The sequence below is a fragment of the Triplophysa dalaica genome, chromosome 17, assembly GCF_015846415.1.
Source record: "Triplophysa dalaica isolate WHDGS20190420 chromosome 17, ASM1584641v1, whole genome shotgun sequence".
Classification (NCBI taxonomy): domain Eukaryota; kingdom Metazoa; phylum Chordata; class Actinopteri; order Cypriniformes; family Nemacheilidae; genus Triplophysa; species Triplophysa dalaica.
The window spans coordinates 2,134,836-2,203,046 of record NC_079558.1 but is presented as its reverse complement, the minus strand read 5'-3'; the positions used below and the strand labels follow the sequence as shown (position 1 = coordinate 2,203,046).

The window sequence follows — 68,211 nt, the reverse complement described above, 5'->3', positions numbered from 1 at the left end:
GATAACAAGCAATATAAATTAAATACATTAACTACAGTTAAATATATTAGCTATCAAGTTAAACATGTCTAGCCAGTATTATTTTGGGTTAACAGTAGAAGAACCGTTGCTTGGCTAAACTTAAATGTGACAAAAAATATATATATTTAAAAAAAAACAATTGTTTATTTGATACAATCATTATACAATAAAATGTTAATATAATATGATTATAAATAATAAAAAATATATATTATTAATATAATGTGTTATGTTGATTATTACCCATAAATCAGACCGATCAACAAACACAGACCAGAAATGAACTTAGGGCCAGGTTTGTGCATCCATTGAAACACTGTACTCATATGTATTGTTGATGCACAGTTCATCACACATCCGCTGGCAGATTAAACCGTCTCACTGTGTGGCAGTTGACTTGCCTTTTTTCCACAACATTTACCACAGAGACACTAATTGCTTGCCGTAATAAATCAAGCAGCGATGTTGGCGATTGTCATTTTTCATAAGCGTGACAACAGGTCAATGCGAGCTCATGGCTATTAGTCAGAAATTTCCTCTTATAGCATATAAATAACTCTGCGACGCCCCGCACACCAGGCTGACTGCATGATTACATTCACATTTTTTTTGTCCTTGTCAAGCTTTAAAAACCCTAGTCAAAAATAAGGCGTGACATGCAGTAAAGGGTTGGAGATGAAAATGTCTTCCTGGCATGCACTTAATTGCAGAGTTTATATAACAGACATAGAAACAAAGGGTGGAATTTAAATTGCTTAAGGTCTGTTTGGGCACTATGTCCTTTATACAATAAGACAAGCCCATTTAACTGAAGTTTGGTTATTTTCATGTGGTCATCAATCTTTCGCTTGTCATCGTAACACACGCATTCACAAACACTCTCATTATGAATCGGCATCTGGTGGGTTGTTATTCGTGACGAATGTGAGGTACACCTCAGAGAGACAGAGCGACAAAGTCAATTTGCCTCTAGCAGACGTTCGAGAGAAATTAGGCCAATATGGTCATTCTGTCCACAGTGTTTGTCTTTGAAGCCCAATGAATAGAAGTCGCAGCACTTTTAAGGGGTTTTGGGTTTTTATCATGTCATTAGATGCCCTGCAGATTGAGATATTAGGAAAGACAGCTCTCAGTTCAACTCGGACTGCCAAAAAACAGCTTTGAGGCTTGGCAAGTAACCATTACAATCCTGCAGATACAGTGGCGGTCTGTCAAGCGAGGAGAGACTGAGTCTCCTTAAAAATGTTTTAAAATAACAGAACTTAAGTGTTAAAATAAACAGTTTTAGTTCATAATAATTTGCATATATTATAAAATGATGCACTGCATGAATGTCGGAATGGCTTGATGCTAAAATAACTGAATGGATATCGGAATGGATAGTCAGATACAGCAATCATGTTATGTTGTTATGCCAAGTTAGTTAGTTACTAATCTTGTAGTTTAAAGAAATAGCAACCTTTGTAAAATAACTAGCATTTTAAGCTCCACAGAGCGCATTTGTCCATTATAAAAACATCACAAGTTACCCAAACAACTCTAATGGATTGATGTCTTCTGAAGTGAAACAAATATGTGTGTGAGATTGTTTTACTTATTCTACGAAATTGAAACAAAACCATATAGCGCTAAATTCAAATATGGCAGCGTGTCAATAACTAAATGGTACTTGCATGTCTTTGGAAATACAGCCACGGAAAAAAATGTGAGACCATTTCAAAATTCAAGTAAAGTTTGCAAAATTTACTATTTATGGGTTTGTTTTTAGGTAAAATTATCTTGTTTCTTTCTTGATCTTGTGGTAGAGTCATGGCAAAGCCTTGTGTGGAGAGAAATCAGGTATAATATGCGTTTTCTCCGGTCTCGTCTTTGGCCCCGCGCCTCTCGTTCCTGGTTTAACTTTCCACCTGTGTCTCATTAAACAACCTGCCCATTGATATCATCCCTTGTTAGTTCCCCTTTAAAATGCCCTTTTACGTGTTTGCCAAGTCTGGTATATCGCCTTGTCTCTTGCCATATTCCCGGTTCTGTCAGGTTTGTGGAATTATAGTTTATATATCCTGGTTATTATTGGGCCTTATTTATCTTGCCGAAGTTTTTTGTTAGAATTCTTGTTTTGTTATAGTTTTCCCCTTTGCGGGTGTTTTGTTCTGTTTAAAACTGGAGAAACGGGTCAAAATAACTGAAAATATGCTCTGTATTTTTTCGGAACTCAAATACTGCAAAGAAAACAAGTTCATATTCACTTACAATACAACAGTAATATTTGTACATGTATTTAAGAGAAGTTCAAAAATATTTTTTTATGTGATAAGCTGACAGTTATCATGTGTGTTGTCATGCTGTCAGTCATTCACATTGCTGTTGGATGACTTTATGTCACTCCTGAGGTTTGATTTTGTTGAAATTTAAGAGACACCGTACTGAAATGGCCACAATACATTTTGATTAAAGGAACATTTGAAATATTCTCTTATTTATTTCCGCGGCTGTATATGACAACTAGTCACGAGGCCAGAACCAATAAGATTTGAAGTTATTGACGTGCCACTGAGAAATTTGTGAATTAGCGCTACACTTCACTGTTTAGCAGAAACAGGATATATTGCAATGCAGATAAAAATCACACATGATGTCATTCACAATTAACTCTTTATTACTTTCTTTCCAATCTTCTGTTTAGTAACTTAAGTCACTTAAATTCAAGCACTACTTTATTTATGAGTCACATTCTGGCATTGTTTTTTACTTAGTTTAACTCTAGATTTAATGTATGTTACAGACTAAGCTAACCATGCTCTATCATCAAGTCCTACATATGAGGCTTACTGCTGGAAATCTGCTAATTTGATTTCAGTTATTTCTGACATGAGTGGACACCAATTGATTGAGGTCTTTTGGGAACTGTAAGACTAACATTTTTTTTGTACACCGTGTCTTCGGTCTCAATCAAGCAACGATTTGCACTTGGCACACCAGTTGAGCTTATTTCACGGTTAAATTATGACAACTGTGATTATGGACAAAAGTTGAAAGCAGTCAGCCTTTGTGACCTTTTGGTCTGAATATGACGCCGCATTCCCGAGGCTGAAGTTCTGGACCACCTTTCTGGTTGTCTTTCTATAGGTCTGCAGCAGAGATCTCCACACCTGGGTACTGCATACTCGTGACATGTTTATGCAGCTGTGGTTTTGGCGTAGAGTTTTGGATGGCAGGAACACCGCAGTGAACTTCCACCTGTGGGATTGTGGGTAGATGTTCATTCTGTATTCAGAGCCTTTGACAGCTGGTCTAAACTCCAGTATATTCTGCTCCTGGTTGCGATGTCAAAAGCTGTTGTTGTCAAACGCCGCGGGTTTTCCCCACATACAGTATGTTTAAATGAAACTATCGATACATTAAAATGAATGGTGCACTCGTATGCGCTTTCGATGTTTTTTATATTTTAGGGGTTTTTATGCCTTGCGTTGGGCAAAGGTAAGGGGAGCTTGATTGGCAAAGGACCCTTGAGATGCGAATCGAACCCGGGTTGCCATGAGCAAGTTGGTGCTATCGGTGCCAACTATCCAATTTCTATAAAATTATTTACTTTTATGTATTTGGCAGACACTTTTATCAAAAGCAACTTACTTTGCATTCAGACAAATTCAAATAATACTGTATTGTTTTGGAATGACAGTAAAACTAAATCATAGTAAATATAAGTATACTTATGAGATATAAGTCAATGGAGTTCATATGTTGAGGTCATATGTCCTTACTTTTTTCTAAATATCTAAAAATTCTTAAATCAAGATGCATTTACTTGACAAGGAAAGTGACCAAATATGTTTAGTCTTGTTTTATAATAAAAAACCTTTTAAAATTAAGGAGGTTTATTTCTAAAAGATGATGGATGAGAAAATAAGCTTGAATTAGGTTTTTAAGAAAAAGGTAAACATAAATTCACATTTATTTTTTAACCCATTGGGTCACACTCCTTTGTCAAGTAAATGTATCTTCCTTTCTGGATAGGCGGGGCGAGACCGTGGCTCGAATCACGTAGGAGATTGGGAGCATATAAAAGGAACGAGCGACCGGACCGTCGAAGAGAGAGGGTCTCTCTCTCCGACGGTCCGGTCACGGTCCGAACACGGGCCCGGTCCTCTCTCTTCGACGGTTCGGTCGCTCGTTCCTTTTATATGCTCCCAATCTCCTACGTGATTCGAGCACGGTGTGCGCACAGCTGGCCCTCATTCACAATTACTCACCGGACTCGAACCACGGTCTCTCCCCGCCTACTCTACTACGCTCAGAAACTGCTATTTTTACAACTAAAAACAGTAAACAGTGATGGAAAACATTTATTTATCTTCATTATGATGACCCATGATTATGATGTCTCAAAACAAAAAATTCAACCGAGTTGCACCTTTGCTTCTCACTGCTTCAGAGGTCCTGCAAAAGGGATCAGTTCTTAACTATCAATTTGCTGATCTCAGAAAAGTAAAAACTAAGCTGTGGGGAGGAGGGGAGGTCAGCCCTGAACCCAACAGGAACACGGCTGATAACGCAGGTACATAAATCACCAGAGCTTTCTGCAGGCTCTATGGGAACACATATGCTTCCAGTCGCCGGAGCCTCCTGGAATATTGTGATTTGTTCCTCAGCTGTGGCCCTGTACCTGCTGGGTGGCAGGACTCTTTAGCAAATCACGTCGGGGCGATGAGTCATTAGTGGGTGCTTTTCCAGTGTTGCCTACATTATGGGATATTAAACACAGCTACTCCCCTCAGTGGGCGGAGAGGCTGTGCACAACACTGCATTCTCCTGTCATTATGGGCGGTAATGACTCTGCAGCGTTGTGGAATTTTATGGTGTGGCGATATGAAGCAAAGCGCAGACGCTGTTGAGGCGAGTAGATTGATGTGGGCAGGAACGCCGGGATGTGAAAGGTTTTCCAGATTTTGAGAATAAAACTGAAAATGTCATTTTGCCATAACTCGAGTGTGTGCAAGATTAAATGACAATCTTTGTACTCTATGAATATATATTTGTATAAAATGGTATTTAAATTACAAATTGTAGTCATGTACAGCCTGCATTAAAGGATTTTTGTCTCTACTCCTTTTGGGGGGAAATAGTGAACCCACAAAAAGAACAATTTGATAATTTATTCTTTTGTTGCTCAAAACCTGTATATGACTCTTTCTGCTGTGGAACACAAAAGAAGATATTTTGAGAAATGTCTCGGTGGTTTGTGTACATTCAATGGAAGTAAATGGGGCCAAATGTTATATGGTTATCAACGTTCTTCAAAATATCTTCTTTTGGGCTCTTCAGAAGAAGGATTTGAATTTACATGTTTGGGTAGCTAAATGATGCAAGAATTTCGATTTGTGGGTGAAGTGTCTCTTTAAAAATCCATCCCTGTTTACAGTTTTTTAGTTTTGCAATATCTAAAGCAAATTATACAACATAGAGAAAAGCCATTTCCGAAGCTGAGGAAGTTATTAAATCTGATAGAAGATTACAAAAAAGTTTTATGGAATACCACATGCTATTGTAATGGTCACAGGAACGTGTATTCAGAAAGAGTCTATTCAGATTTCATATTCTGTTGATTTCAGAGGAAAGAAAGGGACACCGCACGTTGGAATCAGGATGCCATCTGTTCCCTGGCCTTCATCTGTGACAGAGATTTGTTTTTACTGCAATACAGAACAAAAGCGTTTATGCACTCGTCAATAATGCAGATTTCGGGTCAAGGAGCAATTGGCCTCTAATAAGCCAGATGAGAATCATTGTGTCTTCCCCCCTCAGAGAATTAAACAGGCATGCTGGTTTTGGTTTAATGACCACATTTGTTTAGTATCGACTGCTTCTCGCTGAATGACATATGTTTGAGAAGTCTTTTAAATGTTTATTAAATGTTAATTGTGCTCGAAATATTGTGCCCTGGAATTGTGCAGTTCAGTTTTATTCCTGTTATGCCTGATGGGACGGTACATTCCATCCACCTCAAACTTAATTAAGTTGTGTTGTGACAGGCTACCCACAGCAAAAGGAGGAAATTAAGCCAAAACACTACTTCTGAGGCTCGTTGTGCTTTATTTTTACACGGTGCCAGTTTTCTTTGGTCAAAACAGGAATCCTTCTCTCTGAGGTTTACCACAGATGCCAGTCTGTACAGGTCAGCTGCATAAATGACAAAATGGGATGAAAACATTGTGTTTTCCTCCCTGTTATAAATGTTTTGGAGTTTACATAAAAACAGTAGAGTAAGAGGTAAAATGACCATGACTTGAAGCATAATAATACAAAACATCGTTTTAATAGTAAAGCGATGCTTAGAAAACATTAGCCCAACATAATCACTAACTATATACGAGATGGCTGATTTGTATGAATTCAGACGGTCTCATTCATACATTTTTAACCATTTGCATTGATGTTAGGTTTAGGTATTGCTTTCTCTACTAATCGTATGTTTTTGAGGATTCACTATGTATGAATTCATGCGAATTAGCAACCTGGTAAAATTATTAAGAATTCCTGTGAGATTAGGTTAAGTATTGTTCAATTCTTTGAAGTCAGTGCTCTTTGCATGCAAGGCACTAAATGTATCTAACTAAATGTATTTAAAAAATGTATAAATTATAGGGAAATGTACGATTTAAATAATCTAGAAAATTTAGATTTTGGTTTAAAAGCAAAACAAATATGAATTGAATTATTTCAGCTATTCCATTTACATTATTTAAAACTTTTTTTACAGATTTTTTTATTTAAAGTTGAAAGTAAAATGTTTTGATGATAACTGAAAAGGCTTGTGAGGCACGACCTGTAACATTTTCCTCTGGATGCGCAAAACTGTGATGTACAGTAATATACAGTACTGTATCAACACATGTTTCTATGTATTTGTGACAGGCATTTACCCTCCCGATTTACGACAACAGTCAACTGCTCTTCATCCTGAAGGTAAATGCAGTGTAGCAGACATGTAAATACCCACTGGGGACATATAAAGCTCCTTAGTCGCTGGGACGTTTGCCAACACTGTCACATCCACAGAGACAGAAATGTCCTCCTCGACCACACCCTTGAACATGTCCAAGGACACATCTTAAAAGATAAAAAACAACCTACTTATCCCTTCTTGTTCTGTTCTTTGTGCGTGGTCTCCTCTCTTTATCTCCTGGTACGGTGCTCTTCAGAGGATGAAGATTAATGTGTGTGCTTTAATTAATATGCGCTAGACGATTAAGAACATGAGGTACAGTCCTGTTGGGAATGGGGTTTGGAGGGAAGGTGGGGGACGTATGCGTGTGTTAGACAGGTGGTGTTGATGGGGATGCCTGATTCAGTGTTCACCTTATTTGCATACACTAGTAGACAGCCATCTGTGCTAATAGCTTCTGAGATGTCTCTGTTAGGCTCAGAGCCACGTGCCAGTGCCAGTAGAACCACACCCGGGTCGTGCCAATGTTAAACCGCCACTGAAACCACTGCAGGTACTATATGATGCCATATGATGCCATAGTGTGAGGCGATGGGTGCAGCTGACAAAAAAATATTCTGTAATACTGCAATAAAGAAAGGACAATGGAAATCTGTTCTCAAATTTGTAGCGGAAGGTATGGTGGGTATCACCCGTACCAAAACTGTTTCTTAAGCTTTCAGATTTCAAGGTTGCTTCAGTTATTGCGCGCATACAAAGGTTGCCAAGTACCTCTCAAACTCCCCCACGGAATCATTAGTGTTTAATAATTTATGATTGGCTCATTTTACTGGAAGGCATTACTTCTGTCACTTCTCCCCATTCGTTCTTTTAGACAGTGGCATATTGTTAATCATCTTTGATATTATGCAAATCATAATTTAGTGTCTTATTCTAAAGTATTTAAAGATCCAACATTGTGTAGTTTTTTTACTCCTGTTGTATGTTTCGTAGATTTAAGAAATGAACTACAACAATACATTAAAAAATAAATAAATAAACTTTTATTGTCCTATCTCAACATCCTTTTAAAATAATATTTATCAACACATCACTGGTCATCGACCCAGTTCATTGTGACTTTATGTCTAAATAAATGTTAGCCTGGACAGAAAGCTCTGCCAGACCTTAAATGGGCCCTCTATCCCTAGCTTCTGGCTGGGGGTAGAAAGAAATACCAGTTTCACCACAGAGTTCTTTGTTTTAGTTCATCAAGCAGTAATTAAACCATGTTCATCTTCCCAACTCATAGCATGTAGTCCGTTTTGCTCAAATGCATTTCAAAACAATGCAGTCTGGCCAAGAGGAAATACTGGAAGCCACACCAAACTAGAGCAAATTATTCTTATATTTTACACACATTCTTCCAGTTTCACATGCAATTTGTCAGATGTCACCAGAAGCATGCAGACAGCTTATGTGAACCCATTCAAAGGTTGCTAAGAAGTGCATCTGTGGTGCAGTGCCAGCTGTACATTGGCAAGCGTCTTTACCTGATCACAGAAATTGTTCCATTAGGTGCAATTACGAACCTGTAAAAATAGAATATTCTGTGAATAAGCTTCCCAAATAAATGATGAATCCTGAACAGGAAATGAAGGTTATTAGATGTAATGAAGTTTTGAACACTTCTTAGGTCCATGGGTGACAACTAAGACGTGTTGTTGGAAAAAGCATATTAGTCAGGTGATTCTTTTATGAGATTAAAGATCGTGTTCTCAAAGTGTATCTTCATACAACAGGTCTGAGCACAAAATCAAAAATTTAAAAATAAATTTCAGGACCAACTTTTCTGAGTTCTGCTATCTATATTAATTCTGTGTAATTCTATTAATGTTTCTGTTTTTATTTTTTCTTGTTACGTTTTAAGTGAAACTTGTAAGACCATGTTGATACTTTTAAAGGCACATCTGAGTTTTAGTTTAGCAAATTGGAAAAAGTATATTGGAAGTTTAATGAGATAAAAAGAGGTAAGGCAAGGAGGACTCAGACCAATGACCTGCGCATCGTAAACCCAATGCTGTGACCACTAGACCACCGGGAGTTTTTGATGGGCCCTGTTTCAAGGCTTTATTTTGCAAGTTATAGCATTGCTAAAATGGGAAAGGTTTCTGACAGCTGAAAATCTTGCTGTCAGATACCGTTCCCCCTGAGTTCAAATAGATAGAAAAATCACATGTGTCTAAGTTTTACGATGCTAATTTTGAACTCCACAAAAATCATTTTCTCAGAGTTTAGGGTTGATATCACTAAATATTTCCAACAAAGCAGGAGAACATTTCCTGACTATTAAGAAAGTTGCTGTCAGATGAGGTTCCCCTGAGTTTAACATGAGACTGTGTGGAAATGGGTGAATTAATGGAAAACAAAAAAATTAAGCTTATTAGATGCATGTTATTATGTGGAGAGAGTGCAAAAAAAGAGATGTTCTGTGAGGGAAGCTTGACAATATGCTCACCCTCATTTCCATCAGTTTTGTTAAAAGATCTACTTTGTATCTTGGAGCAACGTTAGAGTTTTGGTCATTGAATTCCAACAATCTGATCAAGTTCCATCAAAAGAATTTGAATGCAGTCAATGGTTTTAGTGAACTAGAAAAAAACTAATTTTAGGCATTACATTTTCTGTAATTGTTTTTAGGAAATCGTAGTTTCTCTATAGTAGTATCTTGAAAAAAGCAGCCTAATAATAAAGCTTTCCAGATTTCTCCTTCATTCCAGCTTCGGGAATTGTTTCTATTGTCTCCTTTTGTCTTGCACTTTCATTTGCAGAGGGGACAGAATGAAAAATGATGGTCAAACACAGAGAGGACACAGAAGAGACAGTCGGCTAAAAGCAATTTCCTGTCAAAATCTGTCTGTCAGTTACAGTCAGCTGAAGGGCAAGTCCACAATAAATCATAAACATTAAACAGACAAGTGGCACTCTGATTAATCTGAGTTCATCCTCTTCACAGGCAGAAGGAATCACACCGATGAAGCTTTGAGATGGCTCAGATGGCTCCAAAAAGCAAGGTGGGAATTAAGGAATTCTAAATTAAGGACAGGGGGTACAATATTTGGACCTTGTTGCCACATGGTAAAATGTCAAATACTGTAAATATATTCCTTCAGGATTCAGATTTTACAAAAATGATGTCCAAGTCAATAATTAAACCATATATATTACCAAATATTTTTCATTTTATTAGAAACATGTATTCAAAGTACAAATCAATTTTGGTCCCAAACTAACACAACATTAACATGTAACATAACTCAAATGTTTTACTCTGTTTCTGAATGTTTGTGTTAGCAAGGATAAACTTCACAGACTCTTTATTTCCTTTGTCCATTTCACAGCATCTGAGGTCTGTAAAGAGCGAATCAACAGCTGTATCACCAGAGAGAATTCAAGCAAAAGAGAAAAGCTTGAGGGTTTCAAGGACAAAAGGTTTTTAATTTTTCAGATGATAATCATCCACCAATTTCGCATATGTCACGCAGACCTCTAATCATCAATCACCTTTTAATGAACTTCGCCACATTTCCTGCACTATATAATCCTCATTTGTTTCAGAAAGCAGGCTCTTTATTGTTTTTGTGAGTCATATATAGTGTGTGTATAAGTGCGTGTGTGTGTTGCGAGCCCATGGAGAACAGGCCTACCGAGTGTTAAGATTAATTAGACATTGTGGTCCTTCAGTGTCCTCCAAGAGAACGCCCTTTTTCCTTGAAGAATAAGCAATTTAGATCAAATTAAGAAAAAATGTGAGGGTTTATTGTTTCTCTTTCTCTTCACCAAGTCACCAAGAGTGCAAAGTAGAGCAGTTAACAATTAAGACCGATTGATTTATTACAGAGGAACAAACGGAAAGCAGGGAATAAATCTTGGGATTTGGATGTTGAATGTGTACAGAAGTTTAGTTAGAGATTGCTGATGAGGCTTCATATTATACATTAACATTTGTATCCTTGGATCACAAAAACAGTCTTAAGTAGCAGGGGAACATTTTACAGTTGAAAGAAAAAGTATGTGAACCCTTTGGGCTTACTTGGATTTCTTCATAAATTGGTCATAAAATGTGTTCTGATCTTCATCTAAGTCACAACAATAGAGAAACACAGTCTGCTTAAACTAATACCGCACAAACATTATACGTTTTCATGTTTTTATTGAACACAACATGTAAACATTCGTACTGCAGGGTGGAAAAAGTATGTGAAACCCTAGGCTAATGACTTCTCCAAGAGCTAATTGGAGCCAGGAGTCAGCCAACCTGGGGTCCAATCAATGTGATGAGATTGGATGTGTTGATTAAAGCTGGCCTGTCCAATAAAAAACACACACCAGTTTTGAGTTTGCTGTTCTGAAGAAGCGTTGTCTGATGTGAACCATGCCTCGCACAATAGAGCTCTCAGAAGACCTACGATCAAGAATTGTTGACTTACATAAAGCTGGAAAGGGCTACAAAAGTATATCTAAAAGCCTTGATGTCCATGTGTCCACGGTAAGACAGATTGTCTACAAATGGAGAAAGTTCAGCACTGTTGCTACACTCCCTAGGCGTGGTCGTCCTGTAAAGATGACTGCAAGAGCACAGCGCAGAATGCTCAATGAGGTGAAGAAGAATCCTAGAGTGTCAGCTAAACACTTACAGAAATCTCTGGCACATGCTAACATTTTTGTTGACAAATCTACAATAAGGAAAACATTAAACAAGAATGGACTTCATTGGAGGACACCACGGAGGAAGCCACTGCTGTCCAAAAAAAACATTGCAGCACGTTTGAAGTTTGCAAAGAGCACCTGGATGTTCCACAGCACTACTGGCAAAACATTCTGTGGACAGATGAAACCAAAATTGAGTTGTTTGGGAAGAACACACAACGCTATGTGTGGAGAACAAAAGGCACAGCACACCAACATCAAAACCTCATCCCAACTGTGAAATATGGTGGAGGGGGCATCATGGTTTGGGGCTGCTTTGCTGCCTCAGGCCCTGGACGGATTACTGTCATCTTTTGAAAAATGAATTCCAAAGTTTATCAAGACATTTTGTAGGAAAACTTAAGACCATCTGTCCGCCAACTGAAGCTTAACAGAGGATGGACGATGCAACAGGACAACGACCCAAAGCATAGAAGTAAATCAACAACAGAATGGCTTCAACAGAAGAAAATACGCCTTCTGGAGTGGCCCAGTCAGAGTTCTGACCTCAACCCGATTGAGATGCTGTGGCATGACCTCAAGAGAGCGATTCACACCAGACATCCCAAGAATATTGCTGAACTGAAACACTTTTGTAAAGAGGAATGGTCCAAAATTTCTCCTGATCGTTGTGCAGGTCTGATCTGCAACTATAGGAAACGTTTGGTTGAGGTTATTGCTGCCAAAGGAGGGTCAACCAGTTATTAAACCCAAAGGTTCACATACTTTTTCCACCCTGCACTATGAATGTTTACATGTTGTGTTCAATAAAAACATGAAAACGTATAATGTTTGTGCGGTATTAGTTTAAGCAGACTGTGTTTCTCTATTGTTGTGACTTAGATGAAGATCAGAACACATTTTATGACCAATTTATGAAGAAATCCAAGTAAGCCCAAAGGGTTCACATACTTTTTCTTTCAACTGTAGTTAAAGCCAAAAATACATTGTAGAGTTCAAAATTATAGATTTTCCTTTAACGCCGAAAATCATTACTGTATTAAGTAAAGATCATATCCCATGAAGACATTTTGTAAATTTCCTATTCTAAATATATCAAAACTTTTTTATGAGTGGTTGGCCTGTAACCGTGCATCTTATTAACAACTTCAAAGGCAATTTTCTCTATATTTTGATTCTTTTGCACACTCAGATTTAAACAGTTATTTCTCTGCCAGATATGACAATATCCTAACAATCCTTACATCAATAGAAAGCTTAATTATTCAGCTTTCAAATGATGTAAAAATCTCAATTTCTAAAAATGTACCCTTAAGAACGGTTTTGTTGTTCTGGGTCACATTATGGCCCATATACAGAATAAGTCGTATTTTCTACATTGCAGATTGTCTTTGACGATCATACACCATAAAAACATTTTTTTTACAATAAGGACTAAATATGATTAGATTACACAGAGTAAAGATGCACCTTCTATCTTTTGCCTCCATTTTGTTGCACAATATTTTCCGTACCACATCATTTTAAATGTACAAGACTAATCAATGTGACCCCTTCCTGTGAAATCCATCCTAAAAAAATAAATCTGAGATAGCAACTCAAAGTTGGATTTCCACCATTATTTTTACTATGATTTAATATCTGACATGACCTTACTCAATCTTACATCAATATTAAATATATCAAGGTTATATAGTCACAGATTTATCTTTATAATATGTATGATGATTCTATGTATAAAATGAAAATAACTTTAGCTGGGTTTTCACAGGCAGGGACACATATGAGGTTGTACAGTAACTGTGTTCCCTTTATGGTGTCCAGACCAATAAAGCAGCATCAGAGCCCAAGCAGAATAATGTCTCCACATAAGCCACATTCTTAAATCCAGCTAGTTCAGATCATCAAACAAATATTATTATCAACAAGAAAACAGTATGACAAAAACTCAAGGTTCACAAGATTCTGAAATAAAACCTGAGACCAAAATAAAGTTTTTAATAATGTTTTTTGATTGTCAGTACTGGTTTGGTGCTGGTTTAGCAAAACCATGTTTTTCATCAGCAAAATTTAGCTGGTGAAGCCGGTTGGCCAACATCTACATATTTCGTGATTTTAGTTTTTTGCCATAAATCATTGATATTAGATCCCCTTTATGTTTGTCATTGGATTCATCTGCAAAAAATGATGGATTTCAGACGGACAGCGACTATATTCAAATAACAAGCTGTGATTTTATCATCAGTAAGTTATGTATTTATTGTAATAGTATTGAGAATCGTTCATATGTTTGTCTTCAGATTAGGGAAGGTGTGAAAAAGCGGTATTGATTTTGACTGAGTCTTCCTTAGAACAGAATCTCCTGTGCAGTATCTGACACAGATCTCCCCGAAGGCCTCTCCAGGTCTTCCATGGGAATTCTGGCTGTCAGTAGCTTAAATATGAAACTCCCTGATTGTCTTGGTGCCGCAGATGAGTTTCTCACATGGTGCTGTCAACAGAAATCCACCCTCAGTCTACACAGCATCTCTTGTCTGATATCAGCTCAAAGTGTTCAAATAAAATCCACCCTCATCAGACAGGGAAAGCTGTCTGCCAGATGCATGTGGTCTCTAGTTTCTATGTAAAGTGTCTCGACATAAGGATGGAATCACCTGTCTGTAACTATGGCGGTGCTGTAGGGAATTACAGGTCTTTCCCAGATAGTTTGATTATGATCAAAGAAGCCATTGTTTTTAAGAAAATAAATCCCAGAACATGATGGGTCGTGTCAGGATGGGTGGAAATTTGGCATGTGGCTTTTGGGTTTGCTTAGGCACCGGTCCATGCTTTAAAAAGCTGCGCACGCTATCGTTGTTATTCATTCACTCTCCCATCCTCTTGAAAAGCTCTCAAAAGAGTTTGGAAAGAAGCCGGGCCGCACAATACTCAGAGAATTCCAGCTCGTCTTTGGAGGAAGAGTTCAGGGGCCTTTGGCCAGTGAGGAGGTGCTATTCACTCTAATCCTGAACCAAAGCAATGTGCGTTTAAAGGAAAAACAGGTTCTTTGTTTCTTTTTCATGATCACCATATTAACCTTTTAATAAGCTTTCTGATTGGGCCGTGCTTGGATGATTTCAAAATAGTGGGTTTTTAAGAGATCATATTGATGGTTTCAGAACCAATTGGAAATGGTTAGGTTTTTGGTCCACCTTTGGTCCAAAGGTGGACCAAAGGTGGACGAGCTTTCTCATACGTAGCACCTAAACTCTGGAATAGCCTTCCTGATACTATTCGAGGGTCAGACACACTCTCCCAATTTAAATCTAGATTAAAGACACATCTTTTCAGCCAAGCTTTCACTTAATGCATAGTTAATGAACAGTAGCTACGCTAATTATTCTCTTTATTCTCTTTCCGCCTCTGCCTCGGGATGCCCATCCCGAGGTAGGAAGAAGTTCCACCATGTCCAGGCGACCGACAGATGCCCATCCCCAATTTGAGATTACACCAGATACAGCTGCAGACTGACTGACCATACCAGCTCCATCTAAGGAAATTCCACCAGCTGCCAAGAGAAATATGACCATCGGACCATCCCAGCTCAGACCACTACATCCCCAACCAAGAGCAAAGACGGACTATTTGTCTTATTAATGCTGAAGTTACAATATTTGGTATTAAATGCTAAACCTAAACCACACGTCAGCAGTCTGAGTGCAGCTATGACACGTCAGAGGGGATCTGGCCCTCCCGGTTGAGCCTGGTTTCTCCCGAGGTTTTTTTCTCCATTAATCAATCATTGGAGTTTGGGTTCCTCGCCACAGCAGGGGAGTGTTGGCCTGCTCACCGGGAGACTGCATTCATTCATTTATTTATTTATTTAGAAATTAGATGTATTTATTAGAATGAACTTACTCGTTGTATAATACCATGCACTGTGCTGTGTTTTAACTTTTCTGTTTTTCCTGTTTGCCCCTGTAAAGCTGCTTTGAAACAATACACATTGTGAAAAGCGCTATATAAATAAACTTGAATTGAATTGAATAGTTTTTAAACAAAAAGAACGTGTCAAAGAATGGTATAGCAGTTTATTGCAAAAGTATACTGGATGTTTTACCCCGTAAGAATAAGGAAAAACCTTTTGCTAAAGTCTCCTGCGTCTCCTGCATTAAGGAGGTATTTCTCTTGCAAAAGACCCAGAAATCTCACAAATGTCTCCGTTTCAGGAAAGATCTCAACAATGTCTCAAACTGAGCTCAGATTTGCAATCAAAAGTCAAGATCATTGAAGATTTCGGTATGAACTTCAACATCTCTCATATCCAAACCATTTTTTTTTTTACTAATTTACATATATCATGTAGTTCAATTTTTATCTCTCCTTCACCATTTTGGGAGAAACATTTGGAAACTTAAGTTAAAACTTAAAAAGGAAAAACAAACGAAAACTCTATCAAATCTCCTGCAGCATTTTCCTTCCAAAAAAGTGGACAAAGATTTGTTTCATTTGACTTTCTGAAGGTCCACTTTGTATTTAATTCTATTCTAGCCAAAATCCTCCCACTTCAACAGCAAGAGGCCATTTCTCTTGAATTGTAATTCATTTTTTTGTACATATATTTATTATATTGATTGATATCCACATACATCAAACTCCCACTCCAGGAACAGATTCCCACTTCAGAATGAACAATTTGCATGATTTATGTATTCCAAGAAGCAATAAAGCAATTCAAAATCCATAAAAGAAAGTAGCCAAGCATGCAACATTAAACTGTACAGTCTTAAGAATATATGGCTTGTTATACATCCTGAAGTCCCCCAGAGAGAGGAACTGGAAAATGGAGCCTTGGGTGAAGATGTCTACAGCTCTGAGAGGTGAGCACGTCTCCAGGAATGATTGATACCATCACTCAGAGCAAAAGCAAAAAATGTAAACTCTGGAGGTGAGAGAAGAGCATTCCTGAAGCCGGATAAATCAAACATACGGACGGATGGTTGACAGACAGACCTTGTGCAGCAAGCAGGAGGTATTGGAAAGGTGTAGGAGTTCGCGGTTATGATTCATTGGATTGTAAACTTTGCTTACGTTTCTCTTAAAATTAATTAGGAGAGATTAAAATAGACACAAATAAGGCAATTGACTACCATTGAAGAATCTATGCAGGCAAACAGGTCTGGGGCACTTTTGACTACCAATGAGATTTTTCTTCTATGCATCTTCTTTTCTGTTTCACAGAACAAAGAAATTTATAAAGACATTTTTCCTAGTATGGTAGTCAACGGTGACCAAGAACTGTTAGGTTACAAGCATTCTTCCAAATATCTTTCTCTGTGTTCACCAGAACATAGAAATGTATACAGATTTGGAACAATTTAAGGGTGAATAAATGATGACAGAATTGTCAATTGTGGGTGAACTGTTCCTTAAAGCAAATGTTTCTCTTTGGTCTTCATTTAATCTCATTGTCCTAGAGAAATGAATAAGATATTCACATAAATCGTATGTGCTCCATTGAGGGGAACTCAGTCCCTTGGGAATGAAGAGGCAGAGTAGAAGCGACCCTTAGCGAGTGATTTCCCATACACGACTGTGATGTGTGTCTTTATGGACCACACAGACGGCTAAAATGCTTTGCTGACTCAAAAGGCCCCCCTCTATTACTGGGAAATTTTTATTTACTACCATGGCAACATGATAGTCTTACAGAGAAAAGCTGAATTACAATAAAAGAAATTGAAAATATTTCGGCACAGATATTCACAGGTGTCTACCAGGCCTGGCTGCCAGCAGTTTGTAATTTAAGGGTCACAGCATGTTTCCATTTCTGCCTAAATCAAATCAACCCACAGCTATTTATAGCCGCCTCCTTTTGTGAACACGCTGTAAGAAAAATCAGAATGAAAGAGAACAAGACGAAAACCTGTGAGATTCCAAAAATTCTGACATCATTTAGTCACCCTCTTGTCATTTCGTGACTTTATTTCTTCTGCAGAACACAACAGATATTTTGAAAAGTGTTGGTAACCGAGCAACCCATTGACTTTATTGTACGGACACAAAACCAATGCAAGTCAATGGGTACCGCCGTGGTTCGGTTACCAACTATTCCTCAAAACATCTTTGGATTACAGATATGTCTGCAATGTCTCAAAATTTGCGTCTATAAATGTCTGTGATAAAAAGTCAGATATATATATGAACTTTCCTTTAGAATGAAAACTCAATTTTATAGCTAAGCACTGTTGACTGCATTTCAACAATCATTTGTTTGTTTTAATCTGTCCAGTTTGAGAAACATCTGAGACAAATAATAGATTTCCATTATGTCTCCATGAGCTATTAAAGAGCATCCTCAGAGAGATCTAATCTTTCTCAGAGAAGGGAGAGGCAAAACGAGAACTCCTCCAGGATTCTAGATGACATGCAGATTAAGAAAAATGGAAAAGAAGAATGACGAATGCTAATATTGCCCTCAATCCTCAAGACTGCTATTGCTGCCAGAATGTGTTTTAGCACTTCAAAGACTTTCAAAACAATTATCAAAGTCTATCTTTTATTGTCATCGCTGTTATTCGAGCGCAGTCTCTGAGTCGGAATGAAACGGGTTTTAGAGGTTTAAATGATTTTACTTTTACTTGATCAAAGTCTAGCAGAAATGTCTGGAATCTAAGCATATAAAAAAATTGACTTCACATCACTGTTTTATTTGATTCCAAAGCACTCTAGTGTAGTTTGAACGCCATTAAATGTCAAACTGTACTTTTTTAACAAGAGATCAGCACAAGATAGTTCTCGGCCACAGGCCAGTTTTCAGGCGTGTAAGTGGGGCACCTATTCATTCACACAGCCGTGCTCTGACACCTTCTGCGTTCACAAATTCGCACACACTTTTCACGGGCTTGTTTAAAATTCTTAAGTTGTAGATAAACACTTGGCATAAGGAAGCTTTTCACTTAACTTGAGAGAAGTAACACTTAATTTCAAGCAAACAGACTGCGGTATGAAAAAGATCCTTCATGAGGATTCTTACAGACGCCGTCTTGAGTTTCAATGCTGACCTCTGACCTCATGCTCTCTCCCTCGCAGTCCGAGACACAGTTAAACCGAGTCATGTAAAAATGTTTGACTTCTCCGTCTCTGAGAGACTTTGTTTATTATAACAACTGCTGGAATTCAGTCTAATGAAGGTTTTTATAATCTATAAATTGGGTCAACTGGAGCCTAAGCTCAGAGAGGACGACCGACAGATGACTGACAGGCGCTGCTGGCTTTCTGACTGTTGTTTTAATGTCTCTGTGTAAGGGTGGGATGACAACCTTCTCTCACAGTTTACTTACAGCTTATCATAGAGTGTGATTATGAATATGTTTTTGACAATTAGCTCGATTTATCGCCGTGTTTTTATGTTTGAATGACAAGTTTGACACTTGACACAAATACATTACTTTAAAAAAAGCTGATGCGTATATGTTACCACAACACTGCTTGCTTTTTTTAAACTTTTTTTTCTTGTCTAAAAAGACGGCAAGTGTGCACACGGCCTTATGCGGTGTGTTTAAAAGGCAGCGCATATGCGCGAGACATGAAAAGACACAAACAGCTGTTGTAATGGCCAAACACGTACATATAGTGCGTGTTTACATAGAAAACAACGAAAAAGTAGTTTATCGAAGTGGAAAGTTGACGTAGGCCTACAGGTCAGATCTTATACTGCGTTCAGCACACCTCGGATTTAGGATATTTTCCACATCAACACAGAAATAGTTTCTGAAACGGTACTTTTAATGTTAAAAGTAAGCACAAGTCACTTTCATTTATGTTTTTCTATGTTTCTATGATAATTTAAGACATGACTCTTATGCAACAAAATGTCAAGTGTCTAGTTTAAAAAAATACAAGAATTATGAATACAGACCATATGGTTTAAGAGCTGCAGGCGTTTTAATTTGGGTGATGTCACATCGTTTTCAGAAAATACTCAAAATAGGGTCGCTTGTTAAGAGTTTGAATATTTGTAATGTTTAAATGATACTAATATTATTTAAAACATTAACATTACTAAATACTTTGAGTATATCCGTACATTACGTCTGGGTTTGTGGTGAAAAATATCCCAATTGAGGTGTCTTAAATACAGCATAAAAATAATAGGAAACAGTAGCCAATTTTTTCTACGACTGATTCTATTCTAGATGAAATCTGTTTGACAGCATTTTTCATTCTTTAAAGAGGCCACAGGTTTATTCATCAGCTTTATTCTTCTTGTTAGGAACACTGGGGAGTAGCTGTGCTGCCACACTGATATCCATCAGACTCAAAGAAAGACATTTAACACGAGATGAATGAGAAAGAGAGAGAAAAAAAGCAACTTAATACCATAAAGCCTAATTTCAGCCACCTGTGCCGAGCACATTCTTTCGGTGTGACACGGCGTGTGCAGATAATTCTGGTTATGCAAATCTTTTTAGTTAAAAGGAAATTATTGGGCATGCTTTAGAGAAATGAGACGTAGAACAAAGAGGAGGAGGGAGAGAAGTTTAAATGAGAAAAAGTTGGCTGAATTATGCAAGTCGTTTGCATATCCACCTTTTTCCCATTATGCCCGACCGGTGGCCCGATAATTTCAAGTCATGCACTGACGGGATTGGTGCGTTCTGTGCCACTGTGCTTCCTTATTGCACTCTGTCATTCTGGCACTTTTTTGACAGGAGGGGGGCTGGAAAAATGAGCGCGGGTCTAGCGCATAGAAAGCGGTAAATAACACAGACCACCAACAATGGCGCTTTCATGATAAATGGGAATTGTTCTGCTCTTGGTTCAAATAGAGCCCGTGTCTGTGACGATCATTTAGACAGACGTGCCTGGCAATTATTGTGTTTGGATCTTGTGATGCTGGCGATTATGGGATAGAGGTATGTTTGTATAAGCATTATACCATTTCTTAACTAGGCCTTTCCAACTAAAGTTACATTTTCAATGCAACCACATCCAGCAATATTTCTGTCATGCTTTTTCCCCCATAGATTTCTAATTTGCTTCTCTTACATATTGCCTTCAAGTATTTTGTTTATGGGATATTTAGACACACTAGTCATTTCTGAATGCACAAATCTTAATGCTACAGCATATAAGGATATTCTGGAGAGGTGTGTGCTTTTAAAAAAATTTTTGATTATCATCTTTACTTTATTGTGTCGAAACATTTACATTTATGCATTTGGGACACGCTTTTATCCACAGCGACTTACATTTCATTATCCTATGCTCTTACCACTGAGCTACAGGAAAGCATAAAGTGCTAGAATACATTACAAAGTGAATGAATCTTGGCACAACATGATTTGTCCAACCAGGTCATGTTCGAGGTTCCTTTGTTGGTCCAACGTTCCTATCAGACCATCATGGGACAAAGTCTGTCCCTAACCCCCAGCATAACTTTTCCTTAAGATCAAAGGCAAATGATAGGTTGATACGGATGTTGTGGTCCCTAATCCTTAAATCTCATTGGCTGATAGAAATGTTATTCTAAGACCAACAAGAATGTTGATCCTACACAGTGAAATCACATTATTTCGAGCTTTTAGCTGAGTAGTTTCCTTATAAAAGGTTAAAATAAAACATCTACGCTATTAAAGGGGATGTTAAGGAGAAGAAAGGTCTATTTAATATGCCTGCAAGCCATTACTGTGAGACTCATTGTTTAATGTATCCCAGCTGCTGGGAATCACTCCTCACGCACGACAGATAGTGACCTTGATGTCTCATTAGTACACTTGTGTAATGGTCTCAGTCTGTGCGATGATGAACTGTTCTTCGGGGGCCCTTCTGTCCTGAGGATTCATCCAGGATGTTGGCCGGATCTGAAAACACAAGGAACAGTAAGATGAACAGGTTTAGTATTAGACTAACATGACTGAAATGAGCAAACAGATTATTTAATTTAAAGGTCAATTGTGTAATTTTTTTGAGGATCTTTTGACAGAAATGCAATATAATATACTTAACTATGTCTTCAAAGGTGTATAAAGACCTTACACAATGAAGCGTTATGTTACCTTAGAATGAGCAATTTCTATTTACAGTACATACACCATGGGTCCACTTTCATGCAATTCACCATGTTGGTTCTACAGTAGCCCTAAATGGACAATCTGCTCTACAGAGCACATTTTGTAAATGTGCCATTGGTTACAATTCTCAACTTCACCATTAGATGCCTTAGTGATAAGAAAGTTGTTTTTGTGTCTGTGTTTATTGATAGGAAATTCAAATTCATGCGTGTATTTCAAACAGCAGATTTCAGGTTTAAATCTGATGATTGCTTTTCAGTGTACTGACCATACTGTTACTTGATTCATGACCGGCGACATATGTTTTTCTGACTATGCATTTGAGTATATTTTTATTTTCATGCACTTCCTGCTATGTTTGTCATGCTATGTGTCTTTCAGGCTCAATGGCGGGTCATTTCCCAGGACGGGGTACACAAGGAAGCCAGTTTGCAGGATCATATAATTTTTCAAGCTGATTCATTCTAAAGCATTGTGAATGCTGGGAGTTTGAGAGAAAGTGAGGATTGAAAGAGAGATAATTTACTTTTATCTCCCCACAGGAATATACTGTAAATGTGGCCCACTCTGCAGCTTGACATTGAAGTCTACAGCTCCACAGTCTTTCTGAATCCACCCGCCCCTCACTTTGAGAATTACACAGCTGAACTTAGATTCTACAAGGATGCTTGAGGATTTATGTAGTGGAGGGATATATCCTTATCTGGGACCCCGGCCGCTGACGGACGAGAGATTTACGGGTGCAATGACACCCCTGATTACTTCTGGACACTGAGGACAAATAAACAGTTTGTTTTTCACCCTTTTTATGTTTAAGAACCTGACTAGACCGAAGCTGATCAGCATCGAGTCTCCGTCCCCAAGCGATGGCACCGGGGTCGGCCTATGGACACGCACGGGCCAACTAGGACAAGTTCAAGTCAATAAATAACATTTGCAGACTGATGGGAAAGCCATACTGTATCTCGGTGGAAGAGAAACGCAGAAGCACTGTCGTGACCCCATAAACCACACTCTCCGCAAGAGCTGCTTGACTCCATCCCTTTCGTTCTGACAAATTTGTGAGTCTTCCTGTGCGTCCTGTGGAGGCCAAACCATTGACATCCGGAGTTCAGCCAAACCCAACACTCTGAAAACCAATGCCATGTTCCATGGATCATGTTTAATGGCATTGCACTGTAAATATTTTGCAGAATTCAATTTTGTCCTGTCATTTCAAACCTTTACGACTTTGAGAAAGTTTGAAGGACGTTGGTAAACCGAACAATGGCGATCCCCATTGACTTGCATTGGTTTTGTTTCCATACAATAGAAGTGAATAGGTTCTACGGAACAAAGAAAGTCGCACAGGTTTGAAATGACAAGAGGTTGAGTAAATGATGACAGAATACAATTGATAGGGTGAACTATCCCTTTAAGTAGTCAACTTAGCTTTACTAGTAATTTTAACTTAATATTCAAACTTTTGAGCAGTGGTGAGTTGCTGTAACTTATCAAATGCGTTGCTTTATTTATTTTGAACATTGAACAATACTAAACTACTAAATTGAAATGACTTGTAAAGCCACATTTCAAAGCTCCCAACAAATTAGATGGCTTTTCGTTTACCAACAAGTTCACTGAATGCAAAATGAAACCCAAAGCTACCTAACGGCGCAACTTGGTCAATAAATCTGGCAGAAACACTGAATGAAAACCAGAAACGTGCATTTGATTGAAGACAGACGGACAGTCGTTTTTCTTCACGTGGGAATTCCGAAGACATTTTCAATTTCACGCAGGGCACGGAAACCGTTCTAAAGACGTTTGTGTAATATAAGGAGGGAGGAACTCTTTTGATGACTGGCACAGGTCTTAGAATACAGTACGTCTGCGTTACACCCAGCTCTACGCAAACAATGTCCGTCTGCCATACATCCTCAAAGGGACACAACGTGTCTCATATATTTCTGACACAAAAGAGCTGCTTATGTGACATAAACCAGATGGACTTTTCAGTAGGACTCGACATTGCGGTTTCTCACAGACCACAGGCTCACTCGATCGCTCCACCCTATGGCCTGCTCGCTGGCAACTGAGAGGAGGTTTACTTCCATTCATCTTCTCACAACGTTGGGTGAAATGGGAAGCTTAGTGAGATTGATGAGCCGTGGCCAATTACTGGCTTAGCCTGCGAGTTTCACATTGAAAGCAAGAGCTCGAGATGTAAACATGCGGAAGAAAGACACGGCTGGGAATACCTGTGGCTTGACAATGTGTGAGTCTCCTTTGAAAAACATCTACCTAGTCTGCTGAGGTTTAAACTTTCAGCAGTTCCAAATCTCAGATGAACCTTCCTCCTTTATCTGCATCTCTAAAGAAGAGGCTACTCTTAAAATAATTCCACTCCAGTAACTGATCCTGGTATTTATGGATGATGCCATCCGAGGGAAAAAACACAGACAGTCGCATGGTTGACGAGCACCAGGGCGCCAGGCGAAAGCTTGTTAGACAAACTCTTGACAACAAGATGTTGCCCTTGAAAATCAATTATAAACACGGGGGCTTCTTGCATCTGTTTCTGCTCGCAGTTCTGCAGGGCTGTCTGTCTTGGATTTCCATTTTATCCTCCCTCTTCGGGCAGATTCCACGGCAGTTCAAACGGCCATGCCAGAAGAGTTTTAAACCCGCAGGACAGACTGTGTAAATTGTGAATTGGTGAGCTGAAGTGTTGACAGGTCACGGCACCCTCCGCTTATTGGGATGACCGGTTTATGGGAGCAGTTGGGATGTTTTCATTGCCATTTGCTTTGCGCAACCCCCTGTGCCGAACATGTAAACAATCATAAAAAATGACTTTGACGGGCTTAAAAGGGGTGCAGAAAAGTTACGGGTTCTCACTCTTTAACGTCCTCTAATGGCCCTTTAGGGTTCGACTTACAAACCCCGGGGGCCGTGATTGTTCACAATTGTTTCAGCATGTCACCATTTGGTTGCACCAATGCAGCCATGTGTTTATATTCACGAGAAAGGGTGACGGAGATACACAACATTAGTTTCAAAGTAAATCTCAGATTATATTCTTCATGACATCAGTTTTGCTAATGACTGTTTTTCCTATTCAGACTACATCAACGCAGAAATGTTTCACCCAAAAATGTAAATTCTTCCACCATTTACTCATGATTATGTTATTCAAAACCCATATGAATCTATTTCTGTGGTGTCACAAGATATGTTCAGATTTTTTATGGTGCTGTTTTTAATACAATAAGAGGTGAAAGTTCCACACTCTTGAAAATAAAGGTGCATCATGAAGCCATAGAAGGACCTTTAATATCCAAAGAACCACAAAAGGTTCTTTCTGGCAAAAAAAGGTAGTAAAGAGATTTTTCTTTAAAGAACCTTTGACTGAATGGAGCTGAATCTCTTTTATTTTTAAGTGGCATTTGACAACTTTTATCTCAACTTTAAGAATTAACTTTCATAGATTCCCTGCATATTAAATTATCATAAAAACTCTTTAACTGCTTTTCATTCTTGATTCTTTCTAAATAGAACCCTACTATAAAAAACTGATAAAGTAATTGCAGAAATTTACCAGTACATTTTCCTTTATATTACGGACATTTCCGTTAATGTTAAAGTATAATTTAATGCAGTACAAAATGTAAAATACAGGTTAAAGAACTGTAAAAAATGTATACGGAAAGTTCCTTTCATATTAATGCAATATATTGTGTCCTATTTTTACGGATTTTTTGTGAGTGTAGACCATTTCGCAAGATCTAGAAGCACTTCCTGTTTAGTTTTTTACACTACATACACGTTAAAAGGGGTCTTGGGACCCCTGCTCTTCGCATTATACATGCTACCTCTAGGAGATATAATAAAGCGACACGGAATTAGCTTTCACTGTTATGCTGATGATACCCAACTTTATATTTCCTCGATGCCTCATGAAACCCAGCAGTTTCATCGAATAAAGGATTGCATAGTTGACTTAAAAATGTGGATGAGTAACAATTTTTTACTACTAAACTCGGACAAAACAGAAGTGTTACTTACTGGACCGAAAACTGCTATGCGTAACAACCAAGAATACTGCTTAACGATTGACGGATGCTCCATAAAATCCTCGTCATCAGCTAAGAATCTTGGCGTTGTATTCGACAGTACTCTCTCATTTGAAAGCCATGTCGCAAACACCTGTAAAATTGCATTTTTCCATCTTAAGAATATATCTAAATTACGTCATATGCTGTCACTTTCAGATGCAGAGAAATTAATTCATGCATTCATGACATCAAGACTAGATTACTGTAATGCACTTCTAGGTGGTTGCCCTGCGGGCCTATTACAAAAACTGCAACTGGTTCAAAACGCGGCAGCTCGAGTTCTTACACGTACAAAAAAGTATGAGCATATAACCCCGGTTCTGTCAACCTTGCACTGGTTACCTATAAAGCATCGCATTAACTTTAAGATCTTGCTTATTACCTATAAAGCCCTACATGGTCTAGCGCCGCAGTATTTGAATGAACTTCTATTGTATTACAGACCTCCACGTACATTACGCTCTAAGGGGTCCTGTCAGTTGGTCATACCTAGAATTTCAAAATCAAGTGCAGGTGGAAGATCCTTTTCTTATCTAGCGCCTAAACTTTGGAATATTCTTCCCTGCACGGTCCGGGAGGCAGACACACTCTGTCAGTTTAAATCTAGACTAAAGACTCATCTTTTTAATCTTGCATACACTACACCCCATAATATTAATCCTCAGAGGATTTAGGCTGCATTATTTAGATCAACCGGAACCAGGAACACATCCAACAACAAATGATGTACTTGTTGCATCAAAGAGTGCAGAACAGTACTCTACTCTCAGCCAGTCTTGTCTCTTTGTTCCAAGGTTACCGCAGGATGCAGTTCATGCCCAGACCTGATGGCAGAGCTGAGAATGGGAAGCGGTGACCTGACAAGTGCTAAGAGGATAGAGCTGGATAAAGGACACGACAACTTTGTTTTTCCTACAACATTTCAAATGCTATTAGATTATTAATGATAATCTTTAATCCTTAATTTTTATATTTTTACTAAGCCTTGTTGTGCAAGCACTGTTGAGCTTGTGCAGAGGCAGCAGCTTTTGCCAGAGGGGAACTGGAATCCCCTGGTTGGGCCTGGGTTCCCCTGAGGTTTTTTTTCTTGATGGGAGTTTTGGGTTCCTCACCACCGTTTGCATATTGTTTTGCACTATCTGCCTGGCCGGGGGGGCTGCTTTAGAATTCATACTTGTATTAAATGTGTCTCATGTACAGCTGCTTTGTAACAATGAAAATTGTAGAAAGCGCTATATAAATAAAGTTGAGTTGAGTTGAGTTAAAATGAAACACAACCAACAAAACGTTTAGATCTGAACAACAATGTGATAACGAACTTCTAAATGTAAGATAAATGCTTTTGGATCAGTGTGATGTCATAGAAAAAATGATTGTTTCCCAAAGAACCTTTTACTTACAGTGAAAGTTCTTATAAGAACCATTCCTTTCTTACTTTCTTTTTGATGATTAAAATATTTTTTTCAGTACAAAGAACCTTTCATAAAACAAAGTTTCTTTTGATGTTTTATGGTTCTTTATGCAACCATTCGACCAGAAATGGTTCTTTTTTAGCATCACAAAGCGACTTTTAAAAATATTTTGCTTCCATCTTGCATGTCCCAGACACAACCCTTCAATATATTGAAGTTACAATCTTTTTGTTCCCCGTTCCCCTATTCTTTCTTCTTGCCTTGAAAGAATGCTTACAGTCTATCTCAAGATGGTACATTCTGACATGATAAAAGACCACCGCAGAGGATGAGACCTCTGTTTGTGCGTTTTGAAAAGCGCCGTGTGTTGAGCAGATCCACCTAATCAAGCTGTATTGTTCTGAAGGACTTCAGGCCATCTGCCTCTTAGATTGTTCAATGCTAAAAACCTCATGGTGAACAGGATGTGGAGGCATGTCTAGCTTTATGACCTCTCCATATCTTTAGTGGTTACCCCGTGAAGCATCTAATTCAATTATCACACGAGTTTGTATGACAATAGTCACTCTAGGTGTCTATTCTGAAGGTTGAGGGCGGCCCTTAAGGAAAGTCTAAAAGAACAAAGGACCTTGAGCATTCTTCATTAGCGTCCCTGGTTGCAAATTGACACTTTAGAAGACAAACAGAACCATCACCACATGTTAGCCATATTGTCTTGGGTTATTTTGTCTACTTTATAACTTACTCCAAATGCAGCTTTAAAATCTTAACAAAAAGCATTGTATAGTTAAATTACGTAATAAATATGCCTCATCATGTGATCATTTCCCTAACAAAACTTGTATAATAACAAAATTATTTCCTGATCTTATTTTCACCATCCTTGGTTTTCTATTGAATGTATTGTCAACAAGCAGGCAAATTGTGTTATTCTTAGGGAATGAGATTAGTTTACTGCCGTAAACAGTTGAAGATAAACAACAATTAACATTTCTGTCCTTCATCAAGGCTGTTTTTAAATATTTGCGAACACAAAGGTCTTATATGCAAAAAACAAAACAAGTCATGATCATGTTGCCAAAAAAACAAAACCCTTACTATCTACATGCAAAAATGAGCAATCACACTGCAAAAAAAACTCAGTATTTCTATTGTTTTCTATTAAACTTATCTAACTATCCTAATAACATATATTTAGAGTATTTAGAGTCAACTAAACTTTTAAAAACGTGCTGTTTTTTATTGAAGGCTAATGAAAATTACTTATGTTATTTTACTTTAAGTAAAAAAATCATAAAACTTTTATGAAAAAGGATTTTGGTAGAGCATTGAACAATGAGGGCTCATTCGAAATTCACGTAGACTGTGATCAGAGGTCAGAAAAAACCCATAAACACAAAAGCACCTCAAATCAAACCTCCCTCAAAAATATCACTGTGCCAAAGCTGAAATCCAGTTATAACACAACTCCAAATATCTGTGTGAACAGAAAAAGTCCAGTATCTGTGGCGTTTAGAATGAACCGGCAGGCATTGTTGATATTCATCAAGGCTGCATCTGGATAGGGGGTGAGATTAGATCATGAAATCTGCCGGAGGATGGGAGGGCTGGCCAGGAAGCGACCGTAATGTATGAGATGAATCAGGGAAATGGGTTTGGATGCCTGGTTAAGAGCATCAGGCCTTTAATACAGGAGGAAGATGTGCGCCTGTGTGCATTTACTGATGAAGGGGAAATTGATCTGCTCAGTTGAGACGACATGAGGGGTCTCACTTGAGTTGTTGTTTCCATCTGCATATTTTCTGTGGGATCCTGGGAAACGAAAACTTTAGTTTGCTATCACACCAGTGGATAATAGGTTGAATGTTGTTTCCATATACTGGGTTATCTGATATTGCACGTTACTAATTCAGTTAGTTATGAATCAATAAGCAATTCAATGACAAAGAAGCTTATTCCAGCTCTGGCCATCAGAGTGATTCACAAACATAAATAACAGAAGCTGCGCAGAGGACAGAGAAGGGCAGAGAATCCAAGAAGCATACTGTGAATCAGATGATAATTCAGAGTTAACAGAATCCCATCTGATTTATTGCTATCAGGCAGTCACTTCAAAGCATTACAAGATAAGGTAAAGTAAATAAAAACATAATTTAAGAGTTTACGATACAGGCTACTATATAAACAGTATATTTTAGTGTGTTTAATTTGTGTGCAAGCATGTTTTTAAAGTTGCTCATCAGATGCTCATTGTAAACAGTGGAAATTGTGCGTTAAAATAATTATTAAAATTAGGGCTGTCAAAATATTAATCTCGATTAATCGCATTCAGAATAAAAGTTTGTGTTTACATAATATATATCTGTGTGCTGTGCAAAATATTTATTTATTTATTAACACATACACATCCATGCATATATTTAAGAAAAATCCAAAAATTATTAAAAGTTTATATATCATTTCAATTGTTGAAATTATATATATAAACATTATATATACACATCCATGCATATATTTAATAAATATCCAAAAAATATTAAAAGTGTAGGCTATATATCATTTCAATGGTTGGTAAAAATAAATAAATACATGTAAATATTTAATAAATATTTATAAATACAAAATTATTATGCATAGTACATAGACATATATTATGTAAACACAAACTTTTATTCTGGATGCGATTAATCGCTATTATTCTTTTGACAGCCCTAATTAAAATGTAAGGAATGTATACAGTGAAAGTAGGGAAATACCATGAAGTTTAAATTTTAAACAAAGCTTTTATTATAAGCATATAACTATTTAATTGTTATTTCTCAAGACAGAGTTCACTAAACACATAAACTTTTGTGAAAACATGCCCCAATAGCTTGTCATATGAACTTGTCATTATTAGATCTTCAGTAAAATCTGAATTCGGGTAAAAAAGAGAAATGCACAATGTAAAAATATTGCTCCGTTGTTTTGGCAAAATCCTTTTTAAATGATGAATTCTGAAAAATAACACTTTAATAACTTACCATAACACTAACATCCATTCAATGTTCTCTTTAATATAAAACAGTATTAGAGCACAAGTAACATAACGTAATAAGATTTTAAACAGTTTTAAACCAATCCTTTTACTTGATAAAACCAAGTAGTCATTTGGAGAGTATAATGTGATAGATACCTATAAATACAGGGTAAACGCATTATGTTTTATTTCACTTAATTGCGTATTTTATTTATTGCGAGTTAATCTAAACGAAAATGTTGAAGTTCTATTATTTTTTGGCATTACCTTACGGACGCTTCAGCAAGCGATACATGCGAAACACGTGACCGGATGTATTTCCTTCCTCCGGTGAGGTCAAGAAGATGGCGCTCTGCAGCTAGTGAAGGGGACTTAATAGTAGCCGGTCGTTCGCTTGAACAACATGTTCAGAACATCATATTGCAGACTGCAGGGAGTTTGGAAATGCCTTCCGCACGATGGTATCACAGATTATGATATGTTTAATGTATTACGTAATGACATTTTAAAGGAATGCTAGCCGGTTAGCCTAGCAACTGAACCGCTACTGGTCCAGAATGACCTTAAAATAGCACCACAGTTTATGTTACATAAACTAGATTGTCATACTATTAAACGATGCAATACACGGACACAAAAGTAATAGTTTATATGAATATAAACGTATTTAGCATTTTGCTTGTGAGTGATTCTCATTGTAACGTTGCTTACATTCACCTCCATGTGATTTGCTTTTATAACCAAGAGGAGACTCGAGGCAGCTGTCACAGATGTTTTTAAGTAACATTATAAGCACAATAGAAACGTTTATCCAACAAACGCTATTGTTTGCAATGCTAGTTCGGGAATAAAGTTAATTTACCAGTTGACGTTCTCTAGGAGGTCGTGTTGTCACATTGCATGGGATGAGCTGTCACACTGTAAACAGACAATTTGGCTATTTGGTGCTCTTTTTAGTTTTAAACGGATAAGGTTAGACACAAGAGAAGTGTGATTTTTTTGTGTTGATAAATTTAACCATCAAACTGAAAATAAACACAAAAAAGTAGAACTCTAAAAGGATACAGTACATACTATAACAACAAACCGTTGTTTAGTCACAGACACATTCATTATTAAATACAATGTCAAATGTATGTATACATTTACACATTTAAATGCTTGGGGCAGCTTCCTATATATATATATATATATATATATATATATATATACATATTTTGAACTTTACTTAAAATGACAGAAAAGGATTACATAGGCAAGGCTAAGCCAAATCCAGGACTATGCCTTAGTTAATTTAGGCTATTTAAATCGCTTTTATTAAAATACCGTAGAAAGAAAACATTACTGATGTGCATCTTAAAACAAAGCAATGACACTGACATATTAAGATATGTCAGGGCAAGTTAGTTTCAGTTAAGACAACTAAAGAATAATTTTCTAGTCTTAAGCTTTGTATGTGAAACCAGGGAGATGTGTACTACATTTGGTATTGGTAACTAACACACAAACACCACTGTTGTAGAAAGTGCATGTTTGTGTTATACTTATGATTAATCTTATTGTTGTGTTTTTTACAATATTTATCATTTCAAAGCAGCTTTGCAGAAAGTCATTCTGTAATGTCTATAGTTAACATTGAACTGTCGGATGATATGATGACATGTTATGTCTTAGCAAGAATTCATCTAGTGTATATATAGTGTTTTGAGCATGTCTAGCCAAATCTTGTTAGGTTGATTTGTTTAAAGAGGGATTGAGTAATGTCTTCTCTTGTTGAAGGTTTGGTTGGTGCCATCGTGCAGCAGAAGCTCATCACAAATGCATCCAGGAGTCACCTGAGTGCCAGAAGTCTGATTCAGCTTTGCAAGAAGAATCAAGCAGAATGGATGACGTTCCAACATCTCTGCTTTCTGAAGAGACAGGTACAAAGAGCAGCGTGATGCTGCATAATGTAGAAATAACCAGTATTGCTGAGAAGTGCAAAACGTCATCTCATGGAGAGATGGATTGTTCAGGTCTTTTCTAGCTTTGTGGCATTGCACAAGAAGTTTGTATAAATGTATAAACAGGAGATGTGCATTCAAAAGCAAAAATCTTTCAACCCATTTTACCTATGTGAGCTTTCATGATTACAAAGGCAAACATTTTTTGCTTGTATTTCTCTATCAGTATGTGACACACAGCAGTGCTCTCTGTCAAAGAGCAAGATCCAAGCAGGAGACTGTTACCCCTGTCTTGGATGACCGAGAAGATTCGGTGCTCAGGCAAGTTGATCAACTCCCAAACATCAAGTCTGACTCTGGTACCGAAGTGACAGCATGTGACCCGCAGAACGTCCAGACTGAACCAGAGGCGGCCAGGGCGGCCCGCTTAGAGGCCAGACAGTGGAAAGAGCTGAAGGTCGAGTTCAGTGATTTACCGGGGATTTATGCACGACTCTCCAAAATTAAACTGACAGGTATGATATAGGAATGAGGAAATCAAACAAAGCAGCTGTGCTAGATTTATGCCATCGATCTGGATCCATTTTGCAAATCATGTCCAGCAAGCAAAGAAAATATGATAAATTTGAAAATCATCAGGTATCAATGAGAACATCATTGTCATCGTGACAGCATTATCAACAAAAACGGCCTTCATAGTGTATTAATATTGCTGAAATATATATTTATAGGAAGAGTTTGGTGCTAAAATGAGATAAGTTGGTTTGAAATTAGAATGACAGACAACTCGTTCACGTGATTCAGAGTCGACTCCTTTTTTCCCAAGCCAATAACTTTGTTATTCGTTCACGTTCGGCTTTACAACTTGGCAGACTGCATACATTCGCAAACAGCAACATTAGACACAGCATGAAGTGTAATATTAAGGACATTTTAATATTTACTCTGATATTTACTATTTATTGTGAATTCATATTGTGAAAAAAAATCAAATAACTACAGTAGGTTTGTTTTGTTTTGTTTTGTTTTAATCCATTATAACTAAAAAATGTTATTATGGAGCTATTTAACATAATAACACTCAATAAAAACATCATAACATAATAAAACACTTGATACATTTTTTTTTTTAAACAAAGTTATCTAATTTTAGAAACAAACTCTTTAACATAAATATATATAGTTTTTACGCTGTTTGCTGTAGTAATAGACATTCATTTTTATATCTGATGCCTTGTGTAACTTCACTTTTCTGTTCTCCATAGCTCTTGTGGTTACTACAGCTGCTGCTGGCTTTGCCATGGCTCCAGTACCCTTTGACCCTGTCACTTTTATTATGGCTACTGTTGGAACAGGTCTCGCATCCTGTACAGCCAATTCCATTAATCAGGTCAGTCACCTTATGCAATTTACTAAAATACCTACACACTCAGCACAATTTGACCGAGCAAAACAGATAATCCAGGCCGACTGACACCCGACTGGAACATGCCAGCAAGTGTTCAACTATTTCACTGTGTGTGTGTGTGTGTGTGTTTGAAGAGGCACAAACAGTTTTCTCGAGATATTTTAGAATTTGTTTTTACATTTGTTTTAAAGTAAGAGTGATTTTGGGATTAGCCAAGTGTACCTATTTGACATCTTGGGTAATGTTGCTTTCCACTGCATAGTACTGCACGGTACGGCGCGGTACAGCTCACTTTACCAAATACTTTTTTTAGTCCTACCTCGGTGGAGGTTCCACGCGTGCTGTACCAAAACCAATATGTGACATGTTTACAGACAGATCAGTGATTGGGCAGAGAGAATCATTACCAGCTTCATTGGATTTGCAACACAAGTAACGCATTTTATTACGTAATAATGGCGTTTCGTTAGATGCTTTGTGACTGTAATAAAGAGATTGAGACCCTTAACGCAATGTTTAAGACTACATTATCCTACCCTTGTGTGCCGTCGAGCAAACCAAATGTTCTTTATCTGCTCCATGCTGTAAGATTTTCCAAACTCTTGTATTTTAAGCAGTATTTTGTTTTGCTCCCATCCGCCATCGATATGCTACATGACTCTTGTGTTGTATTTTTTTTTGTGTCGCGTTTATGATGATGCTACGGCAGAAGAGGCTGTACAACTATGATGATAAGTTTATAATCCCACCGACTAAACTGTAGTGGAAAAGCAAACTGAGCTGAAGTGAAGTGATCTGAACAAAGTCGAGTCGTACTAAACCTGACGGTACCATGCAGGGGAAAAGCTTCATACGCTAGCACCACTATTAGTTCCAAAATCTGTCAACAGCCTTGTTGTTAATACATGCTAAATGGTTTCCATTTCCAAATTGCAGTGTATTGCAGTTTTGCAATATTGTATTGTATAAATATAAGAGTTTTGTATGAAGCGTTAAGTTGTGTTAGGGTGTATAAATAGCTGCATTTTATTGGCCATCTGCTCTCTAGATATCAGAGTCATCTCAAAACGCAAGATGTGTGTTCTTACATGTCCACAGCAGATGACATGCATTCACTTGTAGACCATTAGAAATGTATTACTCGCTGGGTTTTTTTCGTAACCTTGACTCTGCAAAAGCATTCCAGTCGGAGTAATTGCATGCTTGGCAGTTTGTTGATTTTTCTTTTGTTTTGGTTGTGTACAGCTAGATGGATGAAGTCTCATTGCACCGTTGGCTTGACTTCAGATGGCCCCGCAATGCCCAGCAGAGTTTCATTGTGCATTGCACAAATGCGAACACACGCTTGCGATACAGGCTCTCACAGTGCACTTTCTCATTCTTTTAGAGAGCAAAAAAGAAATTAGCTGTAAAGTGACCCAATTGTATGTCACATTCACAGTCTTTGCATTGCGCTCCTGCTGTTTGTTTTATAAAATACATTAGGACAGATTAGCTCTGCTGCTCTGATGTTTGTGCCAAGCTACAGTTGAAAGAAGCAGAGAGCGAAAGATGCACTTTGTGCAAGATCTGCTTTACTCAGCTAATGGCGTTTGTGCAGGAGTTCGGTTTGTGGTGTACAGTAATAGTGAAATCGGTGGCTGTTTGGACTTGAGCTTGACTTAAACGCAGGTGTGGCTTGTAATTTGGAAAAGGTCACAATCACACGCTGTATCAAGCTCCGATTGGCTGTAAGCTCACCTGCAGACCTGTTTTTACAGGATGCACCCTATGTTCTCATACTGTGGCTGTGAGTGCTGTCTAGTACTAATTACTGTGCTGTAAATCGTTCACTTGATCATGTTGTTTCGTGAGGTGGAGTCTTGGATGGTATGGAAATGAATAAGCAAATATTTGCTTTGCAGGTTAGGAATAAATGACATCATTTATTGTTTTTAAAGGGTATTGGTTCATGACTTATTGCTGAACTTTCTGTGACATGCCCAGTTCCAAGTTTGTGAAGTTGACATGTTCCTGTTTAGACATTAGTGCTAAGACACTTTGTTAGAACTCGCATGTTATTGTAAACCTTTTCTTAAATGTTCAGGCCTGTTAAGTCTTAAACAGTCATGAGATTTAAGGGAATAAAATAGCTGCGATTATGCACTTTTCTTGTCAATCTGCCATTGACTAGAAATTGCTCTTTCTGACAGGAATCTATGAAATGGTTTTTAAAGATCCTTATCCAGTTTTATGTAAGACAAAATTAAGATACGTAGATCAAATTGACAAAGCTGTTGACACGCATATCTCTGCTGTCCTTCTAGAAACATGCATCTCCATATTTCATGATTTTTGTCTTAAATCATTATTAATATATTCAGCCTTTATGTATGTCATTGGGATCTTCAAAACGTTTGTGTTCCTTTTGACTCCATAGATAAAACCTTTTGTTTTCTAAGAAAATACCACAGAAAAAACATCACATAATGTAAATTAAATGTCACATAATAAAAATATGTAAATAGCAAAATTTTGACAAATTTCACATATAACCTTATAATTCCAAGGTGATTAAATATATATAATTATAAGAAGTATTAAAAGGTGCTTCTCAACTTTGACAACGCAGTTTTTATTCATTATAAAAGTACAGTGTTTTTTCCATTTCTAGAAAAGCAGTGAATTTTTATTTTTTATTATTATTATTTTTGTTGTTTTTGTTCTAGAAATCAACATTTTTGCATGTTTTAGAATAAGCTCTCACCTGCACTTGAGGAGTTTCTAACACTGAAATGAATACGAGGTGGCTCCATACGCCACGTATGAAGGCGGACAGATGGGTTCTTTGTAAATTTGTTGTTTGAAGTGCTTTCTTTTGATGTTCTAATTGAGCAGAAACAGAGAAGCGAGTACTCACACCAGGCCCATCAATCACATGTGCTCCTTTTTAGGCCAATGAAGATGTTCGGACGCAAATATCAGGCATTATTTCTCATGTAAATCAGTCGTTACAATTGACTTTTGGATGTGTAGAAGTATTTTATGGGACTTGGTATTTGTAACGCACACTGCGGCTTGCATCGCTGTGCTGTTAGATGGCCTTGTGACTTCCGCATGTGCTTCTGGAGGATCCGTCTGAAACTAATAGGCTTTCTGTGGCTTCAGAGGACATTTAATCCATATGCTGTGGAACTTACTTTCTTGTGGCAAGCAGTTGGCATTTGGAGGGAAGCTTCAATCCACACATACAGTATGGAAAGAGTCAGTCTGGCCTCTCTGCCTCCCCGCCTTCTGTACGCTGTCCTGTACGCTGGCTTTTTGGTGTATTTGTGCATTGTTAGAAATGTAATGGCAGTGTAAGACTAAAATGTTAATGTTTTGAACTAGTTTTAATAGTATAATACTGATAGTTTGATAGTAATAATACTGATTTGTTGTAAATAGTTGCTATAAACACACCTGTGACTATATTATAATAGAGTTTGTTTTCCATTTTTTGGTGGTTTTATTAATACTTTGTTATTTATGTTTTTAGTGATCATATTACTTTGTAAAATTATTTGTTTTATCTATTTACTAAATAAAACAACAGCTTCACTAACTTGCTAAACGGGACTAATTTGACAGTCGTTTAAATGAATGTTTTGTAACCGTGTAGTCGACTAGTCTAAAACCCAAAACCTTGGCCCAAATCTTTTTTAATATTTTTATGTTACAATATAAATTTATTTTTTCTTTTAGTTTAATTTTAGTTTATGATTGTAATTATAGTGCCTTAAACCTTTCTATTACAACATTTCTATATTTTGTTTAGCTTAAGTTCTTTCAATAATTTGTAGGCCAACATTTTATTTATTGTCAAAGTTTTAATTTTGGTAAACTATAAAAACCTTGGGACTGCGGTATAGAAAAATTGTTACTTGATGCATCTGTTGCTGTATATATACACCAATATACCACCCAGACCCAGTAGCCTGAGGTCACTGGAAAAATGAGAGAATTTGGCAGGACAAGCAAAGTCTAATGATGTAACTCAGATCCTGTAGCTAGTAGACTATACGCAAATGTAATGCCAAGGCCATGGGTTTGATTCACATACATACCCTTTGAATCACTTTTGAGTAAATAGTCCAGCAAAAGAAGTGAATGAAATGTAAATGTAGAGTGTGTTGTTTAAATTGCAGTTTCTGAATGTAAATCGTACAAGTATTTGAAGGTGGATTTGTTTACTCTAAGACTGTGCAAGCAATAGACTGTCCAAATCCAGTGCAATACAATAACAGAGATTTTGTATACAGTCTGTCTCTTTGTTCTTGATGCCTTAAGCGCTTTTTGAAGCTTTAGACGTCTGTGTGCATACAAATACAGTGACGTGATTGTCACTGTATCTGATAGCAGCATGAAGGCAAATTCCTCGTACACGTACCCTACTGACACAGTTCTCAGTACTCATGGCTGGCGAAAGTCGATACGTTTGTTTGGTGTTTGTTTACGTTGCCATCTGTGCAGATTGGAGTCCTTTGCTAACATTTAAAATTTTGATTGTCAATTAAACTAAGTGAATGGAGCGATTGGTTGGGCGACGCCAAAGTCACGTGGAGCCCGATCGTCGTAGCAACTCTCTGATCTCATTCTCCAAGTCCTGACTCATCTCATGTAATGTGACGGCTCTTGGCCGCACCCATACCTGCTAGTAATAGATCCCCACTCTTAACTCATTCTTTTGGTTGTTATAACACCAAAGAGGAAAATAAAAGGGTGGAATGACATCCTTAGATGTGGTGCCAGTTGGTTTTTTGTCTTTTTTAAAGCTCTCTGTCGCATCTGTGCGGTTTGCCAGGATCAAAGATGAACCTTTTGAAGCTTGAAGAGGCCACTAAACATACAACTAAGAATCAAAGTCGAGGTGGATCCGGTTAAGCTTTGCTTTCAGTGGACTGCGCATCAAACGTAATAAAATGGTTGATTTAAGTGATCGCAAGAGCCAGTCAAGTTCATCTTTGTTTGTGACCATGATGGTTTACCTAAAAGCAGACGGGGCAGGGAATCGGATGCTGTTTGTTTTAGTCTTCGTCCCTTGGAGGTTTTCATGAAGTCACATTGCAATTTTGTGGTTTCTTATTTCAGAGGAAGCTTGTTTGGAAACTGTCAGGAATGTTGCGAAAAACTCAGAGCCCATAACAATGGCCAGCCAAAGTTGATACTGCATTCCACCAAGTCCGATCTCTCGATGCCACGTAAAGTCACTGTTTTCGTGAGAACAGATCTCTAGGGTGTTGGTGTATGGTTGCTCAAAATTGTTTTAATTTTGTTTTGTTAGCATCATAAAAATAACACGCACTTCACCTTTAAAAAGTTGTTTTTGGGGGATTCCAGTGTTTTTGAGAAAACATTAGCCCATGACTATGAGTCTGGTGTTACGAAAGCTTCGTTTTTACGGTTCATTTCAAGTCAAGTGCTCAATAGGTCTTGCGTTGATTGCAATCCAAACTTTACCCTGAATTCCTCTTAATGAGATAATTGGATCCAACAAGTATTTTTCTCAAGCTGAAGAATGAAAATCAACACTCGGGTTAAAGGGCCAAGGCAAAGAAAACACATATTACCCAGCTTCTTTTCAACAAGACCACCAGTCACATTTTCCCATCACTTCTCTTTTCATTTTCTTCTTTTTTTGTTTAACCAGTTGTCAAGTGTGAATCCCACACAGTGTTGTTTTTGTAAATCCTGTCCTGGTATTCCTGGGGTGGTTTCGTGTCATGTCTCCCGATGAGAAAGACAGGCGCGAGTGCTGTTTTGTATGGGTTTCTGCGGTGGGGCGCCTGAGGATGGCACGCGCGTGTGAGCGTAAGCAGCCGCTGTCAAACCAAAATACATCACGTTCACTGACCCCTGTCTACACCTTACCTTTTTTGCTTTCTTTTTTCTGGCTTTGCACAACGACATATTTTTCAAATCAACCAGTTGGTCTTGAGTGTCTTTGATTTGTGGTCACGTCCACCAGACTTGTTCCTTATGCAGTGTTTACATTACACATGTTCGTGATGTAGGGAATGGAACAGACCGTTCATGTGTGTGCCAAACAATTACATTTTTGCAGTTCGTCAGTAAATGTCTTAAAGCCTACATAGTATGCTGACAATAGGGCGATGCTAATACAATATCAGATTTCTGTATAATGATTTGTTTGGACGGTTATTTGCATTGGTAATTCAGATCCTTGTACAGATGTTTAATGGTCCAGTCTATGAAATTATGCACCATCTAGCGGTGAGGTTGCGAATTGCAACCAACGGCTCACAACTTCGCTTCCCTTTTGAAGCACTACGGAGGCTTACACAGAACTAAGATGTTGTCACATCTTCACTTATTTGCAGAAGGAGATAATGTATTGACGAAACTTATCATATAGAGCAGTTAGTCCGTTAAGGACTACTGTAGAAACAACATGGCATATTCCATGTGAGGGGACTCGTAGTGTATGTAAATAGCTCATTCTAAGGTAATAAAAACATAACGCTTCATTATGTAAGTACCTCTGAAGACATAGATATGTATATTATATTGCATATCTGTCAATATATACTCCAAAAATTATACATTGGACCTTATTGTGCACACAAACCAGCCAGATAAAGCTGAAACGACTGTTTAAGAATTCGTTTGGTTTGCACAGAAACAATCGATAATGATGCTTAATTGTCTCATCATTCTGTCAAACAGGTTGTTGCTTTTGTGAACTTGATGTGAACAGAATGAAACTTGAGTATAATTACATTTAATTATTTAATCTTCATAATGCACTTTTTTTTCATAACAGCGGGTTACATTTTGTTCTGGAAACTTTAAAAGCATTCAAACATACGTTTCTGAGGTGTTTCCGTGTTAAAGCAATCTTGGAAAGTCCCCGCTGGTACAAGATGATTTAAAACCCTCAGGAGCTTCTTCACCTTGCATTTCATTGAAACGGAACACAATATTCAGATGCAAATTTATTAAGCGCGACTCCTGAGAAGAAGCGTATCGGATCACCCTTTGAAGTAATTTACGGCACTGTACGACACATAATTCCTGGTTTGCCCTGCTTTTGATCACGGCCGAGCGCATAACGTCTCTGTTTCTACTTACCTTAATTTCACAATGTTAATTGTAGTAGTTGGCACGTGGTTGCTGCGTTTTAAATAGAAACAGACTTTATCCATCTGTAATGATGGTTTTCATCAACATGTCAGTGGGAAATGTTTTTGTACCCGATCAGACTGATTTCTCTTTTCTTAATGATGCATGCTATGAAATTTTTATGTTTAGCGTATAAAGAACATGTCCTGGTTTGGGGGTGATCTAGTGTCATAAATAGGACCCATCACAAGAAGAGCAAGTAATCAGATCTCCATGTCTGACAGCACAGAATGGGGAGTTCCTGCAGTTGAGGGAACTGAAGTTTTCCTCAATCCCATGAGGCTTCTCTTTCTGACTGCAGGCATCTTACCCTTAATCTTCTTTGACATAGACAGTAGAATTGATTGCAGCTCGCTTGTAGCTTCCATGCATTTTTAAAATCCATATTTGCATTTTATGGCGGCCGCTTCAGAAGCAATGTAGTGTAACAGAGCAAGAGAGAAAATTGAAGAGATATTTTACAAACATAAAACTTGATTTGCAAGAGGAATGAGCAGGTTTATTTATGTTTTGATGATTATTTTTGTTTTGATCATTAAAATCGAACAACGTTGTTGTGCATGTCGGATGAAACCTTATGTGATATTAATAATGTATAATGCCACGTTTTCTCCATCACCATTACAAAATCATTAAGTCAAGAATGTGTTTGGTGTGAATATTTCAAAATAACAAAAAATTAAATGTTTAAAAAAATTTAAGATTATATTTAGAAACGAACAATACATTTCTTTTTTCTTTTTTAAGAAAATGTTTATTTTTATTTATTTATCTATTTTTATTTTATTTAACTAGTTATTTGTTGCACTCCATTAATTTGATGCTATCGAAGAAATTGTATTATAGAAACTTTTTACTTTAACTTTATAAGTTTATACAAACATTTTTGTTTTTGAAGTGAAAGTTCATTAAAGGTTTAGTTTATCCAAAAATTAAAATTCTGTCATCATTTACTCAGCCTCTTGTCATTTCAAACCTGCATGATTTCAATAGCGGCACGCACTGACATGCATTGGATTTGAGTCCAGTACAATAGAATCAAATGGGTACTGCAGTTGTTTGGTTGCAACATTCTTCAAAAAAATTTCTTTTGTGTTCTCCCGAAGAAAGAAAGTCAGGTTTTAAATGACAAGAAATTGAGTAAACGATAACAGAATTTTCATTTTTGGGTGATCTCTCCAATACTTCAACGGTTGAAGTACGTCTATTGTTTGCCGGCACCATTCGAATCTTAATTTGGGCCACATGTCTAAAACGGCATGCTATCCCTTCACCCCTGCGCTGTAATCTCTCCTCAGCACCCATCTGTTAAAGCTCTAGAATCCCTCTCTCTGTCCTTCTGGGCCTGTGTGTGTTACAGCCGTTCATCATGTTAAGGGTCCCCCCCGCTACGAACGACCTCTTGAGGAATCATAAGCTGTAACCAGATGCCCCCTGAAGACACACCGACCGTTCTCGTCCTGGAGCCCCATCCTGCAGTTTTATCTGTTCCTCCGTGAGATGCGGTGACAGGTGATACGTTTTCAAACGGCTTTGAAATTCCGCCCGAAATGACGGCATTGTGGTCTGTAGTTTAACAGGGGGTGCATCCTGAAAGCAAGACCGGCTGGTATTCTTTGAAGGGGCACTTTCGCGATCTTTATTCTTTTGTTGCTTTTTGCCTGTCCGATAAGAGCCTAGAGCGATAACGACAGATTGGTTAAGATTGCTCGAAAGTGTCAATGGTGTCCGCTTAGGGGTCTGTACTGTACCTTATGATGCCTTTACTGCTGTCAGTAATCACATTAGTTCCACTTCAGTGCGACTGGTTTCCTGAACGTGTTTCGTCGCCATCACAGCAGACGAATGCTCGAAGCGAGCGTTTCTTGAGGAAGGTATTAACACCAAAGGTGATCCCTCCTTTTTGTAGATGCATAAATGAAAGCCTGTTAAACACATCTACCGTAACAATAGAGATGAATTGGCTCCGCTTTCATTTCTGCTGTAAGCTTCGAGTCGGGAGGGCGGTATGAAAAGACTTTTAATTAGCAGGTGATCTCTGATCATGCACGGTGGCGCACGGGCTGTTCAATTGCGTTTTCATGGTGTTCAGAATAAGAATGAATTTTTAAACAGAGGGAGTCGTTTAATAGTTAATTCCCTCAGTCGGTGCGATCCGTGGGGTGTCAATCTATGTCAAACTGTACTCAATGGGATATTACGCTGCAGGCTCCATATGGACTTGTGTAGCTGTAGCTGGGGTATTGTTCTAATAAATGTCAACCACAAAATGTGCTATTGTTGAGGTATAATGAAGGGAATTTGATACAGAAAAGCGTTTGCCGGTCGGGTTTCGTTTAATTTTGTTTGTACGTTGTAATTAGTGAACTATACAAAAATGTTCCATTTCTTTTTTTGGTCTAGGTTGTGATTTTGTAATAGTTTTTGACCTTTCCAACTAGTGTTGTTGTACTTGGGCTGTGAAGTTAATTGTAATTAAGCGTAATTGTTTCTAAATATTATAAAGCAAAATAGTTGAGGTGAAACAATTATTGTGCAGACTTTTGCAAGGATCTTTTATATGGATTTTTTTTATATATGTGGTTTCACAAGTCAGTAAGTAATCTTCCATAAATAATCAGCATCTCAATATTGGTCCAAATAACCGTGAGTTACATACTTTTTGGAATCGTGGAGCCCTTTTAGACAACGATTAATCGCATTCGAAATAAAGAAGATGTCTGTAATGTATGTCTGTTGACTGGGCATATTTTGTATTTATAAATACACATACATGCATGTGTATATATTTAGGAAAAATATGAAAATAAACCCACATTTACATATAATTAAAATTAAATATATATATATACATCCTAAGATTTCCTAAATATATACATGTATTTGCACATGAATGTTTATAAATGCAAAACAAGTATGCACAGTGCACGGACATACAGTATATTCTTACGTATAAACAAATGTATATTCTGGATGTGAATAATCATGATTAATCGTTACACAGCCCTAACGCTACACTTTCAGATGTTGCGTTTTGTTGGCATCTTACGTCATATTGTCCGATGTTTTTTGTGGCATTATGAAAATCATAAGTCTTTAGATGCAAAATATTCAATCTTTACAACCGCTGTTTTTCTGTAGCAATGTGCCAAAGGGTAATCTGCTCCACCGCTGTCAGTTTTTATATCACTTGACCTTATTTAAAGTCGTGGTCAGGCTAAAAGATGATCCTCTACTTGTCAGGGTTTTCTTTTGGTTGTATTGTGCAAAACCTATAAACTTTCACCTTCAGGCATGTTTGGTTCATACAGGTTTATTCTTACATTCTGATGAAGTGCTAGTCATAGTTTGTTTTGTTGGCTTGAGCAATGAACAATTTGTGGTCTTTAAGATCTCAAAAGCCCCTTTGGTCACCCTTGGGCTATCTTGTATTTATTTCGAATTTCAACAGATTGTGGCTTCTCTGAGAGTCTTGGTGCACTTGTGGTTTATGGCTTCTCTCATGGTTTTTATATTTGCGGTTCAGGCGTTCACCCTTGCGAGACTTCTTGGCATGTCAGTGAGGCTCCATTGACTTCAGATGTCACCAGCAGCGCAGGTAGGTTCAAAACCACACGGTATCAGACAAAGGAAAACAAACAAACCTTCCCCAGGGGTTTCGCTCCGTGAGATGGAGTAGCACGTCGTCGGCGCGATTGATCAAAGGTGTTTTCACGCAGCGACGGCACCGTTGCACGCAAGGTGTCTTTCTGCGCTCTCATCACTTTGTTATCCCCGTATTTACAGTGATCAGATGAGTACACATCAACACAGATGAGCTTGGCAGGCGGGTTGTGTTCATGTATTAGCGGAGGTTACAGGTCTAGACGTGCTAATGTTACAAGGCCTGTGTTCACCAATTTATCAATCATCCAATGAGGCCGTTCGAGAAAACTGAAATGTAATGCAGGGATCTGTGTCTGGCACCTGGCTTATGCTGTCATTTAGTTTTCATTTTTGTTTATGATAATAACGCTAGATAGTAAAAAGAGCTTTGAATGTTTTTGATGCTTCTTCCTTCCTTCCTTTATTTCTTATTGACAATTCTGGTGAATAATTCAGTGTTAATGGCAGACTTGTCTGAGATAAATAGTCAATAAAGTTCAAATCAATTTGGTGCTGGTTTCGTATCGTGTTTGCCATAGAAAAAACAATTCGGCAATATAGTTATAGAAACATTAATATCCAAAGAACCGTTTTGTTGCATTAAAGCTTTTTTTTCTTGGAAATGGTTCTTTTGTTTAGACTGAAAACTATAAAAAGTAAGAAAGAAGTGATTCTTTTAAGAACGTTGGTGAATATGTCTTTACGAGAACCATAATGGCATTGTAAAGAATCCTTTTGTAGCACATTTATTTTAAAAGAGACAGTTCATCCAAAAATTAAAATTCTGTCATTATTTACGCACCCACAGATTGTTCCAACCCTGCATACATTTAGGAAGATATGAGGAAGTATGTCAGTAACCAAACAGATTCTGTTGGATCCTGCATTAACTGCCAAAGTAGGGAAAATGAAAACTGAGGGAGTCAATGGGGGATGAGATCTGTTTGGTTACTGACATCCTTCTAAATATCTTCCATTGTTTTTAGCAGAACAAAGAAATGTATACAGGTTTGGAACAATCTAACTGCGTAAATGTTGACAGAATAAAATTTTTTGAGTGAAATATCCCTTTAAAAGTGTAGATGAGTCAGAAAACTTAACTGTATATACAGTCTTTCTGTATTTAAAAATACAGAAAATGTCCTGTAGTTTGTCATGGGATCGTCCATCCACAATTTTGTGTCATTTGATCGCATGACTTTCTTTTGAGCATTGTGTAAAAAAAACGAAGCTAACTTATGATAAGGTCCGAGTACATGTACGATCTGCTGTCCCGTAATAAGGACAATTTTGAGAGATTCAGACTAGCCACTGCTATTTTTGTCATTTTCATTTGGTGCCAATGTTCTTGCTAAGAACAAAATAATTGTACAAATAAGTTATTTGTAGGTGTTTCATTTGTAGGCTTAATGTTGGTCTAACCACCTAAACAAAACAACACAAACGACATAATTTAATGTAATAGGCAGCGGAAAAGATTGGATTGTAGGAAATTAAAATAGGTATGTCATTTGGGGAATAATGTGTTATCTTAGCAGTCATTTGCCTGTTTACAAGGAGGGTTTATAATGAACTAATGTTCTGGTGTGAGATTCTGTTTCCTGTCTGTTTCCTTATTCTTTTTTAATGAAAAGTGGTTTGAAGAGTGAACAGAATGTATTGCTCTTTTTCAAAATAATACTCTTGTGTTAGTTGGTTAAAGGTAGATGTTTACTAAGTGTACTTTTTGATGAAGGTACAAGTAATGCGGAGACTTTGTTTAGTTGTAAAGTACTGAAATGCGTAACAAATTAACAAAAGCTGTCCTGTTGGCACCATGCAGGTGTTGAATGCTATAACTCACAGAGTTAGTTATATATGAGATAATCGCCAATGCTGCAGAATTGGAGTGTCTACTACTGTTGATATTGAATCTTGTTTAAAACCTGGGATTGATGTTTCTGTTGACCTACAATTGTTGACGTTGTTCTTTTTTCTGTGAAACACAAAAGTCTGTCGCTATTAACTTGACTTTTCTCCTTATGATGAAAGTAAATGGTGACTGGGACTAGAACTTTCCACTTAAAGAGAATTCTGTCATCATTTCCTCATCACGCATGTGTACATTTTGTTGTTCTAAACAAGAAAAAAAGTATTTGGAAAAATATCCCAAATAATAACCAAACAGTTCTGGGCACTATTGACTACAAGAGTGGGGAACAAATCTACAATAGTATTCAATAGTCCTCCAAAACTTTCTAGTTTTCCACATTCTTTAGGTCCAGTGTATGCAATTTAGCGGCATCTAGGGGTGAGGTTGTGAATTGCAACCAACGGCTCATTCCTCACCTCCCTTTCAAAGCACTACGGTGGCTGACAAGTCAACACATTTTCACGTCTTTACTTAATTACGAAACACGCCCTGTAGAACAGTTTGTCCGTTAAGGGCTACTATAAAAACAACATGGTGAGTTCTATGCAAAGGGACCTGCAATATATGTAAATAGCTCATCCTATGGTAATAAAAACATAACGCCTCATTATACAAGGTCTTTATACTCCTCTGAAGACATAGTTATGTATATTACATTCCATTTCTGTCAGTAGATCCTGCAAAAAATTGGATTTTTATTAAAAGCAACTACTACATTAAATGTGTGAGGTGAATTTTTTTGTGTTCCCCTGGGCGTCCATCTGTTTATCAGCACATTATCTGTTGTAATAGTGGATTTGAATAGAAGTTTTAAAAGCAGTTACGTGCCCAAAGAACAAGTGCTTTTATCCCACTCCAATCTTTCATTCAAGGATATTGCATTGCTCGTTGTTAATGGCAGCCTTTTATTACACTTTCTGCGCTAGGCAGGTGCCCTCCTTATTCTTGTGTGCTTATAAATGTCTAGTGCCTTTTATATACAGGATTTGTGGAGTTTGAAGAGCTGTTCGTGTGATGAGCATTTGGCCTTGAAGTACGAGATGAAAATCAGCTTACATTGGCGTAATTGCACTTTGCCGTCTCTTACGGTTTCGGGCATGTTCTTCAGCACACTCTTTTACAAAAGCATTGCTTTTTGACTAATAGCAGCTCTCGACGGTAGGGAGGAACCCGTCCCGCCAATCTTGACCCTATTTTAGAGCCAAGCCATTAATTTATCCTCCCTGTTAGAATGTGAATCGTTTAAAACTTCAGCTTTATTTTAAACTCAAAATAAGATTCTGTACACTGTTTGAGTTAAAGGCAAAAACCACCTGTATGGCATCCAGTCACGTCTCCGTCAGCATCTGCAGTTACGTCTCTGGTTCATGGAGATTTGTTGACATCTCATGTTCCGTCACGAAAGCATGACGGCTTTGATAGCCTGGAATGGTGTAATTGTGGATTACTGTCCGTGTAAGTGGCTTAAATGGAGGGGTGGTGGTTTGTCAGCGGAAAAGGCTATTGGTGTAGCGTGTTTGTACCAGCGCATGAATCACCTGCGGCCCTGTCTGTTGTGGCAATGCTTTGTGAGTCAATGTCTACATCTCACATGCTACTCTGCTCTATTATTGGCAAAGTTTAATAAGACGTTTTAATGGAAACAAGAACCTTCTTCAAGTTATAAGGGATGTAACAATGTAATGTGGAAAAAAAAAACTGTAATACAAAGCATGTACGCTTTGATGTCCTTTAGACCTTTAGAATGTTACCAGTTCTTTAACAAATCAGATGTGTAATAAATATGAATGTACATTAAAAAAACATGTTTTGGCAACAAGTCTGTTATTTGAATTTCATTTTTTGTGAACTATGATCTAGGTTTGCTAGTAAAAATTGTGTATCAATGCAATTATTGGTGGATATGGACAAGATTTACTGGGGGGAATTTAGTTCGGGACAAATTGTATGTTTTTAAATTGGAGATGCAAAGAAAGCCACTATATTTTTGCATGAAATGTATATAGAGGCAAATATGAAATTCACTTGTTGGACTTTGCTGGAATATACAAATCTCCTTTACTGAATGTAAAGTCTTAATAGGAGGCTGTGGACATTGGATTTAAGCGGAGCGGGTCTGTGTTATCTAAAGATGTGAAACGTGCCTGCAAGAGTGTTTTTCTTTCACTTTGTTCAGCTCTTAGCGGAGTTTGAGATGTACTAATTCCTTCCTTTGATCTTTGCAGATGTGACATCATGAATCATCTTTGGGACTTAAGCCTGACATCAGGCAGGATTGACTTTATCCCCTTGTATTTGCTGGAATGTTTGCCTATAGCTGCAGATGTCTTTGCTTTCTTTAGTGGTGTGATAGTGGTCGTCTTGCGTTTGTTGATTTGGCAATGGTCATGTTTTGATCCTATTTTGTAAATTTTGATCCATTTGGTTAAAGGGATTGATGAACACATCTGTCTTTTATTCAAAAATTACGCTTTGGAACCACAGAACGGTCTTTGCCAAATCTTTCAATTACCTGCTTTAGATCAAAGATTCATTTGGTGACTCGGAGGTTTCTTTAGAGTTAAATTCGTTTCAACGCTGTCTTCCTTCCCAAATGAAGGACAGGTTTGAAGTGTTGAGACATTTCTTTTATTTGCGAGTTTTAAAGGATTTTCCGTCTGATATGTGTTGTCTGACTTAATGAAAGGAACACAAAAGCAGTAAACAGGCAGCTGTTGTTGGGTTCAGAGAGCTGCTCTCATTACAGACAGGTGTCTATTTTTTATCCATCGAAAGCATCGCTCTTGCAACACTTACATGTTTGGAATCCCCCTACTTGGATTTCTTCAGCACCATCTCATTGATTTCATGACACTGGCGTGCCCACAGACAACCTGATGTCTGATGAAAATCAGATTGTTGCATCAGATTACAGCTGCAATGCAGATTTCTAGTGTGCATCGATTGGCTAACCATCAGAGAAGTTGGCGATTTACTAAGCGTCTTTGCGGTTCAAGCTACAATATTGTTTCTGAGCATACAGTCTGTTCTACTCGTGATATGCCGATCAGCCCTTTCCTGTTCGTGGTTAAACTTTCGAGGTTTATGAAGCATGAATTCCTGTCCCAGACCCATTAATTGAGTTCCAGAATACCCCTCAAAAGTGGCTAACCTCAGAGCATGTGGGAAGAATGAGCGCTTCCGATTGGGGTTCATTTTCACAAATCCAATAACGAATAGTTTATATTTTATGAATTGGGGTTGTGTTTGTCATGCATGATTTGTTTGTTCAATTTAAACTGTTTGTTATAACTTATTTTAAGTTTTTTTGCTTTCATTATTTCATCATTCAGGCACTCATAATATTTGACCTATTACCACAAAACCAAAATTATGTCACAGTGGCATATTTGTTGCCAACAATACATTGTATGAGTCAAAATAATAACCTTTGGTAACACTTTCCTTGAAGCATGTATGTATAATGCATTATAAAGAGTTATTTAAGGGTAAAATGCATTATAATTCTTCATAATGTGTGTTGTTATGCATTATATGTAGTTGTAAATAATTATAACAAATTTAAAATGTATAGTGTAACTATGAATTGCTAAGTGTTATAATGTATTAACTGTATTAAAAGTTATTCATAAGACATAACAATGCATTAAAAAGGTGCATTACAATGCTTTAAAACTAATTCTATAATGCATTATACATACATGCTTCAAGTGTTACCTAATCTGCTAGGGTGTTACCTAATTTTTTATTTTATGCCACAAATCATTAAGATATTAAGTTGAGATCTGGTTCCATGAAGATATTTTGTAAATTGTCTACCGTAAATATATCAAGACTTTATCTTGTGAGTGGATGCAGCAAAATCCTGAACAAATATATCCGGAAACATGCCAACAAACATCACTCGCTGCTGCCCTCACTTCGAGAATCCTGATTGGTCCATACTTTATTCATGTTGCTCTTTTTATTTGTATAATTTATATCTGTAAAATGAGCGTGGTAAAAAGCTCATCGTTTTTGATCTTGGCCACTGTCCCTCTGCTGGTCCGTTTTCTGTTCGTAGCCCTCGAAGGCAGCGTCATTCCGTCATCCCCGCTAACCTGCTTTGGCTTTGACAGGAACCATTTTGCTGCTTTTAATCGCGACAGATGGTTGAAGACTCACTCTGAGGACCTGACAGAGGAGCTAACAGCCTGACATCGCTCTCGACAAGCCTGACTAGGGGACGCGAGGAGAAGCGGAAGAGGTCTCGAGGGCCGAAGGCATGAAGCGAGAGAGAACAGAGGTTGTCAGGAACTCTTTACACATACTCAGGCTCTTCAAAACCATCCTGCTTCCATCTGTTAAAGTGGATGGCACAGTCATGAATAATTCAGTTTTTCCAGCGGTGCCTTGATGGTTTCAGAGTTGGTCCGAGTAGATGAGCGCCTTTTTTACTGAGGTTAATCTGAGGCCCCCATTAAAACAAGACTCGCATCTATAACTCAATCCATGCTCCATCTGTCAGAAACCTTCAGGCTAATAATAGGCTTGGCTCTCATAGATGCTGTGGCTCGGCACCCTGTCATATAGATTTGAAAAACCACAATTAGTGTCTGCTTTGTAATTACCAACTTTAATGTTGGAGAGGATGGCGATCAGACCAATGTTTGTCTGAGCCAGAGTTTGCCTCTTTCCGTGAGCAGATCTGAAGTTTCTACGTATTTTCATATTTCTTGACAGAATACATGTGTTCATTTTTGGTCATTTACATTTTCTTCACCTGCTTTTCTTGTCTACACGCATTATATTGGATGCGAAAGACACAATTGAGCAATGATTTGTCAAACTTTCCTATCATATACGGTAAATTGCTAATGCTGCTGGAAACTATAGATGGTTTTATAAGTATACAAGTTTACACTGTTTTTGGCTTGTCTTGATGTAGAATTGTCTAAACATTCTAATAATAAACAACTATTTAAAGAAAGAGATACATTTTTACTTCAGAGGCAGTACTTTATAAGATAAACATACTTTTCAGAGAATATTAAAATGTCAGGATTTTACCTTATTACACTTTATTAATGCTTTTTCACTTATTCAACACTTTTTTATGTTAAAAAAAGTGTATAAAAACGTTTCAAACTTCACTCGCCATTATGTCATTTCAAACCTGTATGACTTTCATTCTTCTGTAGAATACAAAAGAAAGATATTTTGAAGAACGATGGTTACCAAACAACATTGGACCCCGTTGACTTCCATTGTATGGACACTATCTCGAATTATCTTCTTTTGTCTTTCCCTTAAGAAAGAGTCATACAGGATTTAAATGAGTACAAGTAACAAGTAACATCCTTTGAAAAGTCTTGATTTAATGCAGTGCAATGCATGTTAATTTAATACTTTATATCACTGAAAATAAAAAAACAAAGATTTTTCTGCTATGTACTATGAGATGTTCTTGCCCACAATCAGCACATCCCTTCATCCTCCCTCCCTAGTGTCCCATATAAGACATGCAGGTAGACAGAAGGATAGGGATGTGAAAAGCCATCCTAATTATGGAATGCAAACAGCGTTCAGGGCGTCAGTGTTAGCGGCAGCTTTTGTGGTTTCATAGAGAGAGAGATGCAGTTGAGACAGAGAAAAGAGACAGCAGGTTCCTGTGACCCGTGTCCCGGCATGTCTCACCGCAAACTGCTGATAGAGAATAGAGGATAAATTAAGCAGATTAGACATTGAAAAAGGCTTTCAGGTGAAGTGCCACTGGGGAATGCTTGTGTCTGCGGGTCATGTTTTGCGAGTCTTGTATGAATGTGCGTGCTGCTGTGGACGGTGCGAGGTACAAGTCTTCTAAATAGATGATTGAAAGATTAATCGAGAAACACATGCAGACAGTTTGTGAATTACAACCACAATATCCGACCTCTCAAGCATGCCCTCTTTCTAATAAAAACTCTCTTCTGCTTAAAAACTTGACATCTCTACCGCACGATCGGACGCAGATGAAGTGGGTGCTGACATTGTCTTTTTGATGATAAAACCTTGTCTTTCAGAGTTTGTTTTTTGAAGAATGTTTAGCCCGATGTCGTCGTCCCACTTACACTGAGGTGGAAAGTTAAAAGTTCATCAGCCTGACAAGCAAACCGTGTCCATCTGAAGTGTGCCGGCCTCTTTGGAAGTAAACGTAGACTTGAGTTGGCAGAAGTGTTTAGAGGAAAAGTGCATTTTTGCCACAGGTTGTTGATGGCAACATTTTCAACACAATGGAGTTAAGGCAGTGGGAGTGGAGTTTCACTTCTGTGAAGACATAAACTGTAAGTCTGAATGTAAACATTTTAGGATAGTGCATTTACAAGAGCGCTTTTCCCCATGAGCCTTGTGCTGTCACACACAGCTGGAGGCAGCAGATATAATCTAAACACACACTCGTGAGATCTTGCATAAACACACTGGCTTACTTGACATCTCTTCTCCGGGACGTCACAGATGCTGATGTTGAAGGAAGTTGCACAAACAGTTCTTTTTTTAGGGTCATCCTGGTCTTAAGGCGATATTGTCTTTGCCACCCATGGGGAGAGTTTTGTAATATACAGACTTGTAACAAAATGAAGAGACCACTTAAGTTTTGGCTTTAATCAGCATTTTTTCATGTACAGTATTTGGTCCATTACAGTCGAGTGTGTGGAATTCCAACAGAAACAAACCAAAAAAGAGACCATTCCAAATTTTCATTTAATCATCTTTATATGTGAAATTAGATGTATGCGAGTCCAGTCCAGTGTCTCTTGAATTTCAACACAATCAAACCTCAGGAGTGACAATGTCATCCAACAGAAATGTGAAACGTGTTATTATACAAAAAATATTATTTGAACTTTTCCTAAATACTTGTACAAATATGACTGTTGTGTATTGCTTGAAAGTGAACATGAACTTGTTTTCTTTGCAGTATTTGAGGTCTGAAAAAATGCAGAGCATCTTTTCTGTTATTTTGACCAGTTTCTTCAGTTTTATATCTGCAAATAAATGCGATGAAAAAAAATATTTTATTTGAAATTCGGCGAAAATATTGTTAGTTGTTCACAGGAAGAAACAAAAATGATAATTTTACCAAAACACAAACCTAAAAATAGTAAATAAAAAATTTAAGTACTTTTGAAATGGTCTCTTAATTTTTCTGCTGCTTTAAATGCTGTCAGTTGTTCAGAGAATAAAGCATCGTTTTACTTAAACACACTATAAAAAGTAAATTTAGAAGAAAAAAGTTTTTTAGGAGTGTTTTGTAAACATCACCCCCCCTCCCTCTTCCCGGCTGTGCGGTCATTTACATTTTCGTCAATTTTAAGGTTTTCCCAACTTCAGTAGCAAACATATTTCGTGAAAGTGCTTTCCTTTTAGGACATGGAGTATGTTCACCTTCCCAGATGAAGTACTTGGTATCACATAAATATCTGTGTTTAGTTTATTTAATATAGCACTGTGATCGATGACATCATGATTAGTGTGGACTTAAGAGTAGAGCTCGGATCATGGCCATATGGTGCAAAAAGACTTTTAACACTGCATGTTTTATCTTGGTTTTTGGTTTTAAATTGAGCAAATTATATTGTAAATATAGGTGAGGTATCTGGTTTTCTTGGTATGTAACACCCAATATATGACCAATATTAAAACGGTTTCTTATTCAGTCCATCAGAGATGCCTTCTTTTAAACTGTAATGCGAAACTTTGACACAGTGGGAGGCGCTTAGTGTGGAATCCCTGAGATTAGAAAACTGTAAACTACAGGCTTACCTTAGTGACGGCTGGGTTATATGAACTGACATTAGGCCAAAGATGATGAACTAGCTCTCCTTTCCCACAGAAGGTTCCTGACATCTAGAACCACTAACTTAGCCCCTGTCTTCAACTCCCAACCGACCCAGACAGCACTCATCTATCTTATGCAATTGCTATGAAATACTTTGTAACTTGTAATGTAACTGCCGCAAACGTTGCAAACACATCTGCACATGGTAGAGCTGGAAACAATTTGGAGGACTTTAGCGGTGATTGTGGTGCTTTTGTCTTATCTTGGGTGCGAGGAGATCTCATATCCCCCCCGAAAGTGACTAACAAGGCTGCTTTCAAAACCAAATCTTTGGTCCTTCATGGTTCAGTTCGACTGATCACGCACAGATTTTCCGTGTCTTCAGCTTGGGGTAAGAGCATCCAAAAGACTAACTATTCACAGGCCTTCATCCCTTCTTGAACCCGTTGGCGAAAGAACAGAATGTATTGATTTGCAATGAGGCAGCTCTAGCGTAGAGCAGAACATTTGTAATTGGCTGATTAGCATGTGGACATATTAGCACTAAATTTCGCTTCCTACAAGCCGTTCATCATTGTGCCGCCGTGCCAGAAAAGCTCCTGCCAGCTCCCGTCGGTGCTCTGTGTCCAGAGAGGCCAAATGAACACATCACACATACCAGAATAAGACAGATGTACCGGCATAAATTCCTTGCTCTCTTTTGTGGACAGAGTGCATTTGTGGATGTGAATTTATGTACTGCTTGAAATGGATGTGGAGGTACTGATGGTCTTTGTGTCATAGTGGCACTGGCGTACGCAGGGGCGTGTTTACCATTTTGGGTGCCCTAAGCAACGTAAAAAACTTAGGCCCCCCACACAGCACAAAATGATCTACAGTTTGTTTTAAGAATAAACCTTATAAATTTGTATTAGATATATTTTCCTTCGCTTTCTTTGGTTTTTGAGCATCGCTTTGATATGTGCGCTTCATTGCCCATATCTGAGGGTCTAAATCAAACGTCAAATGGTTTTACCGCTTGTAACCTATGCATATTAATGGTTTGCGTTTTGGTTAACAACGCTACTGGACGCATTATACATTTACATATACATTGTGTACATTTTAATTGAGTCATTATGAAGTCATAATGCACCCAGATTACTTGAATTAAAAATGTCTAGTCTAGTTATGATTGTCAGTAGGTAAGCTGTGTGTGTTTTTCACCCAAAAGTTTATTTATTTATTTTCTAAATCTGTTTTTCTTTTGTAGAACACAAAATAAGATATTTTGAAGAATGTTGCTAACAAAAACAAAATTGGTCTCATTTCTCAAAATATCATCTTTTGTATTCCACAGAAGAAAGAGTCATAAACGGGTTTTAGCGACATGAGGGTAAAAAAATTACAGAATTTGTATTAATTGTAAAAAATATATATTATTTAATATATTATAATATTCCGAATCGCTTGCAGCGTAGCAAATATATCAGATCAATGTTATTTGAATGTTTTGTATTGTGTGTTCAAGGAAGACTAACACATTTCAGTTCTGCACCAAACTGTTATGTCTCCCTCTCGCTTTAGAGAAGCACAAATATAGGCTGCATGTCAAAAGATGGTAAAACATCATGTTTTTTAAGAAGCCTCCAACCTGTATTTCTGAGATTTACGTCTGGGACATCAAAGTGACGTTAAAATCCCTGTCTGTAAAATTGTTTGTCGGATGTCTTCTACAGGTGCGGCTGTAAGATAAGATGCAGATTAGTCTATGCACCAACATGACTTTATAATTCATTTAAATTATCAGTCAAAACATTCAAAGACTCAGAGGTCCATCCTGGAGGAAATGATGTATATTTGTAGAAAAGTGGAATGAGGAGGCCTTCCAAGAAGTTCAGAATTCGAGCATTTGTCCAGTTATGATGTAGTTGTGTAATCGTGTTGTAAGCGTTCAATGTGTGCTGAATACTGAAGGTTAGGGAACAGATTCTGCAGGTCCAACCAAAACTCGGGTTGAACTTTGACCGCAACAATTTGGAGGTCGCTGTAACTAAAGAGGAATTTAGCTCCGACTTCATCCACAAACGCTCGGGATGAATTACAGCTGATGTTCTCTGCTGCTGTTCTTCCACGTTTGGCAGGTAATTTAGTTTAAATAGATGCGATATTAACATTTCAACTCCCGAACTCTGCTCCTTGCACCTGGACTTTGACAGCGTGGAGATTTATCATCCCAAGTGTGTGCTGACAATGTGCACTTTGCTGATTGAAAGCTTGGACAGTACCTTTATATTTGAGACATGGAGGACAAAAACACAAAGTTGCCAAGGAGATGTTTGCGCAGGTGTTGTTTACTTTTAACCTGCTTTAAGGGATCGTTGCCAACGTTCTTCTCGTATACAGCAGCTGAACTGTAAACATTTACACTATATTAACTGTACAGGCTTTACTAGTACTTTATATCTGAATTTTCTCTATATTTAAATTTTTAGCATGCTGTTCTTTTACATAATAAAACTAAAAGGTCTTTAGAGACATTTTTAACAAAATCACCGCAGATACAGCCGCACAATTTTAAAGTCATCTTTTATGCTGCGTTCACACCAAACAGGAATTATAGAGCGCATAACAAGGGATTTCAAGGTCCTTCTTTGGTGTCCAACCACAAGTTTATGTACATAGAAGGTGTAAAACACTATTATTTCGTAATAAAAGGCAGTTATTCGTTATTCTTACCTTAATACTTGGCTGAATCTCAAATGATTCGTTCCGCGATTCATCTGTCTAATCCCCTCCTTTCCGCTTGCCTAGTCTGATGTGATTGGTCAGATGGTCTAGTCTGCTGTGATTGGTTTTCACGGGCAGTCTTAGCAAAATGTAGGTGGGACTATATGTAGTGACGTAAATCCGAGGCGGTTCGCGAAGCGGACTAGTGATGACTCGTTTGCCTGATTCAGAGTCGACTCCCTTTTCCAATCCAATAACTTTGTTATTCATTCACCTTTGGAGTTACAACTTGCCTAACTGCTTACTTCCAAACACGGCAACATTACACACTGCAATGAAATGTTATTTTCATGATCTCATGTTACGTAATCACTTTAGGCGATTTGTGCTCGTAAATTGCATATAAAGTCAAAGTAAAGATGCGGAAAAACGCGCTCTCGCACAGGACGCGATTGAAATGAATCAGGGGTTTATTGACATCTGATTGTGTGAAGACAGTTCCTGTTGTGTGATGTTTTTCGCATCACTCATGCAAATATATCAGACTTATCCTGCAAGTAATAAAGAGCGAGGAAAGCGATGATTGGAATTTGGTGTTAACACAGCATTACACATTTCTTCTGAGGTTTCTGCCACAAATGTTGCATTTTTTTTGTTTTAGCTGTTGTTAATATACTGTGCTTGTTTTTAACTAGTTTGCAAGCCATTTACTATTTTTGCACATCTCTATTGTGTTTGTTTACATATGTATGTATACGTGGGATTGGCCTCAAATGCACTTCCCCTTTAGAGTAAATACTGTCAGTGCTGAGAGATCTAAGCTACAGTAAAAGTTTCACATCCGTGGTGGTTTGTATGGTCTCATAGTCCATAGTTTTTATCATGCGGCATGAGTTTGTACTGACGCATCTGTTAACTGAGTGAACCCAGAGCTTTGCTGGTACTCGCACAGTGAACTCTGCAGTATCGCTCATGAGCCGAGCAAATTTAGACGCTGCGATGAGAAGCGATTTAGGGGTGAACTTCAACGATTCCTTACCAAAAACAATCCAATGCAACTTTGCAGTACACTCATCGATTTAGTTATTTTATTTTATACATTACATTATACATCATTTTATTTTTCAACAGTTTGGGCAGGTTTGCTTTTCCTGAATATTACAAAGAGTGACGTATGGAACGTTTTTTATTACGTTATATTTTTTTAAGTTTTCTGTTTTGAATATGCTGTGGTTTTGATTTCAGTCATCAGTTTTCTGAACTTAATGCAAACCAGCACAAAACTGATCACAATTGTTACAACATAAGTTTTTTTTAAACCTACTGTCTTGTTTTTTACAGAGAGATAAATGTGTCTCGTCACACAATCTTTGTTTAAAACAAAAGCAAACAATGCAACACGGGAAAAATGAAGAGACCATTCCAAATATTAATTTCATCAGCATTTCTAGTGGGCATTTCAGTCCACTGTCTGTTGAAATTCAACAAAGTCAAACCACAGGAGGGACATAAAGTCATCCAACAGCAGCGTAAATACTGACAGCATGACAAGACGCATGAAAACTAAGTTAAAAAGATCATGTTTGAACATTTCTTTAATACATTTACAAATATACCTGTTGTGTTGCTTAATAGTGAATATAAACTTGTTTTCTTTGCAATATTTGAGGTCTAAAAAATGCATCTTTCTGTTATTTTGGCCTGTTTCTCCAGTTTTCATTTTCTGCAAATAAATGCAAATACAAACAATATTTTCATAGGAATTTGGGAGAAATATTGTTATTAACATAAAAAAATAAAAAAAAAAATTTATTTAACCTAAACGCATACTATACTGTACCTATAAATAGTAAATTCTGAAAAAACTGAAAATGGTCTCTTCATTTTTTTTGTCTTTGGCTGTATATTGTGAATAGTGTAATTATAAGTAATGTGCAATATGTCTATGTAATTTTATGGGTTCCCGTAATTTTGTTTCAGCGGTTCTGTCTGAAGTCTCCTAAAATGGAAAGCAGGTTTTCTCTTGCCGTGTTTTGTTTCTTCAATAGAATAACCCTGAAACCAGTTTATTAGAGAAACCATTTGACTTGATCTGATTATTCCAAGTTCTCCAGTGAAACACAGAATCTGATTATGCAGGGCCTTAGAAGTGGAGATGTGACAGCCCATAATATGTTGATTCCCCTTTATATTCTTTTATACTTTTGATACATTATAAGAACGATCTGTACCAGCAATAAACGCACTGAAGCAGGAATGGCAGGGGTCTCTGGGTGTTGATGTGAACCAGATGATGTACCAGCCTAAAAAGGGGAAAAATGTATATGGATGGACAGACTGTGAAATGAAACGACGGCTAAAAGCCGAAAGCATCTGACAGGCACTTGAATGCCGTTACAGAGCACCGGAAACCCTTTTCTCTGAATTTACAATGATGTATTCTGCCCTGACACACATTATTGTCAATCTTTGCATGCAAACTGGTTTCAAAGATCTACTCGGAAATGGTCTTGTTAGCATCTGGCTAATACTGTAGACACCAGAAAATTTGCTCTGGGTCTCTCTGTGGCCCTCTGACGCGTTTCCTGACCCAGGAAATAGAATTAACACCTCGGCCCTAAAACTGCGGGGCCTCGTTCGAAGCCACATCTGTGGCCTGCCCTGCCCTGTATCTCAAGTGTAATAACGCTGTGGGCTGAGAGAATAAATTTGAGACTTAGCAGACACTATACTTAACTTTATACAACACACTTTGGGCTTAAACTTCCTCTGCTCTGCATCGCGCTACTTCATCACATCGGATGACATTGATCTGAGTGTAAAATAGCTGCCAAAAATCACTGCAACAAATGAAAAAGTATCAATCTACCATGTTGACATTAAATGTTTTCTTGATGTTTTATTCGCCTGTCCTTTGAATGTTAGACTAAAGTGTAAGGTTCTTTCGTGAACTTTTGAGTGACTCTGTTTTCTCTTTATGCTTATGTAGAAATGCTTGCTGTGAAGAAACATAGAAATGACAGATGTTAGCATTCGCAGCGTTCAAACTCTGAAAGCTCAAGACAATTCATAGATATTCCGACCAGACCGTCACAGATAATATGTATTTCCCCCCCGTTGTGCTCCTGAAGTGGTATTGCCCGTTCTTACAAAATATAAATGTGCTCTGCGGGAAATGTATTACCTACCACAAGAGCGTTTTAAAGAAGGGACCACTTTCCGATGTCAAACGGACAGTAAATTAAGAAAGGAATAGAAGAAGGGATTATCTGTTTATTAGTTATTTTATGGGGGCCATATTTTAGGAGAAATGGGTCCTGAAATTCTTGGGTTGAAAAGTGAGCTGTCTGTTTTCTTCATTAGATGCATGTGCTCGCTCACAGACTGAAGAACGGGTTCCTGGCTTTAAACACTTCACGTGTTTGTATTTTAGTCTCACATTGTGGATTCCCCGGGTGAGTTTTGAACAGACTCGCAGAAGGCCGTAAAACTATGTTTTTTAAAACCTTAATCGGCCAGTTGCACCTAAGCAACCTCTGTTGTACTTTCTCACACACATGCATGCATATCGATTCGTTTAAGGGTTGGGATGTCATGCATTTGTGGATATTGAGCAGATGTTCCCGAGAAGATTTTTGAGAAACCCGTCTTGGAATTTGTAGCATGTTGCAAACAATGCTTAAGCGCCATTGTTGATCTTCGAAGTGGTTAGAAGAATATTCTGGGTGGCACATTTGTACGGGTTATAGTGTTAGTGTGAGTTTGTGTGCTGGGAATTAACATCTAGTCATACGACCTTTAGTTTTCTGAAACGTTTATTAAGATTTGTACCCGTGTTTTTCCTTTACACTACTTTTTAACAAAATCTGAATAAAATGAATCACATTTTGTGTTCTCTCTCTTTTTCTCTCTCTTAACATGTTGCATTATGTTCATTTTTATTATCTCTTTCCTCTACAGTACTTTGAGGTGCCCTTCGACTCGAACATGAACCGTACCAAAAACAGACCTCTGGTCAGAGGACAAATTAGGTGAGCTTCTTCAAAACCATTGATATGCTTTATGATACTCTTGATTTTTTTATTTCCTTTGTCTTCTGTTCAGAACTGTAGAAACAACATAGTGAATTCCGTGTAAGAGACCTGCGGTTTATGTAGATAAAAACATTCTAAGAAAATTAAAACATAACGCTTTATTATGTAAGGCCTTTAGACACCTCTCAAGACATACTAACTGTATGTATATTATTTTGCATTTCTGTTAGTAGATCCTCCAAAACATTACACACTGGACCTTTAACTCTTTCCTCATCATTTTAAATTCAACCGTTCCCTGCCAAAGACGAGTTATTACGCCAATCGTTATGTGTTTTTAATCATTGTTCTGAGTCTAATCTGGGTGAAGTCTTTGACAAAAAATGCCATATATTTATCACAGAAAATGTACCTTGAGCCATCAAAGTTTAGTGAACGCTGGTGCTGGTTGACAACTTTTTTAAAAAAAAGGCTGGCTGTGTCACATCTAATGATAAAATCTGATGATACCTGGATCGGTGTTGTGTCACTTATAAATTTAAGTCTTATTTGAATTTTTAACTGACCCGCAGTCAAAAACGCAAGTAGACATACTAGGCAAAACCTAGTGTGGATTAGATTTTTACAAATGCGTTTAAATTATGAAGAGACACATCCTTGCTGTCTTTGTTGTGATTTTTGTAAGTCACTGCAGATTAAAATGGCTTCCCTACTCTTGTTATGTAATGTTATTTACTCGACATTGTTCTCAAATAGCCCAGTGTTTGTGTATAGTCGCGCCTGCCGGTTTCAGACACTATACGCCATTGTCTGATATCTGTAGCGTTGACCAGCCACTCCCGCACCTGTCCTGTGTAACCTGATCCAGGTGTGTGAAGGCGTGTCTTTGTTTTCTTCGTCCACATTTCTCCCCCTCTCATCTCATCCTGCCGCTCTTACCCTAGCCATGTTTTTGTTTTCATTTTTCAGACTATTAGCTTTATTAAATAGGTTGCTGGCTGGGTTCAAACTTGAATGGCAGGCGTATGTGTTCTTACCACTGCACCACAGCACCAACGTAAATCTGAACATTTTAGGCCCATTTGATACATTTATTTGTGGTCTACATGCATGTTTAAAGTCATTGATGTCTAACATACACCATGTTTTTTGAGTTAAGCAAAAATGTTGTCATCATTTACGTACTCGTATGTCATTGAAAACCTGAATGTTACTCTTTTCTTCTATGAAGCACAAAAGAAGATATTTTGAGAAATGGCTCACTGGGTGATTCTCACAAAACTACTGAAATATTTTGGCCGTTAATATTTGAATTATAAAACATACAATTTGGTAACACAAAAATTTATCATAAGATAATTCTGTTCTCAAACATCAATTTGACATTTTTGCATTTTCTGCTGAAATTCACATAACCGTAATGTGTCCCGATTTGTTTTGAGTGCATTAATTGTTGTAATTTAAACACAGTAAAATTTAAATATTGTGAAAAACCTTTTGGAGGTTCTACTAGATTAAAAATGTCTAAAAATAGACTAAAAAATGTCCAAAAAATAACTGACTGCATATTCATGTATAATAAAAATGAAGAAAGTAGTTTCCAGGACTGATATTCTCATCCTCTGTGATTTTTTTAAACACTTTATACACACAAAAAAATGTTTTCATTAAGTTTGATTTTATGTGGAGAAACACATGTACTAGAACCTTTCAAATGACTAACAAGTTAACAAATTACTTTTTATTTTTATAGTTAAAAATTAGATTTTTAACTTAAAACTTAAAAACGTACTATTCTCTTATCACGCTGTGTACACAACTTTTCCCCATCTCATTACCGATACAGGTAGTTTTCCACATTTAAAGAAAATGTACATGTATAATTGTCTATTAAAATATCATTCATTAATTTCTTATTATGTATGATTAGTAAAAACTTTCTTAGGCATCATGGCTTCGATTTTTTGCAAAACATGCTATGAAATTGACCGGTAATGAGAATTTTTAAGGCCTTTTTTATTGTGTTAAACTCTCAGTAATTTTGAAATTTGTTTGATGTGTTTTTAAGAAAATAATGTTTGACATCTTAAAACTAAGATTTTGTGAGAATCACCCGAGTTGTTTTGTGTCCATACGAAGTCAATGGGGACCAATATTGTTTGGTTACATACATTCTTCAAAATATAATCTTTTGTCCTTTTTTCATCTTTTGAAAAAAATGAAGTCATACATGTTTGAAATGACATAGAGACGAGTAAATGATGAACGATTTTTCCCTTTCACATCACTGTAACACAATATTAATTCAGTTTTATTCTTGGAGGTCTGGGCAGGTGTATTTTAAAGAGCACAGTTTCTGTCACTTCTGAGCAGAATTATTTTTCTGTACATTACAGAACCTTGTGTTAATGACAGGAGGAATCTGTTTGTTGTTTTTGCATCGTCAAAACATATCTTCACCTGTTCACCTCTAGACCTGTTCACAAATACACAGCATACAAACACCAGTGTCATCTACCACAACATATCATTACACCCATTATGTGCATCCCAGTAGAACATGTTTACACCCACACACACACTCGCTTTTGACAGTATGTTATTACGCTCTTTGATGTTTGCGTGTGTGTGGCTGTTTTACATCACAAGAATGTGACCGAATTGTGCGTTAAAAACTGACACGCCAAATCTGTCACGAAAGAACCCACAAGCCGTGCAACATACTCAAGATCACTATGAGACGTTGGCATTCGTATTTCTTTTTATGTTGTTGAATTATTTTAGCGATGATTATTTTCTCTTAATAATCGTTGTGAGCGTTGTGTAAGCAGTGCAAAGATTGTGGGTTTAAATCCCAGAGATTAAACATATTGATCAAATGATATGCGAAAAAGAAAAAGTCTCTTTGGGTAAAATGTCAGACAAATGCATTCATTTAATTGTTGTTTATTTATTCCTTTTTTCTTTATTACAAAAATGTATTTTTAGAGTTTCTCTTATAGTATATACCTATTTAATCGTAGGTCTAGACTGGGAAAGATTCATTTCAGCTGTCATGGTTTAAGCCTTGTTCACATTTTTTACCTTCTTGGAAGACCTGCCACATGAGAGCATCACGTCAGACAAGTATTTGTTTTTATTGGATTACAGTAAATTATTTAGACTTCAGACTATGAATGAATAATATCTCGGAGCCATACCTGGTATATTTGTGACAGTTAGATTAGCTCTTTTTTTTCACGGAGTTGTGGAAATTCCAGCGGTTTTGCTCCTAACGTTAATAGCCTCGACACCCAAACAGCTGATCTCATGCTTTAAATTATGGAACACATATAGACTGTAAAACCCCTTTACCACATAAAACAGTCATAACAATGATAATAGCATTTGAATGGAATCTCCTGCTGTCGGGCAGAAAATTGACCCCTTTTTTCCTCTCAGCTTTGGTCTCTGTCTCAATGCTCCTCTAATTTATGGAGCAGTTAGCTGTGAATTTGAACCAGACGCCTTCGCAGGACTGGAGGACTGCATTTGATAAACGTTGAAGGAAGTGGTTGTCCGATGGAAGCGTCTGTGGTGAGGAGAGGTTTAATCTGTAGCAGAGAGGCAGAACGCTTTTGTTTTGATGTGATACTCGCAGAACCGCACAACAGCTTATCTTAGAAGCTATTTTACAAGCTCTTTTTTCCTGCTTTTTTCTTTGTCGCCTTTGTCTTTCTATTTTGGTTCCATTATAATGTTTTTCATGTTGGTTGTCGTTTTATCGGACAATCTGTTCTGGGCCAGTGTTTGGTAGTTTTCTACAGGGTTTATATCATGAAACTACTTTTTTCTCGATCTTTAGAGGTCATGTGCTACGAAAACATGCTGTAAGTTTTAAAAGCCTCCCTTAAAGTGCAAGAGAGAATCGCTCCTAAACTTCATAAAAGTGAATGAAGTTTAAGTTGATTCAAGTTGTTTCAACGTACCGCATTGCAAAAATAACTCATTACGGCTTTAAACCCCGCTTACAAAAATCTATATTCATGTTGTGCTTGTCTTATGCTTTTCTGTTTCTCTCAGCCCACTTCACGCTGTCTCGTTCGCACTGGCGTGTGGGATCCCAGGTTTGACCCTGTTGACCCTGGGTGTCAATCCTTTGACCGGCTTCCTGGGTACTCTGAACATCTTCCTGTACACGTGCTGCTACACACCCCTGAAACGCATCAGCATCACCAACACCTGGGTGGGCGCGGTGGTGGGCGCCATCCCACCTGTAATGGGCTGGACGGCAGCCACTGGCTCTCTCGATCCAGGTGCAATATACACACTAACACAATGAGGGCTCAAACACCATCTTTGATCTATAGATTCTATATATTGTGCGTTCTCCATGTGTCGGCGTGGGTTTACCACGGTTTCCTACCACAGCCTAAAGACGTAGATGCAGGAATGACGTTAAGAATGAAACAATACATGAATCTATATATTGTGCAAGAAAAATTTCGATATTTAACAATATCTTGTCTGTTTAAACCTACTGGATGAGCTTCGAAACAAGTTTTAATGTTTTGTTTTTTATGTTGTTATTTTGCTGCTTTAAGAAGTTCTCTTAAGACTTATTTATTTTAGGCCTACTTTGTTATTTCAATTTTTATGCTTCGATTTTGTTTTATATGTCTGTGACAGACCTATTCAAGTTTTATACATGTACATGCAGTAAATTCTGTTAAACCTTTTATCTTAACAAAAAAATAATTTTAAATAGTTAATGTTTTAGAAAGAAATCTTTTTTTTTATATACTGTCATACCACATACGTATTGAATCTATCGTAGTGTATTGTATCGACTCATGAGCTGAGTGTATTGTTTTACCTCTACTTCACATTCTTAGATTCTCAGTTCTCAGACCTTTTCTGACTTTTCTATTGTTTTCCTTATAGCACAATATATACAGTATATATAGCACTGTCCATGTTGTAGGCCATTTTCACATTTCTTGTTACTAATGTACTACTAATGTAATTTACTAATGTAGAGTACACTTTTATTGAAGTAAATAGGAGACAATAGCAGTTAGTTATTGCACTCCCGTTTGCCCTACAATGAATCAAAAGATCAACTTTTGCATTCCCTCTAAGTTCATGTGAGATCTTCTCCGCTGCCCCTGAACTGGATGTTTGTGCTTTTAGCAGGAATTTCACATAAGGCTCATTCTAAAAATGTGTCCTCGATCCTAACATCCCTCTTTGTCGTCGGTTTCTGCACTATAACAGTCTGTTGGTTCAACTTTATATGCAGTCACTGTCCACTTACGAATGTTGTAGTTACATATACACTCAACATCCTGTGTTATTCCTAAGATACTTCTTGCATGAAATCAAGTGTTTGTAGAACTCAGCAAGGGGTCTGTAGCCTGTTTTGCAATCTTGTAATTGTTGAGGCAACCGTGAGATCTGTTTTCCAAAGCGACTGCGCGTGAACTGTAAATCTAAGTGCTAATTATTAAGACTCCTAGCGGCAGGAAAGACAACCTAAAAGTTTCAGATCTTCATCTTGCCGTCGTGCGTTGCGTTGCGTTTCTCAGAGGATCGTAAGATCACTCGCACAAAGACAGCTCGACGTGTCATGCTCTGTTACCCCTGCACGGGCCACTGTTTTTGCCGTATCAACTTTCCGTCCGCCTCTGAGCTCTGAACCCAGGTGAACGATGTTTGTTTTCTGCCCAGCAGGATGGGACAGATCTTCTGTGAACAAAATGTCCACAGTTCACCTCCAGTGTTTAAATGTCACTGCTATGTTGTTTGTTTATTCACTTCTTTACCTCTCTCTCTTTTCCTTTCCAGGAGCTCTCTTGTTGGGAGCGTTCCTGTTCTCTTGGCAGTTTCCTCACTTTAACGCTCTGAGCTGGAACCTGAAGGAGGACTACTCGCGCGGCGGGTACCGAATGATGTCCGTCACCCATCCCGCACTTTGTAAGCGCGTGGCCCTCCGCCACAGCATGGGCCTGATCGGGCTCTCGGCCTTGGGTCCTGTCCTGGACGTCACCACGTGGACCTTCCCCTTAGTCTCACTGCCCATTAACCTTTACATCAGCTACCTGGCCTTACGGTTCTATCGCCATGGTGACAGGCAGAATGCCCGCAAGCTGTTTTTCTGTAGCCTTTGGCATCTGCCCATGCTGCTTCTGTTGGCACTCACCTGTAAGAAGAGCCGTGTGACACGGGACGAGGGAGATGTTGTCGCGGGTGCAACATCTTTGGCTGTGTAGAGCTAACACAAACACATGTGTGGCCGTTGTTCATCCCGACTTGATGTCAGCCTCAATATCTTGGAGTTTAAAAAGGATACCAAAAGTTATGCAACTTGGAAAGGGAAAGACAAAATAGAAAACATGCATAACGGACATAAACTCAGTTCCTCCATCAGGGAAGAATACTGATTCATCTGTGAATGAACAGCAGTCATTTCAAAATCAGATTTAACTCAGGTACACAAATCAATATTGTGTGTGTAAATATATATTTTATTTATTGGATGTCTATAAAACATATTGACACAAGCCAATATGATTAGAGACAATTAATATACAAAAAGAATGCAAATAGAAACAAAGGAATGCTGGAACAAAGAACGTTATTCGTTTGTCTATTAACTTGGTAAATTAGGACATGTCAGAATACTGAGATGGTTAAAATAAACCAAAAAAAAACAATTTAATAAATAAATTTGGTCCGCTTCTTAGCCAAGTCCTTATTTTGCGTCCTTGTTTAAAACTTCATCTGAGTTCATTGAATAATGACTTTGAAGAAACCATTTCCGATATTGCCGTATTTCAGTGTATCAAAACATCGAACTCTGTTAGCTCAGTCAGAATTTGTTGTTGTACCCAGAATTTTGATGTGTGAAAAAACATAACACAGGAACGCGTTTGCTTAGACCGAATAATGCAGTGCTCCACGTGTTCATTCTGCATTCAGCACCTTCAAGGTTCACCCAAATCTTGACCTTACTGTACAAATGACTCGTAAGAAACTAAAGAAAAGAGTTCTTTTAAATAAAAGTCTTGTGATCAGTTTTGTGTTCGGGTTTTGAATTGAAATGTTCAATGTGTAATTAAATAAAGGGTTGCATTGTTACTCCATAATCCCAGAAGAAGCTGAATCGCTCAGAGTTTACTGGGTAAGGAATCGTTGGGGTTATTATATAACTTTTAACTGTTTGATAATCATTTTCTTGTTGGAGGATTTGAGCAAAATTGAGTCGATTTGCTATAATTGTTTGTTGCAGATACTGTAATTCACAGCAGCAATGAGATGCAAGGCTAAATTCGCTTACAGAATTCCCTGTATCGCCACTCCTCCAAACAATGTCTGGTGACTCTG

At 37.6% G+C, this 68,211-nt stretch overlaps 1 protein-coding gene across 1 annotated transcript; it reads left to right on the top strand.

Annotated features, from left to right (window-relative positions):
• The first annotated feature begins 30,564 nt into the window (after positions 1-30,564).
• Positions 30,565-67,901, top strand: LOC130439501 (protoheme IX farnesyltransferase, mitochondrial). Its single transcript, XM_056772134.1, has 7 exons — positions 30,565-30,697; positions 32,016-32,158; positions 32,406-32,694; positions 33,445-33,569; positions 60,773-60,843; positions 64,909-65,141; positions 66,673-67,901. Exons 1-7 carry the CDS (start codon positions 30,640-30,642, stop codon positions 67,095-67,097), a joined length of 1,344 nt encoding a protein of 447 aa, XP_056628112.1. The 5' UTR covers positions 30,565-30,639; the 3' UTR covers positions 67,098-67,901.
• Positions 67,902-68,211: the final 310 nt, after the last annotated feature.

Bases quoted from the DNA above. Each gene is read 5' to 3' on its own strand.
- LOC130439501 (XM_056772134.1), top strand. From the start codon at position 30,640: ATGTTCAGAACATCATATTGCAGACTGCAGGGAGTTTGGAAATGCCTT. The intron at 33,570-60,772 runs GTCAGTCACCTT...TTTCCTCTACAG, and splicing joins CAGCCAATTCCATTAATCAG to TACTTTGAGGTGCCCTTCGA. The intron at 60,844-64,908 runs GTGAGCTTCTTC...TGTTTCTCTCAG, and splicing joins CTGGTCAGAGGACAAATTAG to CCCACTTCACGCTGTCTCGT.